The sequence below is a fragment of the Hemiscyllium ocellatum genome, chromosome 19 (assembly GCF_020745735.1).
Source record: "Hemiscyllium ocellatum isolate sHemOce1 chromosome 19, sHemOce1.pat.X.cur, whole genome shotgun sequence".
Lineage (NCBI taxonomy): Eukaryota > Metazoa > Chordata > Chondrichthyes > Orectolobiformes > Hemiscylliidae > Hemiscyllium > Hemiscyllium ocellatum.
In genome coordinates, this window is record NC_083419.1 from 68306745 (window position 1) to 68378833 (window position 72089).

General features: G+C 47.0%; 1 protein-coding gene across 3 annotated transcripts; it reads right to left on the minus strand.

The window, feature by feature from the left end:
- Positions 1–9350: 9350 nt before the first annotated feature.
- Positions 9351–29420, minus strand: LOC132825021 (aldo-keto reductase family 1 member B1-like). Of its 3 annotated transcripts, none has more exons than XM_060840021.1 (10): positions 29288–29419; positions 25741–25908; positions 24573–24689; positions 17630–17707; positions 17269–17391; positions 17029–17135; positions 15879–15960; positions 13321–13404; positions 12884–12966; positions 9351–9652 (listed from the first exon to the last, which is right to left on the minus strand). In XM_060840021.1, the coding sequence occupies exons 1-10, from the start codon at positions 29345–29347 to the stop codon at positions 9616–9618; spliced, it is 939 nt and encodes a 312-aa protein (XP_060696004.1). In that variant the 5' UTR covers positions 29348–29419; the 3' UTR covers positions 9351–9615. The 3 variants fall into 3 exon arrangements, 2 of the variants coding, with proteins under 2 accessions (XP_060696004.1, XP_060696005.1); XR_009645738.1 differs by lacking the exon at positions 9351–9652 and adding an exon at positions 13110–13224 and having other exon boundaries at positions 12881–12966; positions 29288–29420; XM_060840022.1 differs by lacking the exon at positions 25741–25908 and having other exon boundaries at positions 29288–29418.
- Between the last annotated feature and the right edge of the window lie 42669 nt (positions 29421–72089).

Sequence of the window (72089 nt, forward strand, 5' to 3'; positions counted from 1 at the left end):
CACAGGGCTAATGAAGAATAGAGATATATTTCAAAGTCAGGATCTGCTGCCTTTGCCCTTCTAGATTGAAGCAGTCATGGGGTTGGAAGACATTACCTAAGGATTTTTGGTAAACTCCCCAGTGCATCTTGTAGGGGTATGGACCGAGCGTCAATGGCAGAGGGAGTGGATGCGTGTGGATGTAGGACTGATCAGGCAGGCAGGGTGAATAGGCTGGGCGGTTTTTCCTGGAGCGTCGAAGGCTGAGGGGTGACCTGAGAGTCATAGAGATGCACAGCACGGAAACAGACACTTCAGTCCAACTCATCCATACCAACCAGATATCCCAACCCAATCTATTCCCACCTGCCAGTACACGGCCCATATCCCTCCAAACCCTTCCTATTCATATACCTATCCAGATGCCTTTTAAATGTTGCAATGTAAAACAGCGAGGTAAGGATCCTACTCATTGACTACAGTTCAGCTTTCAACAGTATTATCTCCTCAAGACTGATTACTAAGCTTAGTGATCTCAGACTAAGCCCCACTCTCTGCAACTGGATCCTCAGTTTCCTGACCACAGACCACAATCAGTGAAGACTGGGGGCATTATTTAATCCTAACACTCAACCCTGGAGCCACCCTACTGTCCCTACTGTACTCACTGTATAGACAATAGACAATAGACAATAGGTGCAGGAGTAGGCCATTCTGCCCTTCGAGTCTGCACCACCATTCAATATGATCATGGCTGATCATCCTTAATCAGTATTCTGTTCCTGCCTTATCTCCATAACCCTTGATTCCACAATCCTTAAGAGCTCTATCCAACACTTTCTTAAATGAATCCAGAGACTGGGCCTCCACTACCCTCTGGGGCAGAGCATTCCACACAGTCACCACTCCTCATCTCTGTCCTAAATGGTCTACCCCGTATTTTTAAACTGTGTCCTCTGGTTCGGCACTCACCCATCAGCGGAAACATGTTTCCTGTCTCCAGAGTGTCCAATCCTTTAATAATCTTATATGTCTCAATCAGATCCCCTCTCAGTCTTCTAAACTCAAGGGTATACAAGCCCAGTCGCTCCAGTCTTTCAGTGTAAGGTAATCCCGCCATTCCAGGAATTGACCTCGTGAACCTACGCTGCACTCCCTCAATTGCCAGAATGTCTTTCCTCAAATTTGGAGACCAGAACTGCACACAGTACTCCAGGTGTGGTCTCACCAGGGCCCTGTATAGCTGCAGAAGAACCTCTTTGCTTCTATACTCAATCCCTCTTGTTATGAAGCCCAGCATGCTATTATCCTTCTTCACTACTTGCTGCACCTGCATGCTTACCTTCATTGACTGGTGTACAAGAACACCCAGATCTCTCTGTACTGCCCCTTTATCTAAATTGATTCCATTTAGGTAGTAATCTGCCTTCCTGTTCTTGCCACTAAAGTGGATAACCGTACATTTATCCATATTAAACTGCATCTGCCATGCATCTTACCACTCACCTAACTTGTCCAGGTCACCCTGTAATCTCCTAACATCCTCATCACATTTCACCCTGCCACCCAGTTTAGTATCAACAGCAAATTTGCAAATGTTATTGCTAATACCATCTTCTATATCATTAACATATATTATAAAAAGCTGCGGTCCCAGTACTAATCCCTGCGGTACACCACTGGTCACTGCCTGCCATTCCGAAATGGAGCCATTTATCACTACTCTTTGTTTCCTGTCAGCCAACCAACTTTCAAACCAAATTAGTATTGCCCCCAATACCATGCACCCTAATTTTGCTCACTAACCTCCTATGTGGGACTTTATCAAAAGCTTTCTGAAAGTCCAGGTACACTACATCTACTGGATCTTCCTTGTCCATCCTCAGAGTAACATCCTCAAAGAATTCGAGAAGATTAGTCAAGCATGATTTCCCCTTCATAAATCCGTGCTGACTCTGACCTGTTTTGTTACTACTATCCAGATGTGTCGTAATTTCATCCTTTATAATAGACTCCAGTATCTTTCCCACCACTGAGGTCAGACTAACTGGTCTATAATTTCCTGCTTTCTCTCTCCCACCTTTCTTGAAAAGTGGTATAACATTAGCCACCCTCCAATCCGCAGGAACTGATCCAGAATCAATCGAACTCTGGAAAATAATCACCAACGCATCCACGATTTCTCGAGCCACCTCCTTCAGTACCCTGGGATGTAGATCATCAGGCCCTGGGGACTTATCAACCTTCAGACCTAACAGTCTCTCCAACACCAATTCCCGGCTAATATAAATTCCCCTCAGTTCAGGTCCTTCAGCCACTGTTACCTCAGGGAGATTGCTTGTGTCTTCCCCAGTGAACACAGTTCTGAAGCACCAATTCAATTCTTCTGCCATTTCTTTGTTCCCCGTAATATATTCCCCTGTTTCTGTCTTCAAGGGCCCAATTTTAGTCTTAACCATTTTTTTTTGCCTTTCACATACCTAAAAAACTTTCACTATCCTCCTTTATATTATTGGCCAGTTTACCTTCATACCTCATTTTTTTCTCTGCGTATGTCCTTCTTAATAATCCTCTATTGTTCTTTAAAAGCTTCCCAGTCCTTCGTTTTCCCACTTATCTTTGCTATGTTATACTTTTTCTCTTTTAACTTTATATGTTTCTTAACTTCCCTCATCAACCACGGCTACCCATGCCTCCTCCAAGGATCTTTCTTCCTTTTTGGAATGAACTGATCCTGCAACTTCTACATTATACACAGAAATATCCGCCATTGTTCCTCCACTATCATCCTTGCTAAGGTATTGCACCATTGAACTTTGGCCAGCTCCTCCCTCATAGCTCCATAGTTCCCTTTATTCAACTGAAAAATTGTCCCTTCCGGCTGTACAATCTCCCTCTCAAATTGCAGATTGAAGCATATTGTATTATGGTCACTACTTCCCAATGGCTCCTTCACTTCGAGGTCCCTTACCAATTCTGGTTCGTTGCACAATACCAGATCCAGAATTGCCTTCTCCCTGGTCGGCTCCAGCATCTACCCATGACTGCTTCACCAAATACCAAACTAATCCCATTTACAAGTTCGCTGATGACACCACCATAGTCGGTCGAATCTCAAATGGCGATGAAACAGACTAGACGAGAGGTGGAAGACCTTGAAAAATGGCTCATTGAGAACAACATAGCTCTTAATGCCGGCAAAATCAAGGAACGCATTATTGACTTTTGGTGGGATGTTACTCATGCCCCCACTCTCTTGCACCCCTCCTCCCCCACACCTTTACAGCACGGAGATGGAGTGAGTGGAGAGTGTTAAGCCCCTGGGAGTGGTCATCAACAAGCTTTCTTGCAGTCATCATGTGGATGCACTAGTTACAAAGGCCCAACAAAGTCTCTTCTTCCTTAGGCAGCTGAGGAAATTTGGCATGGTGGTGAATCACCCTTGCCAACTTTGAAAGGTACGCCAAAAAGAGCATTTTGTCTGGATGTATCATTATCTGGCATGGCAACTGTACCATTCAAGATCAGAGACGGTTACAGAGAATGATGAACTCGTCCCAGCACGGTGGCACAGTGGTTAGCACTGCTGCCTCACAGCGCCAGAGACCTGGGTTCAATTCCTGATTCAGGCGACTGACTGTGTGGAGTTTGCACATTCTCCCCGTGTCTGTGTGGGTTTCCTCCGGGTGCTCCGGTTTCCTCCCACAGTTCAAAGATGTGCAGGTCAGGTGAATTGGCCATGCTAAATTGCCCATAGTGTTAGATAAGGGGTAAAGGTAGGGGTATGGGTGGGTTGCGCTTCGGCGGGTCAGTGTGGACTGGTTGGGCCGAAGGGCCTGTTTCCACACTGTAAGTAATCTAATCTAAAAACAATCACAAAGGCCAACCTCCCATCTATAGAATCCATCTACCAGGCCCGCTGTCAAGGAAAGGCCGCCAGCATTCTCAAAGATCCATCCTACCATAGCAATGTTTTTATACCATCGGGGAGAAGGTACAGAAGCCTGAACACACGCACCAGTCAGTTTCAAAACAGATTCTACCCTACTGTTGTTAGAATACTGAATGGACTCACAAACTCTCAACATTCTCCTATACCTGTGTTTTTGTTTTTGCCACTGTTTACCTATTATTTACTTATCTATGCTACTTAACTCTAATTTGCTCACAATACAAAGCTTTTCACTGTGCCTCAGTACACGTGACAATAAATTCAATTCAATTGTACTACCCTCCACCACTCCCACTGGCAGCTCTTTCCACACATGTAATACCCTCTGCATGAAAAGGTTGCCCTGAGGACTTTTTTATATCTTTCTCCTCACACGCCTAACCTAGTTCTGCACTCCCCACCGCTGGGAAAAGACTTTGTCTATTTATCCTATCCATGCCCCTCATGATTTTATAAACCTCTATGAGGTCAGCCCTCAACATCTGATGCTCCAGGGAAAACAGCCACAGCCTATTCAACCTCTCCCTATAGCTCAAATCCTCCAACTCAGGCAACATCCTTGTAAGTCTTTTTTGAACCGTTTCAAGTTTTACGACATCATTCCGATTGGAAGGAGAATTGCACTCACTATTCCAAAAGTAGCATTACCAATGTCCTGTACAGCCGCAACATGACCTCCCAACTCCTTACTCAATGCTCTTGGCCAATAAAGGAAAGTATACCAAGCGCCTTCTTCACTATCCTATCTACCTGCGACTCCACTTTCAAGGAACTATGAACCTACACTCCAAGGTCTCTTTTTTCAGCAACACTCCCTAGGACCTTACCATTAAGTGTATAAGTCCTGCTAAAATTTGCTTTTCCAAAATGCAGCACCTCACATTTATCTGAATTAAACTCCATCTGCCACTCCTCAGCCCACTGGCCCGTCTGATCAAGATCTCTTTGTAATCTGAGGTAATCTGCTTCACTGTCCACTACACCTCCAACTTTGGTGTCATTTGCAAACTTACTAACTATACCTCTTTTGCTCATATCCAAATGACTTATATAAATGATTAAAAGTAGTGGATCCAGCATCGATTCTTGTGGCACTCCACTGATCACAGGCCTCCAGCCTGAAAAACAACCTTCCACCACCACCCTCTGTCTTCTACTTTCGAGCCAGTTTAGATCTAACCTTGCTCACCAGTCTCCCATGGGGAACCTTGTTGAATGCCTTTCTGAAGTCCATATAGATCATGTCCACCACTCTGCCCTCATCAACCCTCTTTGTTATTTTTTCAAAAACCTACATCAAGTTTGTGAGTCATGTTTCCCACAAACAAAACCATGTTGACTATCCCCAATCAGTCCTTGCCTTTCCAAATACATGTACTTTCTGTCCCTCAGGATTCCCTCCAACAACTTGCCCACCACTGACGTCAGGCTCACCAGTCTAAAGTTCCCTGGCTTGTCCATACCACCTTTCTTAAATTGCGGCACTGTTAGCCAACCTCCAGTCTTATGGCACCTCACCTGTGACTATCGATGATACAAATATCTCAGCAAGAAGCCCAGCAATCACTTCCCTAGTTTCCCACAGAGTTCTAGGGTACACCTGATCAGGTCCTGGGGATTTTTCTACCTTTATGTATTTCAAGACATCGAGCACTTCCTCCTCTGTAATATGGACATTTTTCAAGATGTCACCATCTATTTCCCTGCATTCTATATCTTCCATGTCCTTTCCACACTAAACATTGATGCAAAATACTCATTTAGTATCTGCCCCGTCTCCTGCGGCTCCACACAAAGGCTGCCTTGCTGATCTTTGAGGGGCCCTATTCTCTCCCTAGTTACCCTTATGTCCTTAATGTATTTGTAAAAGCCCTTTGGATTCACCTTAAGTCTATTTGCCAAAGCTATCCCATGTTCCTTTTTTGCCCTCCTGATTTCCCTTAAAGTATATTCCTATGGCCTTTATACTCGGTAAGGATGAACTTGATCAATCCTGTCTATATCTGATATTAAGTTTTGAACATAAATCTAAGCAATTCATCAATCTTGTTTTCTAGCAACTAAAATAACTTTTTTTCTTTACTCTTTTTAAGGCTCCATTTATTTATTTTTGTCTTTTGTCATAATATTTTTTAGGTTATCTTGCAAGTTAACTGATCTGTGCATCAATAACTTAGTAAGTCCTGATGTGAAGATGCCGGTGTTGGACTGGAGGTCGGGGGTCACAGGTCACCAGGTTGCAGTCGCAGGGCTTGTTTGGAGTTGTAGGCTTTTGGAGTACTGCTCCTTCATCAGGTGAAGTGGTTGGGGACTGGCTGCCTAAAGGCTTGTGATTTCGAGTGGACCTGTTGGACTGTGGACTGGTGTCATGTAACTTCTGACTCAGAGTCATAGAGATGTACAGCACGGAAACAGACCCTTCGGTCCAACTCGTCCATGCCAACCAGGTATCCCAACCAAACTAGTCCCACCTGCCAGCACCTGGCCCATATCCCTCCAAACCTTCCTATTCATATATCTATCCAGATGCCTTTTAAATGTTGCAGCATAAAACAGCTAGGTAAGAATTGACTACAGTTCAGCCTTCAACAGTATCATCTCCTCCCTCCAAACCCTTTCTATTCATATGACTATTCCAGATGCCTTTTAAATATTGCAATTGTACTAGTCTCCATCACTTCCTCTAGCAGCTCACTCCATACACGTACCACCCTCCGAGTGAAAAAGTGGCCCCTTAGTTCTCTTTTATATCTTTCTCCTCTCAACCTAAACCCTCTCATTCTGGTCTCTTTCCTATCAGAATGATGTGAAACTTGAAAGGGTTCAGAAAGGATTTACAAGGACGTACGTTGCCTGGGTTGGAGGATTTGAGCTATAGGGAGAGATTGAATAGGCCAAGGCTGTGTTCCCTGGAGCGTCGGAGGTTGACGGGTGACCTTATAGACGTTTATAAAATCATGACGGGGATTGGATAAATAGACAAAGTCTTTTCCCTGCTGTGGGGGAGTTCAGAACCAGAAGGCATAGATTTAGGGTGGGAGGAGAGAGATATAAAAGAGACCTAACTTTTTCATGGAGTGTGGTACGTGTCTGGAATGAACTGCCAAACAAAGTGGTGGAGGCTAGTACAATTGCAACATTTAAAAGACAACTGGATGGGTATATGAATAAGAAGTTTGGAGGGATATGGGCTGGGTGCTGGCAGGTGGGACTAGATTGCATTGAAATATCTGGTCGGTTTGGACAAGCTGGACCAAAGGGTCTATTTCCGTGCTGTACGTCTCAATAAGTCTATGTGCTTCCTTCTTTTTCTTAACCAAACCCTCAATTTTTTTAGTCATCCAGCATTCCCTACACCTACCAGCCTTTCCTTTCACCCTAACAGGAATATACTGTCTCTGGACTCTCGTTATCTCATTTCTGAAGGCTTCTCATTTTCCAGCCGTCCCTTTACCTGCAAACATCTGTCCCCAATCAGCTTTTGAAAGTTCCTGCCTAATACCATCAAAATTAGCCTTCCTCCAATTTAGAAATTCAACTTTTACATCAGAATTATGGTTGCTGCACTGAAAGTTCTCCCCTTACTGACACCTGTCACCTGCCCTGTCTATTTCCCAAGAGTAGGTCAAGTTTTGCACCTTCTCTAATAGGTATATTCACATACTGAATCAGAAGTGTTCTTGTACACACTTAAATTCCTGTCCATCTAAAACCCAAAAACAACGGCAGCCCCGGTTTACATTTGGAAAGTTAAAATCCCCTACCATAACCATCCTACTATTCTTACAAATAACAGATCTCCTTACAAATATGTTTTTCAATTTCTCACTATTAGGGAGTCTGTCATACAATCCCATTCAGGTAATCATCCCTTTCTTATTTCTCAGTTCCACCCAAATAACCTCCCTGCATGAATTTCTGGGAACATCCTCCCTCAGTACAGCTGTAATGCTATCCCAGATCAAAAACACCACTTCCCCTCCTCTCTTGCCTCCCTTTCTGTCCTTCCTATTGATTTGTATCCTGGAACATTAAGTTGTCAGTCCTGCCCACCCCTAAGCCACGTTTCTGTAATTGCTATATCCCAGTCTAATGTTCCTAACCATGCCATGAGTTCATCTGCCTTCCGTTAGACCTCTTGCATTGAAATACATGCAGTTTAATTTATCAGTCCTACCTTATTCTCTGCTTTGTCCCTGCCTGCCTTGATTTTTTTTTTAGACACTTTTCACAACTGTACCAGTCTCAGATTGATCTCTTTCCTCACTCTCTCCCTGGGTCCCACCCCCCCATCTTACTAGTTTAAATCCTCCTAAGCAGTTCTAGCAAATCTCCCTGCTAGTATATTCGTTGCCTTTCAATTCAGGTACAAGCAGTCTTAGTACAGGTCACATCTCATATCTACCCCGGCAGAGATTCCAATGATCCAAAAAAAATGTAAATCCTTCTCCCATACATCAGCTCCTCAGCCATGCTTTCATCTACTCTACCCTCCTACTCTTACCCTCACTATTGGGGGCATTGGGAGTAATCCAGATATTGCTACTCTCGAGGGGACCTCCTTTTTAAATTCCTAACTCTCTGTACTTGCCGTTCAGAAACTCATCCTTTTCCCTTCCTCTGCAGTTCGTTTAGAGGCTTATAAAGTCACAAGGGGCAACAATTGTCTATTGCATTCTAAGTCTTTCCCATAGGATGCAGAGTCCAGTATTAGAGTACTTAGGTTTAGGTTGAGAGGGGAAAGATATCAAAATAACCCCATAGGGACAACTTTTTCCACACAGGGCGTTGAATGTATGGAATGAGCTGCCAAAGGAAGTGTTAGAGACTGGTACAATTGCAACATTTAAAAAGGCATCTGGATGAGTATATGACCTACTGAGGCTTTTTTCTCATTTGTTTTAGTAGTGTTAAGAATTAAAAATTCTAGCCAATACTTCAAATTTCAGATAGTCAGAAAAGAAACTAAGGTGCGATACAAAGTTTGATATATAGCATATTAAGTTAGGCTGACAAGAGGCCAACAATACAATTCCACCTGAATTTTGCAAGAAACTATGCAGGCCGAGCAGCAGAAATAATACATTGAGACTGATGTTATTATTCACTCTCTAAATTGGATTCAATATCTCTCTACAGATGTTGCCAAACCTGCAGATTTGTCATTCCAGATATCCAGCATCTGAATTTTTTTAAAAACCCGAATCTTTGTCCTTTTGGTTTTTAGTTTATTAGCTCCTAAAAGTCTTAAGTTAACACCACAAACATGATTTGTGCTCCAAATGAAAAATTCACTTCACTTTTAATACTTATTTAACCAGCTTCACCTTCACATCTTTCATTCAGAAAGTTGTAGGCAGTGTAACTTCATTTCCCAGATTTGCACAGCAAGATGAAGCATCTTACTACAATTGGAAAATTACCATCCAAAAATGTTTATTTGCATCAGGGACATAATACAATCAAATACATTACAGAAGTAGTGACAGTTTACAGATGTTCACTGTGTACATAATTGGAAAACAAGATCACTAAAAACCTACAGTACACCATTACATCGTTTTTAAAACAACAAACTGTCTGCTTTTAAGATGCATTTGATGAATTCTGCTGTTCAAGCCGAACCAGACAGGAGAAGCAACAAATCTTCAAAAACATGATTGAAATGTCCCACGTGGGTGTGTTTAATGTTTGAATGGGTAGTCCTTGTGCCCAACACACCTAAATAAACAAAAAACAGATGATAGCTTCAATAATTCAAGAGGAATATTTTAATTCCCTCATACCAAGAGAATTTACATATTACATGAATATTACATTTGAACTTCAACCCAAAAGATGAGCTTTTACATCAGAAGCTCCTGTCTGCCAACCAAAGTACACAACATCATTTCTGACATTTAGGACTAATGTGAATACAGCAAGTAACATATTTCCTTACCCAATCATAATGAAGAATCTTTAAGGACCAGCACTGATGGCAGTTAGAACACTGCATTCTAGGTTTCTGTAACTAATGTGTCATTGAAGATAGGAAGCTATTTGAAACTATTCTGCCATTCAATATGATCATAGCTGATCATACCTGTCAGACAGGGAGGAAAGGGTCATGTGAGGGAGCTGTGGCTTAATAAGGAATTGGAATCCCTTGTTAGAGGGGTTCAATTGGGGCGATTGAGAAATATAAGGTAGCCAGGAGGTGGGGGCGGGGAGGAGGAGGAGCGAGAGCGAGAGCGAGAGTAAACGTGAAAAGTCCTTGGTTGGTAGGATTAGGGAAAACCCAAAGGCTTTCTATAGGTATGTCAGGAATAAAAGAATGACTAGGGTAGGAATAAGTCCAGTCGAGGATAGTAGTGGGAAGTTGTGCGTGGAGGCTGAAGAGATTGGAGAGACACTGAATGAATACTTTGTCAGTATTCACTCAGGAACAGGACATTGTTGCTGATGTGAATATGGAGTCACAATTAGAATGGATGGCTTGGAGGTATGTAGGGAAGTGTTGGAAATTCTGGAAAGAGCAAAAATAGATGAGTCCACTGGGCCTGATGGCATTTATCCTAGGATTCTCTGGGAAGCAAGGGAGGAGATTGCAGAGCCATTGGTCTTGATTTTTGCGTCCTCATTTTCTACGAGAATAGTGCTAGAAGACCGGAGGATAGCAAATGTGGTTCCCTTGAACAAGGGGAGTAGGGATAACCCTAGTAACTATAGGCCAGTGAGTCTCACTTCTGTTGTGGGCAAAGTCTTAGAGAGAATTGTAAGGGATAGAATTTATGAACATCTGGATAGGAATAATGTGATCAAGGATAGTCAGCATGGTTTTGTGAAGGGCAGGTCATGCCTCACAAACCTTATTGAATTCTTTGAGGTGACTAAGGAGGTGGACGAGGGTAAAGCTGTAGATGTGGTGTATATGGATTTTAGTAAGGCGTTTGATAAAGTTCCCCATGGTAGGCTACTGCAAAAAAATACAGAGGTATGGCATTGAGGGTGCGTTAGAGGTTTGGATTAGGAATTGGCTGGCTGGAAGAAGACAGAGGGTATTAGTTGATGGTAAAAGTTCATCTTGGAGTGCAGTTACTAGCAGTGTTCCACAAGGATCTGTTTTGGGACCATTGTTGTCATTTTTATAAATAACAAAGAGGAGGAGCTAGAAGGTTGGGTGAGCAAGTTTGCGGATGATACGAAAGTCAGTGGAGTTGTTGACGTGAGGAAAGATGAGGCAGGTTACAGCAGGATATAGATAAGCTGCAGAGCTGGGCAGATAAGTGGCAAATGGAGTTCAATGTCCCTAAGTGTGAAGTGATTCACTTTGGTAAGAGTAACAAGATGATGGAGTACTGGGCTAATGGTCAGATGCTTGGTAGTGTGGATGAGCAGAGGGATCTTGGTGTCCATGTACACAGATCTCTGAAAGTTGCCACCCAGGTAAATAGTGCTGTGAAGGCAGCATACGGCTTATTGGCTTTTATTGGCAGACGAATTGAGTTCCGCAGTCCTGAGGTCATGTTGCAGTTGTGTAAGACTCTGGTGCGGCCGCATCTGGAGTACTGTGTGCAGTTTTGGTTGCCATACTATAGGAAGGATGTGGAGGCACTGGAACGGGTGCAGAGGAGGTTTACCAGGATGTTGCCTGGTATAGTAGGAAGATCGTATGAGGAAAGGCTGAGGCACTTGGGGCTGTTTTTAATTGGAGAAAAGAAGGTTTAGGTGTGACTTGATAGAGGTGTACAAGATGATTAGGGGTTTAGATAGGGTTAACCATGAGAACCTTTTTCCACGTATTGAGTCAGCTATTACAAGGAGCATAGCTTCAAATTAAGGGGAGGTAGGTATAGGACAGATATTAGGAGTAGATTCTTTACTCAGCGAGTCGTGAATTCATGGAATGTCATGCCAGTAGCAGTGGTGGACTCTCCCTCTTTATGGGCATTTAAACAGTCATTGGATGTAGGGTAGCTGGGCTTGGGTCAGCGTAACATCGAGGGCCAAAGGGCCTGTACTGCGATGTATTTTTCTATATTCTATTCCATTCAGTACTCCGTTCCCACTTTCATCCCATTAGCCTCAACAACTATATCAAACTTTCTTGAAAGCATTCAATGTTTTGACCTCAACCACTTCCTGCAAAGAATTCCAGGTGCTCACCATTCTCTGAGTGAAGAAATTTCTGACCTGGCCCTAGATGACTTACCTTGTGTTCTTAGAAAAAGTAGTGAAATAAAAGTGAAAGGGAAGTAGTAAAGGAAAAAAATTTTTAAAAATTAATTCCTTTAAATTTCCAAAGAATTAACAGTCTGAAGGGATTATATTCCACATTTGTACCTGATGTTATTTTGAACAAGAGAGATTGCTTGGTAATGACCAAGTCTCATACTATAGAAAGAATACTTTTATCAGAATCGACAGGTTTAATATTTAGTAAATTACATTTTCTCCAACTATGAGAATATCCTGATTCACACTGTAGAGCGGACAATATTAGGAAGAGCAGAATCCATTCTCCCGACTGTGCCAACCTTACTTCAAAAAATTCTTTTTCATTCCCGAGTGGCTTCTTGCACAATGGTGCTATGGTCAACTTGCCCATTCGCTATTCTTCCTAAAGAATTTGGTTAACTCTCTTCCATGATGCCCCAAGGGTCTATTGCACAGTTGGAGTCTAAGCAGCTCTCATTCTTAAGTCAAGCCATGGTCAAATACAATCTTAAAAGGCACCACAGAAACATCTACATGTTGCAGCTACGGCACATCATCTTCCTGCTATGCCTATCTAGGTCACTTGATGAACTAATTAGTTGTAAGTCAGCTTCTCAGTTCAAATATTGGTGATCTAAAAATAAAGCAGCATTATCCCTTCTGCAAACTTGTGCATTTATTACTATTTACAGAACAGTCTACAAAATGTTGCTCAAAGACTTGTATCAAAAGTAAATGTTGCTATCAACTCACCAATGCATTGGGCAGTATCTCCAATTCTTGTTAAAGGAGAGGATAGTCTCCATTTCCTCATCAGTCAACTCAAAATCAAAAACCTATATAAAGCACAAACCTGTTTTTATAAATGGGACAAAAACTACAAAAAATGTGGTGTAATACCACATATTACCACTACCTAAGAACAAGCATAAAGAATCTTTTAATTGGGAGCCCATTTAAAATAAATATTCAGACATACCAGTAAGCTAGTGAGTAATCATGGCACCTTGGTCTTCACAGGGATCCCAAGATGGCCAGTTTTCTAAGTTTTTTTAAAACATCCCACATTTCTCTCATCTTCAACTGAATGAAGTCTGGTACAGAATGAAGAAATTCCAAGTAGGTGCTGGTCCAACACATTTCAGTCCCCTGTACCCACTATGCCTTAGAATTTATTTCCCCTCACTTACCTGAAAATTTTCCTGAATGCGACTTTTGGTAACAGATTTGGGAATTACAACCAGACCTCTCTGAATCTGGAAACGGATCAAGACCTAAAAGAAAAATGAAAACGAAGATTAAATCAAACTACAAAGAGTGAAGGACAATTACATTCACTCATAGAGGTTTACATTATAGTCAGTCAGTCTGCCAAAAAGCATCTCAATTGGGATGAAGCATCTATCTACCTGAGGAAGTGGAAAAATAAGATGGTTTGGTGTAGTGAATAGCAGCTTGCAATTCTTTCAGAGGGGCCTTAAATGCTTTTTGCAGAGAGCCCTAGAACTTAAGAGTCACAGATGTACAGCATGGAAACAGACCTTTTGGACTAACCTTGTCCATACAGACCAGATATCCCAACCCAATCTAGTCCCAACTGCCAGCTCATATCCCTCAAAACCCTTCTATCCGTATACCCATCCAGATACCCTTTAAAATGTTGTAATTGTACTAGTCTCCACTTCCTCTGGCAGCTTGTTCCATACATGTACCACCCTCAGTGAAAAACTTTGCCTCAAATCTTTTATTGTTTTCCCTCTCACCCCAAAACTTCTGCGGTCTAATTCTGGACTCCCCCCACCCAAGGAAAGAGACTTTGTCTATTTATCCTATCCATGCCAGACATGATTTTTCAAACCTCTATAAGATCACCCCTCCGCCTCGGACGTTCCAGGGAAAAAAAAAACAGCCGTAGCCTATTCAACTTCTCCCTATAGCTCAAGTTCTCCAACCCTGGCAACACCCTTCTTTTAACCCATCTTCTACTTCCCAGGACAGAAATTCCCTCAAACAATAGATAAAACAAAGTAACACCATACTAATGGAATTTAGTATATATAAGAACTATGTATAGAAGGGCTAATGTAAGAACTGTACTTTGGGATACTATTGCCGCCTCAACTTGTGCTGTGCTCCTGAATAAGAGGCTATTTTGGCCACTCCCTGCTTCTGGTTGTTATTTAGACCATGCCATAGACCCATCCAGATGCCTTTTAAATGTTGCAACTGTACTAGCCTCCACTACTTCCTCTACCATGTCATTCCATACATGCACTACACTCTGCCATGAAAGAGTTGTCACAGCAACATCCAGCACCACACATTTATCTAAATTAAACTCCATCTGCGACTCCTCAGCCCACTGGTCCATCTGATCTAGATCCCATTGCATTCAGAGGTAACCTTCTTTGCTGTAATTATGTCACCAAAATTGGAGGCATCTGCAAACTTACTAACCATACCTCCTATATTCCCATGCAAATCATTATATAAAACGTCTTCCATTTAAGTTTGAATGCTTCAATCCAACTGGGAACCATTGGTCAAAACCAGCAAAATGAAAAGAAACAATGGACGTAATGTTCCCTCTATTACATAAGAGATGGGTATGCTAATTGGACAGCTAGCTTGGCAATGTAGAGTGACACCAACATAGGCCGATTGGCTGGTTCCCTGTTGGATTCCAGATATAGACCAGGCACACATCCACTTAGCATTTGAAGCATCCATTCACACTGATGTCTTCAAAACTCTAGAAGTAAAATAGAATTTTAATATGCTGTCCTCAGAATTAAATTATTACTACATCAAGAGGGCTGAATTTAGTGTCAGGAGCTTCTAATTTAGCATAGCAAGTAGATTCAATTTTTATAAAAATACAGGAGATAGAAATTACATATTAAATAATGCGTGCCCTTAAAAGATGAAGAACCCTAATTCTAGTTGATCTAAATCCCCAAACCGATTCCAACATTCCCCCATATATAGGAGGATTGGAGTTTAAAACGTTGACATTTTAGGCTTCATGGTAGCTGGATTGTGTAAATGAAGGCAAATATATTTGTAGTATTAAAACTTGCACAGCTGAAAGATTATGATTAACAGCAAAAATTAAATATCTGGAGTTTGGAGTTATTGCAGTCATAACGTAAGAATTAAAAAAAAAGGAGGAACACTAACTAGTCATTCAAGTCTGTTCGGCCAGACAATAAGATCACAGCTCATCAATTTGTCCTTTCCTTTATCGTTATAAATCATATTCCTTAAGGAGCTAGAAATCCGCAAGCTTGTCTTGAATATATTCATTAACTGACAATTTAGAGTTCTTTGGGGTAGAGAATTTTGAAGATTCACAATACTTAGAATGAAGAAATTTCTCATCTTTGTTCTAAATAGACAAACCTTACTGAGAACATGAATCCTAGACATGGCTGCCAGAGGAAATATCCCCACCCAATATCTACCTTGTGGAGTTTCACAAGGTTTGAAAGTTTCATTCTTCTGAGGTCAATGATTTTAAGTTATTCAAATTTCAGGGGTCATTCCCTCACCCCAATCCCTCCTTTGGTTATTGTCAGGAATTAACCCATTGTAAATTGAATGTTGATTACAAATATTACAAACATTATTCATTAAAAAACTGAGACAAATAAACAACAACATTTTAGCATGATGCAAATTATTAAGAGCAATTACAATCAATCATTGCTACTGGACCCATACCAGAGTACAATGAATGCTCACGTACTTGCGCTGCTGTTTTACCATGACTTCGAGCTATATTTTGGAGTGTAGGTTCCTCGAGAAGCGTAGGGTCGTTATTTTTTGCCCTATTGAGAAATGAAAAGGAAATTAAATGTATTCAAGTTTGCACATTTCCAGGCATTGAAGTCTTAGTAATTGATTCACAATTGAATATTCATGTTAGGTAAGTTCTTTGGCTGACAATCAGCAAATGTAACCTTCATTAATGCTGTCCAAAAAAATATCATTTGAGACTAGGTGAATCATTCTTACAAAAAAAGAGCACTCAAAACAGACTGAATAGCCTTTTCCTCTTCTGTTGCAATTCTATGATTTGCATTTGCAGTGATCATTGATTAGAATACACTAAGTAGAAAGTGGGCACAACTTTGGCTCAAAAGTTCTGCTTTTGATTAAAGTTGGACAGTCCTATAGCTCTAACATCACAGAAGGGCACGGAGGTGTCTTTTGAAATATTTTTTGGGAAAAAAAAAAGGTTCAGGTATTGATAAGACAAATTTCTAGGAGTTAAAGAGAAACTGCATCCAAAGTTATAGAAGAGGTGATTATCAGCTATCTTTAACAATTCACTTTCACAAACAAATCATGAGAATTCAAAAAGGTCAAGCAGATTTGGGACCAAAACAAGACATACCCAAAGCAACAGTCATAACCTGTGCAATAAAAGGAGTAAATAATAACTGATTGATTTGTCAGGCCAGATTTCATTGTGGGATTTGACTTGTCCAGTAGTGCCACAACTCTAATCATAACTAATAGTTGAAGCCAAAGGAAGGCGGAGGGAGTGAATTTTATGGCTAGCAGTGGTGAGCCACAGAACACACTGCAAAAAAGAAAAAAAATGACCTAAACAGCTATCAAATTGTATTTGTGTAACAAAAGATCATGATGCTTAAGGGCATAGGTGACTTTGTTGACTGAAGGAATTTGGAAATTTCACTCTGAAGGAAGCTATTAATAAAGTACACAACCAAAGCTCTCCTTTCACAACCACCTTTCTTTACACACAGGATCGTAGAACTAAAAAAAGTACATAGAAGTCCCTGTATAAATTATTAAATATCTACAATACAGACAAGCAGCTTTTCCTTAACTACATTGTATGGTGGTTAATAAGCTTATATCTTAGATACCATGGTCTATCTGGAGATCCCAATGGGCTATAGGCAGTCACAACAATGCCATTTGAATGGCAATAGGAGATCAGATCTTCTTGACTCAGGTAAGGGTGGCATTCAATCTTTAAAGCAACAAAACAAGAAAAAAGCGTCAGATGTAGTTTTGCAGAGAGATGCATCGCCAACTACTGAGTGTTCTTGAAAGCTATAGTGAAAATAAAAAGCTGGAAGCCAATGATTTAATCTTCCCATTACCTGGTTGACTGCAGGCTTATGTTTCAGATTTGGTTTATTCAGGATCCGGCCAATCTGCTCCTCATTAAAGTTGGACAGTCCTATAGCTTTAACCATTCCGTTATCAACTAAAGCTTCCATACCCTGTGAAAACAAAACTATTGTTCTTAAGTGATAATAATGCCTGATTAACAAAGGAATCTCCAGGGTAGTTACAGTTGACAAAGCTAATGGATCAGCTTTCTTTTTGGGATAGGTTGTTTGGGGGTGATCTTTTAAAAGGAATTAAAAGTATCGCTGGACATTATTTTAAACTCCAAATACCTTTCAATCTTGAATAGCTAAATTTTGATCCAATGTGAAAATGGAGCTGAACACTTACCTCCCAGGTGTCAAGAAAATCAGTGTCACTTGGTATTATCAAGTTATTCTCATCCAAAGGAAGATTCTCACCACCAGCCTTAAAAGAGATGTTTAAATATCATTTAATACTACATTACAAGAGAATAACAACCTTTTTCTTGTACTAGAGTTTCTAAGTAAGATCTGACAAAAGTTGGTGAATGGAAGAGAAGATTTTTCATCAATTTTTGCATATATCACAAATCAGTCTACACATCTCATTTCATGCATTTTCAAATCAAAGATTCATGGCTTCAGTAACTGTAACCAGATAATTAGCACACTCTAGCTTTCTGGGACACAGGCTTCCTCACACTCCTCTTGAACTCCCTCACAGTAACATACTGTTCTGTGGCTCACCACTGCTAGCCATAAAATTCACTCCCTCAGCCTTCCTTTGGCTTCAACTATTAGTTATGATTGGAGTTGTAGTACTACTGGACAAGTCAAATCCCACAATGAAATCTGGCCTGACAAATCAATCAGTTATCGTCATTTCAGTTAACATGGTGGTCATTCACTGAAACAAACAAACAAGTCACAAGCTGACAGATTTTCTTGAGAACAGAAGTTCATTATACAAAAAAAAGGAAAAAATTAAGAAACGATGATATCCAGACATGCATTACTAACAGGGAAAAAAAAATCTCTTGATACACCTAGCAAATAAACTTTAATTTATTCCCCAAGACCATTTTAAGAAATTCAAGGCCAGAGAAATTACCCCTCCACATCAAATCTTGAAGTTTGACATAACTGATTCTCTGGCCAGCACAATGTCAGAGACCAAGGGAAAGGAGAAAAACAATTCTGTCAGCTGATTCATTAATGCTCTGAGCAGAACACCTCAATTGCCAGATCGTACCAAAAACAGACTCTGGTCAACATATTTTTAGGTGTACAGATATGGTTATTGCATCACAGACATTCATGGGGTTCAGTGTATTTCTGAATGAAAAGTTCAGGAGGCTCAGGGTCAAGGAGTTGGGCTACACACAGCAAACTTATACTCAAGGGTCACACGGTATGCTATGCTCAGAGATATCGTTCGGATTCAATACATCTGTCTCTCTAATGCTGCAACATTCATAGCCTGGTTTTTGAGCCCTCCCAATCAAACCCACAGACTTTATACCACCAAGGTCCCCACTCAACCAGACTATACAAGTGCACACCACCAGCACTAACTTTCATGGTTGACTATGTTCAACATTGTTTCTTCATTGTCACAGGTACAATCGGAAAATGTGAATATTAATGAGGTGAAATTGACAGCTAATGAAGTGGTTAGAAAGAGTAACCCCTATGATCAGGCATCTCATGGCTCCTATAAAAGAAAATCTTGTTTCAACATATAAAACTTTGATCAAAAATGAATCAATGAATTGCTCACCACAGCCCATGTTGGTCAGGACCCTATAGGCTTCCATACCATCTTACTATATTCTTCCGCTTTGATTTCCAAAAGGCTTTCCAAGAGGTGCTGCACTGAAGGCTGCTAAATAAAGGCTTGTGGTGTTACAGGCAAGATCCTGGCAAGGATAGAGGATTGGCTGATGGAAGACAGTGACTGGGGAAAAAGGATGACAACCAGTGACTAGAACTCCATAGGGGTCAGTGTTGAGACTACAACTATTCACATTCTTCAATAATGCTCTGGATGAAAGAACTGAGGGCACTGCTGATTGATGTTTGCGTATAACGCAAACATCAGTGTGGATGCTACAGAAAGGCTGCCACTGTAGAAGTGGCAGATGGAAATCAAAGTGGGAACACTTTGATAGTCTACACCTCCATAGTGCCTATCTTCTAAACAGGGAAAAGCTTCAGAAATCTGAAGTACAAAGGCACTTAAGGAATCCTCTTCAGGATTCTAAGGTAAACATGCATGTTCAACTGGCAGTTAAGAAGGCAAATGCAATTTCAGGACACATTTCAAGAGAGCTAGAATACCATAGCAGGGGTGTACTATTGTGGCTGTATAAAACTTTGGTTAGACCATATTTGGAATATTGTAAGCAGTTTATAGGTCCTGTATCAAAAAAAAGGACAGGCTGGCAATTCAGTGTGACCAAAGGAGGTTCACAAGAATGATTCCAGGGATGAAGGGCTTGTCATGAGCAGTTGAAGACTCTGGGTCTGTACTCAATGAATTTTAGAAGGATGAGTGGTGATGGTATTGGTGGGTGGAGAGTCTCATTGAAACACAAACTGAGAGGCCTGGATATAGTGGACATAGGGAAGATGTTCCCACTAATAGGAGAGACCAGGACCTGAGGGCACAGCCTCAGGTGAAGAGACAACTCTTTAGAACTGAAAGAATTTCTTCACTAGAAATAGTGCGACATTTATGGATCTCATTGATGTAGGTGTTGGTGAAGGCCAAGTTATTGAGTGTATTTAAGACATAGATTGATAGATTGTAGATCAGTAAGGGAATGAAAGGTTATGGAGAAGGCAGGAAAATGGGGTTGAGGAACATATCAACCATGATCGAATTGTGACACAGACTGGTAGGCTAAATAGCCTAAATCTGCTCCTTTATCTCGTGATCTTGAGAGATCAACGTTATATATTTCTCCCTTACCCCTATGATTTGATTTAGTTTAAAATTCTCCCATATCCCAGTTATACATTGTAGACAAGTTGTTGGAGGGAATCCTGAGGGACATGATTTACCTGTATTGGAAAGGCAAGAACTGATTAGGGAGAGTCAACATGACTTTGTGCATGGGAAATCAGGTCTAACTAACTTGATTGAGTTTTTTGAAGTGGACCAATGAAGGCAGAGTGGTGGACATGGTCAACATGGATTTCAGTAAGACATTTGACGAGGCTCTTCATGGTAGACTGGTGAGCAAGGTTAGATCACATGGAATATAGGGAGACCTAACATTTGGATAGAGAATTGGCTCAAAAGGCTTGCTTTTCAGATGGCAGGCCTGTGACCAGCAGTGTGCCACAAGGATCAGGGCTGGGCCCGCTGTTGTTCTTCATTTATATATTAAAAAAAAAAGAGTGATTTAGATGTGAACATAGCAGGAATGGTTAGGTGGTTTGTAGACAACACCAAAACTGGAGATGCAGTGGTCAACAAAGGAGTACAATGGAACACCTTGATCAGATGGGCCAACGGGCCGAACAGTGGCAGATAGAGTTTAATTTAGGTAAACGTGACAGGTTGCATTTTGGAAAGGCCAGTCACAGCAAGACATAAATACTTAAATGTTAAGGTTCTGGGCAGTGCTGCTGAACAAAGAGACCTTGGAGTGCAAGTTCATACTTCCTTGAAAGTGGAGTTGCAGGTAGATTGGATGGTGAAGGCAGCATTTAAAATTCTTGCATTTATTGGTCAGTTCATCAAGTATAGGGGTTAGGAGGTCATGTTGTGGCTGTAGAGGACATTGGTTAGGTCACTTTTGGATTACTGTATGCAATTCTTAACTCCCTGCTATAAGGAGGATGTGGTGAAACTTGCAAGGGTTCAGAAATGAGGATTTTCCAGTGCTAGGGTTTTAGAGAGAAGGTGAATAGACTGGCGCTGTTTTCACTAGAGCTTCGGAGGCTGAGGGGTAACCTTATAGAGGTTTACAAAAGCATGATATGGCGAATAGCCAAGGGCTTTTCCCTGCGATGGATGGGGCCCAAAACAAAAGGACATAGGTTGAAGGTGAGATGGAAGAGATTTCAAAAGGTACCTTGGGGCCACCTTTTCACAAAAAGGTGATGTATGAATAGAATGAGCTGCCAGAGAAAGAAGAGGAGCTTGGTACAATTACAACATTTAAAAGACATCTGGATGGATACATGAATAGGAAGGGTTTAGAGGTATAAGGACCAAATGCTGGCAAATGGGACTAGATTAATGTAGGATATCTGGTCAGCATGGATGAATTGAACCAAAAGGGTCTGTTTCTATGCTGTACAGCTGTATGACTATTAGAAGAACACTGATTTGAGCATGGTTTAGGTGCAGACCCTCCCAACACTCAGCCACTTCTTACCCCAGTAAGAGTTCCTGTGCCATACAAACTGGAATGCATGCATCAGTAAAGTCAACTGACTTCAAATTTATTGGGAAATTGCAGAGGCTCACACTTGTCCCTGGTTCCCCTTACCCACCTCATTCACAATAACACTAGCCTGAACTTTACTAATATTCAATTCTAAAGTGACAATAAGAGCCTCCTGATATTAAGTGTCCAAGTAACTTTGCTGTCCCTGATTCAGCGTGGGTAGTGCACCCTCCTGCTCAAATTGCTTGCCTTCAGATGGCTTTGCCCTGGATGAAAGCCTTCCCATTCATAGTTGTCCCTTAGGTCTCTGTTACATCTTTCCTCTCTCAAGCTAAACCTATGCCCTCTAGTTCTGGACTCCCAACCCAGGGGAGAGATTTTATATTGCATGCAATTCTGGTCTCCTTCCTATCAGAAGGATGTTGTGAAACTTGAAAGGGTTCAGGAAAGATTTACAAGGACATTGCTGAGGCTGGGGAATTTGAGTTATATGGAGAGGTTGAATAGCTTAGGGCTGTTTTTTCCATGGAGCGTCAGAAGCTGGGGAGTGACCAGATAGAGGTTTATGAGGGGCATGGATAGGATAAATAGACAAAGTCTTTTCTCTGGGGTGGGAGAGTCCAGAACTAGAGGGCATAGGTTAGGGTGAGGGGGGAAAGATATAAAAGAGACCTAAGCGGCAACTTTATCACACAGAGGATAGTATGGGTATGGAATGAACTGCCAGAGGAAGTGGTGAAGGCTAGTACAATTGCAACATTTAAAAGGCATCTGGATGGTATATGAATAGGAAGGGTTTGGAGGGATATGGGCCAGGTGCTGGCAGGTGGGACTAGATTGGGTTGGGATATCTGGTCGGCATGGACGAGTGGACTGAAGGGGCTGCTTCCGTGCTGTACAGCTCTTTGACTCTAAAGACTAAAATTATATCAAAATACATACAAAAAATTAACAATTTCCCTCAGTTTCCTCAGTTCTGCCTGGAGAATGCATTATGTCTTTGGTGCTCTGGGACAGAAATCAATTGGTACAGGAGGTTACTCAGTCCATCATGTCTGCACAAACTGAGCATTTCACTCAAGGCCATTCTCTTGCCTTCTCCATAACCCTACACATTATTCTTTGTAAAGATACAGTCTAATCTCCTGAATGCTTTGATTGAACCTACTTCCATTCATTGCATGAGAACTTCCTTATACCATATTTGCTTCTTCTGCCAACCATTTTAAATCTTGGCACTTTTGTTTCATAAATGTGACATATCTCTGTTCAATCTATACTCCTGACTTTGAACACCACAAGTGCAGAACCTTTAAAACTTCACCACCTTGCTTATTAGTTCCACTACACCTTGACTCTGTGGTAGTCAGTGAACTTCCCCACAGAGTACATTCTACACCCTTACCATCCTAAAGGCTTCCTCCAATGTAGAGGACAACACGTTATAACCTGAAGAATTTTCCCTGTCCATTTTCAACCTGATGCTGGGACTTCCTTTGATAAAGAAGGAATGTTGAGGAGCTCCTGGACAATTTTTTCCTGACTGCCATAGTGCCACAAATCTCTACAGACAGGACACAGTCGCAGAAATCAATGGTAGCATCTGCAATAGTGTCTGAAAGATACGATACCCAAAATCAACTGTCAAGCTACTGCTGGACTAATCTGAGACAATTCCCTCAAATTTGGCTCAAGCTCTCAGTTGTTAACTGGAGGGATTTTGCACAAATCACTAAGGCTGTGCACATTGCTTTCATTTTCTAGGTGGTCTATCTAGTTTCATTCCTTGAAACTTTGTGATGGCTACATACAATGGAGTAGTTTGCTTAGACCATTTCAAAGGGCCATTAAAAATCAATCACATTGCTGTCAATCTGGAGTCACATGTAAGTCAGATGTCCTGAGTGAACCAGATGAGCCTTTATAACTATCAACAGTAAACATGCTCAACATTAAACTAACTCTTAATTCTGTTTTATAAAATGTAACACAAATTTTACCAACTGTCACTACCCCTACAGCTTTAGTCTAGATAACCAGTTCCATTATGTCATTGTTCCCCTCTTGTTTCAATTTACCTGGGCACTTGTTCACATTTTCAGTTAACTTGGATCTGGCGTGCATTTTGAAACTCAGACGTAAGATAGGCAAAGCAAGTAACAGTTAAGACAGTCCAACTAAAATTTGCTAATTTCACCATTCATATAGAATGAGTTTTAACTTCAGTACGAATTTTACAAGGGAACAGAAAAAACCTAGAAAATCTGGCTAATTTCTAGCTAGTGGGAAAATCTATAGTTCTTTTAAAAAAGGTCTTGCAGCCAAAAGAAAAAACATTCTGCAGATGATCCTGGAACCAAATAAGAAAGAAGCATCTACACAAGAGATAGTGAAAAAAGTTAGACCACTGAAAATATCTAGAACTGGAGAAGAATTAAAAAGTTATCATAATCAGACGGTTGCATAATTATATATGCAAGATATAAAAGCAGAAGAAATTTGAGAGAAAGTAGTAAACAGTGTATAAACATAATTGTTAGCAATCATATTATGAAGTTAATAGTGGTTTTCCTGTTTAAAATCTTTTAAATGTGGTAACATTGCCACAAGATTTTGTTTTCACCTAAGAACCATAGTTCTGCCAGTTAAAATAAGACGTTTGGCTTTCATTGTGTTAACACTACCCAACAGGATTAATACATGACAAGAGTATCCCTTAGTTAAAATGGGGTTGGAATTACTCCACCCACCAGCAGCCCAATGTTATTTTAAATTAAATCAATGTTATAAACAACCCAATGACCATATTTGAGCATTTAAGAATGTTATTTCTTTTGAAGTAACAAGTCTGATTAAGGTACAATGTACAGACAAAGACAACAAATGCATTTTGGTGGGACACTTTACCTTGAATCCCATGGGCCAGTGAATAAGATAGAGATCCAAATAGTCTAGATTCAGGTCAGTCAAGGTTTTAGAACAGGCCTCCTTCACTTTATCTTTTGCATGAAAGGTGCACCAGAGCTAATGGGACAACAAAAATTATTAGCAAAATGACAAGATCGAAGCATAAAAAAAAATGCTCTTTTAACCTTCTCCCACATTTATTTCTGAAGTGGGGAATTTCTGTCAATACTTTGGAGAAAGTTAAAAAATGAATAGAATTTCAGGAGTGGTAAATAAAATGCATTTATTTTGAGAAGTGAAAAGAAAATGCATTTTTTTAAAAAAAAACAGTTTAATATAATTTTAGTGCAACTAAAAAGTTTTATATTTGTTCCCCATCTTCAACTGTTCTTCAAGTTACTTTTTGAACAACTGCAGCTCATGAGGTTCACCCAGGGACGTTAAGGTCACCAATGCAGAATTTTGTAAAATGCAGTCAGTGAAAGGTATCAGGTAGGTAAAAACAAGGACTGCAGATGCTGGAAACCATAATCTGGATTAGTGGTGCTGGAAAAGCACAGCAGTTCAGGCAGCATCCGAGGAGCAATAAAATTGACGTTTCGGGCAAAAGCCCTTCTCCTGATGAAGGATTTTGCCCGAAACATCGATTTTTCTGCTCCTCGGATCCTGACTGAACTGCTGTGCTTTTCCAGCACCACTAATCCTGAAGGTAGCTGAATCAGGATGGTGTGGGGTTTAGAGGGGAACTTGTAAGTTGTCATTACCAGATCTCTGATGCCCCAGCAAAAAAAGATTAAATCCAGAGTTCAAAGTCAATTTCAAAATGTTGCAAAAACAGCTAGTTCACCAAAGTCACTTTAGAGATGGAAAACTGTCATACTTAGTGGCCTTGCCTACGTATGACTCCAAAACTACTAGAATGTGGTCGACTGTTAACTTCAGGGATGGGCAACAAATGTTAGCCCAGCCAGCAATACCAACTACCCATAAATGAATCAAACAAAATTAACTTTACACCTGATACCCTTATCCTTTAAGTTGGTACTGGTCACAAGTTTGAAAGATGCTGTCAGAAGTGTATCAGTGGCAGTTACTGCATTGCTACCATTGTGCATTGCGGAGGAGAGAATTAGTGTTTATGAATAAATTTCAAAACCCCTCACTTTACCTTACTGACAATGAAGAGATCTTCACGCTTTACTACCCCTTCCTTAATCTTCTGGTGTATGCCTTCACCCACTTCCTTCTCATTCTCATAAATATATGCACCATCAATGTGACGGTATCCTGTGTCAATGGCTGCCTTCACTGCTTCAGCCACTTGACCTTTTGGAGACTGAAGAAAGCATTTGTTAGAAACCAAAATCAAATTTAAAATAAAGCCTCTATGGAACAGAGGTGAATGATTGAAACTAGTACATCCCATTATTTTACAAATGTCTTTCTCAAAAGAATGCCTATTCACACTCAGCATACTTCACTGTCTGAAGTAATGGAATTTTCTCTGTACAGAGGTCTGATATAGATTCCATCCATGACTCAAATTTTGAGAGCAGAAGAATCGACTTTTTGGGCATAAACTCTTCAACCTTTATTTACTTGGGCCAACCAGGAAGCCAAGCTGACCAACATAAACAGTGAATTTAGAATCTCATCAGTTCTGGGTACTGATGCCAGGCTAGGGCTGACCACAGCCCTACAATAGATAGGATAGTGAAGGTGGCATTTGGTATGCTTTTCTTTATTGTTCAGTTTTGTGCATGTAAATAAAGCATGACTTGGTGATGGAATACCAGCCTCTGTAGTTATTTCACCCTGCATGTTTGTTTCTTACAACCAGATCCATCTGTTAACTTGCCCACCTCTCTTCTAACATATTGCCACTATTTAAGAAAGGTGGTAAGGACAAGCCAGGGAACGATAGACCAGTGAGCCCGATGTCAGTGGTGGGCAAGCTGTTGGACAGGATGTACATGTACATAAAGGCAAGGACTGATTGGGGATAGTCAACATGACTGTGTGGGAAATCATGTCTCAAACTTAAGTCAAGTTTTTTTGAAAAAGTAACAATGAGGATTGGAGAGAGCAGAGCGGTAAACATTATCTACATGAGACACTGGTTAGCAAGGTTAGATCTCGTGGAATACAGTGAGAACTAGCCATTTAGACATAAAACTTGCTCAAAGGTAGAAAACTGTGGGGGAGGGTTGTTTTTCAGATTGGAAGCCTGTGACCAGTGGAGTATTACAAGGATCGATGCTGGATCCACTACGTTTTGTCATTTATATAAAATGATTTGGATGTGAGCATAAAAGGTAGGAGTTAGTAGGTTTACAGATTTACAAAATTGGAGGTGTAGTGGACAGCGAAGAAGATTACAATAGGATCTTGATCAGATGGGCCAATGGGCTGAGGAGTGGCAAATGAGTTTAATTTAGATAAACGCAAGGTGCTGCATTTTGGAAAAGCAAATATTAGCAGAACATATATACTTAATGGTCAGGTCCCAGAAAGTGTTACTGAACAAAGACCTTGGAGTGTAGATTCATAGCTCCTTAAAAGTAGAGATGTAGCTAGATAGGATAGTGAAGGTGGTGTTTGGTATGCTTTTCTTTATTGCTCAGAGTATTGATTACAGGAGTTGAGAGGTCATGCTGCAATTGTAGAGGACATTGGTTAGCCCACGTTTGGAACTTCGCATGCAATTCTGGTCTCCTTCCTATCAGAAGGATGTTGTGCAACTTCAAAGTGTTCAGAAAAGATTTACAAGGATATTACCAGGGTCGGAGGATTTGAGCTTTAGGGAGAGGTTCAACTGGCTCAGGCTATTTTCCCTGGAGCATCGGAGGCTGAGGGGTGACCTTACAGGTTTAGAAAATCATGAGGGGCATGGATATGGTAAATAGACAAGGTCTTTTGCCTGGGCTGGGGAAGTTCAGAACCAGAGGGCATAGGTTTAGGGTGATAAGGAAAGATATAAAAAGGGACCTAAAGGGCAACTTCTTCATGCAAAGTTGCCCATGTATGTGGAATGGGATGCCAGAGGAAGCAGAGGAGGCTAGTACGATTGCAATATTCAAAAGGCATCTGGATGGGTATATGAATAGGAAGGGTTTGGAGGTATATAGACCAAGTGCTGGCAGGTGGGTTGGGATATCTGGTGGACATGGACAAGTTGGACTGAAGAGTCTGTGTCCATGCTGAACATCTATGACTCTACGACCATTTGTAACTCCATCTTTCTGCACACAACCTCTTCCTCCTACTCTTCCACCTACCCACACATTGCTTTTCTCTACACATATTTTAACAATTGTTAAAAATATTCAAATGGTGTTTGCATTCCTAGTGCCACATTTTTGCAAGTGGATCACTCCAACTCAGTCATCCACCCTCTAGCTTTCATTAGTCTTACTGTATTCCCATCATCCCACTCAATGCCTTTTCAGCCTGACTGCAAGCACCCCATTTTGAAAATACAATTCCAAATCTCTACAAATTCATCCCTCAAATGAATCATTCTAAACATACATTTTTCTTCCTCGCTCAGTGACAAAGGTTAGAAACATACCAAGATTCAGATTATACCTTAGGATTCATTTACCAAAGAAATGCAGATATTAATTTGTGAAGTTTTCAAACTGATCTATCTCTTGCTTACTTTAAGCCCAAGACATACTGTTTGTAGTAATTTTGAAAGAGGTTTTGTATTTCCAAAATTAGACAGCTGATAGCATGCAAGTCAATAGCTATATAAACCCACTTTCACAACATTCCATATGGAATTGCCTGAAAGTCTATCATTAAACAGATCCTTTAGAAATAATTTGTCACTTCCAGTTCTCTGCCACTTCACATACCTACAGTACATGTGAAATTAAAAAAAACAAAAGAAAAGTTAGATTTTCCCCTAAACAGATCCAAAATAGTGAAATTAAAGCAGAAAAATGTTGGAACTATCTCCACCTGGAGAGGAACTGAATGAATATCACAAGATGAGCCCATCTTTTCACCCATTAAGATTTAGCCTAATTTGCTGAAAATACCCAGCATGGTTTTGTTTTTATTTCAGGTTTTCTAGTAACTGCAGTATTTTTTTTAAACTTGTATCAGAATGACAGATACCAATGTTTAGCTACCAACAACAAACTCTGCTCACGTTATGCAATCCCAGCCTGCCTCAGAAATAAAATCAAATTATTAGATGAATTCCTGGGATGGCAGGAGTGATGTATGACAAACAGGAACTGTTCGAATGAAGGGAACATTAAAGAAATCCAGAAGAATCTCACAGGACTAGACAGGGCAAACACAAAGGATACACCCAATGATTGAGGGGGGGTCACAGCTTAAGAATGTAGGGTTACTACTGCGATGTAATAACCCTACATTTCCCCCTAACTCCCCCCAATCCAGCACCCGCCCTCACACACCCGCATTCAGCACCCGCCCTCACTCCCCTTTCCCCCCCACCATCCAGCACCCAACGCCGCTGCCTTTCAACCCCCTGCCAACCATCACCCGTCCTTTCCCCTCGAGCTCACTTTCAAACCCCCCACCCCACTTTCTAACCCCCTTTCTCCAAACCCTCTACCTATTTCCCAGTCTCTTGCCACACTCCAAGTGTTATTGTGCCACATTGCACTGGCGAAGAAGCTCCTCTGCTCGGATTGAGCTGACTTCCTGTGAATGGGAACCGGTTTCTTATCCCTCACCTTCCAGGTGCCCAGACCGATGTTGGGCATGACCGCCCCTGTATGAAGGACAATCACCATCGTGTCGCAGAAACTGCTTCACGCACTCCGCCACTTGTTCTTTTCAGTGTTCTCCGAGGCTCGTGCCGCCTCCTGGGCGGGGATTGCATCCCGACCTGACGCCTGATTGGTCATCAGACGGTGTCAATCAACAATCCCAGGCGTTCCTTTCCCTCCCCTCCCCTCCCCTCATTCTCGGAAGTTGGGGGAGGGGGAGTCTTCACAAAGAACTGAATGAGCTATGGGTGCTCAAAATCCGACACAAAAGCAATAGAATGGTTGGAAAGTACATTAGATTACTTACAGTGTGGAAACAGGCCCTTCGGCCCAACAAGTCCACACCGACCCGTTCTGCACCTAACACTACGGGCAATATAGCATGACCAATTCACCTAACCAGCACATTTTTTGGAGCACCCGGAGGAAACCCACACAGACACGGGGAGAATGTGCAAACTCCACACAGGCAATCAACTGAGATGGGAATTGAACCCGGATATCTGGTGCTATGAGGCAGTAGTGCTAACCACTGTGCCACCGCAGTCTGGCAGCATCTCTCACAACAAATCAAGGTACTAACTAGTGACTCTCCTTCAGCACGGGGGTCTTCACTAATTCAGGAGGGGGCAGACTAACTCTGTGTGAGATGTGGAGAAGGGCGGTGCCCTGTGTTGTGGGACCGTCACCGTCTTTGATCTGCGAGGCTGGCTTTTTATTAGATTAGATTTACAGTGTGGAAACAGGCCCTTCGGCCCAACAAGTCCACACCGACCCGCCGAAGCGAAACCCACCCATACCCCTACGTTTACCCCTTACCTAACACTACGGGCAATTTAGCATGGCCAATTCACCTGACCCGCACATCTTTGGACTGTGGGAGGAAACCGGAGGAAACCCACGCAGACACGGGGAGAACGTGCAAACTCCACACAGTCAGTCTTCTTTCTCAACTTCTAGAGACTTCGCAGAATAGAATCCCTGCAGTGTGGAAACATGGCATTCAGCCCACAAAATATATGTGTTCATGTGGGTCTTTGTCTGTCTGTGTGTATGTGTTTATCTGGGATGGGGGTTGTGAGTGTGAGAAAGTGTGTGTGTGTGTATGTGTGGTGGTGTGTGTAGTGAGTGCAGAGTGTCTTAAGTCTGTGAGGCGGTGCGTGTGTGTGTCTGTAAGGGTGTGTGTGGGTGTCTGTGTGCGCATCTGTGTGTACTTGTGTCCTTGTATATGTGAGAATGTATGTGTGTGTAGGAATATCTGTACGTGTGTAGTGCAATGGTGATCACCTGTAATGTGACATGAACCCATGGTCCCGGTTGAGGCCCTCCCTATTGGTACCGAACTTAACTATCAGTCTCTGTTTGGCCACTTTCCTCTGCTGCCTGTCCCGAAGTCCACCTTGTAGGATGGTCACCCGAAGGTCTGAGGCTGAATGTCCTGGACCACTGAAGTGTTCCCCAACTGGGAGGGAACACTCCTGTCTGTTGATTGTTGTGCAGTGCCCATTCATCCGTTGTCATAGCCTTTGCTCGGTTTCCCAGACAGACACATACACACAGACAGACAAAGACCCACATGCACACATATATTTTGTGGGGTGAATTTGTACTTGCAGAGTTACATTGCACTTTGCTCAAAGACTGCATACATTCATGTAGAACTCTGAGCTCAAAAACTTCATGAATTTATGTAAAACTCTGTTATCTCACTTTTTAGATTAGAATCAATCTAAACATCAGATCATAGACAGAGAACACAGGGGGCTAACACCTTCAACATATTGTCTAGCTATCACCATTGTTAACAGCTAACCTGAGAGTGCAACTTAAAAAAAGGGTTTGTGATTTACACATGAAAGAAGTGAAACTATCACTGTATTCTAATTTATGAAAGGCTTAACAGACAATCAATTTTTCAATGTATAATTTCATTACATCACACTGAAAATTTTAGCTATAAATTCTGTGTTACGATCGTGCCCTCCACCATCGAGCCCCTCCACCTGATGAAGGAGCACCACTCCGAAAGCTAGTGTGCTTCCAATTAAACCAGTTGGACTATAACCTGGTGCTGTGTGATTTTTAATTTCGTACACCCCAGTCCAACACCGGCATCTCCAAATCAATATAACCATGCTGCGATCAGAGCAAATGTTAAACGGACATGTCTGGCTGCCTTCTCTGCTGTATTAGTTAAGACGTGACAGGGGTCTCTGTGCCCCGGCCAATATTCCATTCTCCATCAAGAAATAACAAAGCATTTGGTTATTCATGAAAACAAATACTTAAAAACATTTAGCAAGCAATCTGTGAGTAGATATAAACAGAGCTAATGTTTTGATTGGTAAACTTTATCGGAGATTACCTAGTGATTACCTCTGCATTTAATGGGAGCTTCCTCCTGAACGAATTGCCATGTTTGCTACTGGACAATAGTGACTACTCTTTTACTCATTTTGTTATGCCAAGTTTGTAAAATGAACCATATTAATGTAAATAGTAATCCCTAACATAAATATTCTGGAGTATCCTGGAGTATTCTATGGCACTTGCTAACAACTATCATTTTGCAAACATCTGGACAATCCCAATCTGCACTGACCATCATATTTCGAAACGCAAACCAATGGATTGCTTGATCTAACATAGCATTAACATTTTGACACATAAGCATCTGGGCTTTCTCAGCGTACTGGTGTAAATATTTCATGGGGTTAAAAAAAATGAATGCTCAACATGTCTAAAGCAGTGTGAAACAGTGTTAAAGAAAATGGCGTTTTTGCTGATTAATTTGATTACTGACCTCCAGAAGTCATGTTGGAGCTGTGTATTGCCCTATTCAGACTACTGCTGCATATAACCTTATTGAACAAACAACATCATTCAAAACAGATCTGTAGCTGGGAAGATCAGTAATTCAGATTTCTGGTCCAGGACCAGTGAGGAGATATTTGATCATTGAATGGTAGAGTCATACAGCACAGAAACACCCTTCGATCCAACCAGTATATGCCCAAGTGAGTCCTACCTGCTTGTTCCTGGTCCACATCCCTCTAAACCTTTCCCATTCATGTACTTCTCCAAATATCTTTTAAGTATTGTAATTGTACCAACATCGTCAGGAAGTTCATTCTACATGTGAACGAACCATCCTTTGTGTAAAAAGATTGCCCATCATGTCTTTTTCAAATCTTTCTCACCGCTCCTTAAAAATGTGCCCCCTAGTCTTGAAATCCCACTTCCTAGAAAAAAAGACAATTACCATTTACCCTGTCTATAACCTTCATTATTTTATAAACATTTATAAGGTAACCGTTCTACCTCCTATGCTCCAGTGAAAAAACTCCCAGGCACCCTCTTATAGGAAGGATGTTGTGAAACTTGAAAGGGTTCAGAAAAGATTTACGAGGATGCTGCCAGGTTTGGAGGGTTTGAGCTGTAGGGAGAGGCTGAATAAGCTGGGGTGGTTTTCTCTGGAGCTGAGGGGTGACCTTATAGAGGTTTATACAATCATGAAGAGCATGCATAGGTTAAATAAACAAGGTCTTTTCTTAGTGAAGTAAAATGTCTGCTCATTTTTTCTTTCCAAAATTATTTTACGTTTAATTTCTCAATATTTCTCACACACCCTGTATTTTGCTGCAACTTTGTTTGCTTCTCTGCATCACATGATTAGAATTCAATAACTTGACACGGCTGAGGGGAGATTAATCCCTCTGGGCAAAGTTGTTGCTAGCTGGAGAATTTGAAAGCTGATCACTAAGGGAATTGTATAGTGGCAATAACCATAGAATTATAGAGTCAAAATCTTGCCGAAATTATTGCACTGGTGTGAAGCCATTTAGTATACCAAGGTATAGAAATTCAATTTGGAGTAATACCACCATTTCCAAGTTTTACTGTGCTAAATGTTTTTCCTTAAAGTAATGGGTTAAGACAAACACACTGGTGCACATTTATCAACATACACACACACCCCCACATTCCAGTGCACACATTACACTTTCATTCACACACACCTAACAGACACATATACATTGAATCACAGGATTGTTATGATGTAGAAATAAGCCATTTGGCCCTACGATGCCTGCATTAGCTCTTCCAATTTGCATCATTACCTAGTGCTTTTCCCCTACCGTGGCACATTATTCATATCCCTCAAATGAACTTGCCTCTACCACACTTCCAGGCAGTCTGCACGCTGTGTGAAAAAGCTTTTCTTCACATCATCCTTGCTATTTTACTTTAAATTTATGCCCTTTTGTTCTTGTTCATTTTACAAGCAGGAATAACTTCTTTCTCTCTCTCTCTCTCTCCCCCTCTCCTTCCTTATACAAGCTGCAACAATCTTTCAAAAATGTGTCGATCAAATCTCTTCTTTGTGTTCTTTTTTCAAAGGAGAACAATCCCAATCCTGCAATCTATCCTCATAGTCATAGAGTCCTACAACATGGAGATAGGCCCTTTGGTCTAAACTGGTCCGCTGATCAAAATGTCCATCAACATTCACCCCATTTCCCTGCATTTGGTCCATATCCTTCTAATTCATGCATTTGTCCAAATGCCTTTTAAATCCTGTTAACATACCCTTCTCAAATATTTTTGCGGGCAGTTCATTCCACATGCATAACACCTTCTGTAAAAACTATTGCCCCTCAGGTTCCCTTTTATTCTTTCCCCTCTAACCTTAAACTGATGCCCTTTAGTCCTCGATTCCCCAACTCTGGGAAAAAGGCTGAGTGCTTTTACACTATCCATGGCTCTCATGACCTGATACACTTCTGTATGTTGTCAACTTCAAATCCCAACAATCTATCTGAGACTTCTTCCTTATTCATTTGAACCCCCTCCCAACGGTGTTTCCTCCTTTGTCACAATAGGCTGGGCGGTATCCTTCTCTTTTGTGAAGTAGGTGCTAAGTATTCATTTAGCACCTCAGCAATGCCCCCTACCTCTCTGAATAAATCCCCGTTTTGGTCACTCAAGGCTCTACTTCACCTTTAATCACTTTTTTAAAAAACTGTTTAAATGCCTGTAGAAGAGTTTGGGATTCCCCATTGTGTTGGCTGCCAATCGTTGCTCATAATCCCTCTTTGCTTCTTTTATTTGCTTTATCACCTTACCTCTAAATCTTCAATATTAACTCTTGGTTCTCAGTTGTAGTTTCTGCACCTGTTGTTAAGCCAGGCAACATCAGGAGGTGGAGAAGTCGAGCTTTCAAGTATAACCCTTCTTCAGGACTGGGGTTAGGGGTGAGGAGAGCTGCAGATAAATGGGGTGTACGGGAGGGATTTGGGTGGGGAGGTGGGCAAAGTGGTGAGGTAGTGATAGATGAACACAGGTAGAGGGTGTGGCCTGGTTGGTCGATGGGAGGAATGAATCCGGTTGGTGGCTGGAAGGATGGGTCAGTAAATGGAATGCAAGGGAGGAGGAAGAGCTGGAAAGGGAGTCAGGGGTTAGAAAGTGACGTTATTTGAAATTGGAGAACTTAGTGTTGGATCTTCCATGGCTGAGGCTGTCCAGGCAGGAGATGAGGTGTTGTTCCTCCAAATTGTGGCAGTGGAGGAAACCAGGGATGGTCATGTCTCATTCCCTCTCTAACATGACTGTCCTTTGGGTCTTAAACATTTCCATAAAAATTAGTGTCATTGTAGACATGGCTTTTCTGCATCCATATCAAACATATCTGTCAGAAAGTTTGAGAGCATATAAGCGTATCCTTATACACTAGCCAATGAAAGTCGACAGATGCTGCACACAATTAGGAAGGCGAATGGAATATTGGCCTTCATTAAAAAAGGATTTGAGTTCCAGAGTAGGAATGTCTACTGCAGTCTTACAGGACCTTTATGGGCGGCACGGTGGCACATGGGCGGCACGGTGGCACAGTGGTTAGCACTGCTGCCTCACAGCGCCTGAGACCCGGGTTCAATTCCCGACTCAGGCGATTGACTGTGTGGAGTTTACACATTCTCCCCGTGTCAGCGTGGGTTTCCTCCGGGTGCTTCGGTTTCCTCCCACAGTCCAAAGATGTGCGGGTCAGGTGAATTGGCCATGCTAAATTGCCCATAGTGTTAGGTAAGGGGTAAATGTAGGGGTATGGGTGGGTTTCGCTTCGGCGGGTCGGTGTGGACTTGTTGGGCCGAAGGGCCTGTTTCCACACTGTAAATCTAATCTAAATCTAATCTTTGTGAGACTTTTGAGAAAGGATATACTTGCCTTTGAGGGAGTGTAGTAGAGATCCACTTGCCTGATATTAGGGATGGCAGGACTGTTGTATGGGGAGAAAATGGTTTGACTGGGCCTTTGTTTACCAAAGCTTTGAAAAATGAGAGGTGATCTGATTTAAAAAATCAGCCATGATTATACTGGTTAATATCAGGAGCTACAGAGTTCAGAGACAGTATATTCCTGTTAGGCGGTTGGCTGGTATGTGTAGGGAATGCTGGATTAGAGTGGTGCTGGAAAAGCACAGCAGGCCAGGCAGCTTCCGAGGAGCAGGAAAATCGACATTTTGGGCAAAAGCTCTTAATCAGGAATAGAGGCAGGTTGCCTGCAGGGTGGAGAGATAAATGAGAGGGGGGTGGGGGTGGGGGTGGGGAGAAAGTAGCATAGAGTATAATAGGTGAATGGGGGTGGGGATGAAGGTGATAGGTCAGAGAGGAGGGTGGAGTGGATAGGTGGAAGGGAAGATAGGCAGTTAAGACAGGTCATGGGGACAGTGCTGAGCTGGAAGGTTGGAACTGGGGTGAGGTGGGGGAAGGGGAAATGAGGAAACTGGTGAAGTCCACATTGATGTCCTGCAGTTGAAGTGTTCCAAGGTGGAAGATGAGGCGTTCTTCCCCAGGGCATCAATGTGGACTTCCACATGTTGGTAGTTGAGCAGTTAATTTTGAGATGTTTGGCTTTGCAAGCCAGCTGAAAAGCTTTTGTCCTGTTTCCTTTTGACTGTTTTCAATTGCTTTTTGACATCAGCAAAGTGAGAGAATATTCCTTCAATTTTCCTTACAGCACAAGGATCGTGCTGTGATCCTCACAGCACACACCTTCATCCACTAGCACACAGACCAGAGTTGAAACTAGATTTAACTTGTTTGTTTGTATTTTTGAAAGGAGTAAGCGCAAACATGTTTCTTACCCAGATTTCATCCTATCTTGTTCACTGTTTGAAATAACTCAAAGGCGATTACAATTCAATTTACAGTACATTTCTCTCATTGGAGTCCTTTTTGAAGCTTTCCGGAAATCGATCTGGTGTGACATTCCAAGATCATTTTCAAGTCTGAGGGTGATCCACGCAGGCCCTCCAAACAGTCACTCCACATTTGCTTAGAATTTATATTCCCAGTGTAATCCTTTTGTTTTAAAAAAAAACATATTGCAATTAATCATTCAGTATATCTATAAATGTTCTAGGATTATTATCCATGATCATGACAATCAGTATGTGAATTTGTGCTCAAATATCACCAAGACAGTTTTCTTTGTAAAATATTCATACAAATTCATGCAATTCCATCAACAGCTTCAACTGTTCTCAGCAGTCTTACAACCCATCCAATGCATTGTCCCATGAATTGAATTGGACGGTTAATGGCTTGGAATGGGCATTGAAGTGCACAGTGTGGCTCCTTCACTAGCTTCCATAACTGCATAGATTGCATGTGTTTTCGTTGCCAGAATTTGCATCTTGTCCACCCCACTCAGGTTTCCTGAGAGTATGATGATTGGATAGACAATAGACAATAGGTGCAAGGAGTAGGCCATTCTGCCCTTTGAGCCTGTGCCAACATTCAATATGATCATGGCTGATCATCCTTAATCAGTATCAGTATCCTGTTCCTGCCTTATCTCCACTATCCTTGAGAGCTCTATCCAACTCTTTCTTAAATGAATCCAGAGACTGGGCATCCACTGCCCTCTGGGGCAGAGCATTCCACACAGCCACCACTCTCTGGAGCTGGACAACCTATATGCCTTCTAAGACTGGGATAATTTGAGTAAAAATGGGTTTTTTCTCAGCATTATAGGAACAGAGGAGCAGGAGCATGCTATTTAGACCTTTCAGATGTTTCACCTTTCAATAAGAGCATGGTTGATTTAGTTGTGTATCAGCTTCACTTTCCTGTCTGCACTCCATCATACTTTGATGCATGGACATTAGAACAACTGGTTCTAATGGAAATCTTGAGCCCTGGTACTGTATCTTATTCCAGGCTCCTTATGTCGACCTGTCTGTATGTATTACTACCCTTCAGTAGCTTCTTTTGTGTGCCTTTTAATGCATTTTGAGACTGAAAGAATGGAATAGTACAATCACTCTTGCTATCATGTTGCAACAATCCCTCTGCATTTGAGTTGACTAGTGTTGTTGACCAGTATTTGGACTGAATCAGAATTAGAAGATTATGTCAATATCTTCAGTCATCAAGTGACTATTATATTTAAAACCACAAGGTAACGATGATTTTCCTAGATAGTTGTTGTGTTACCAGACCATAGAGGCTGCTCTCTCATTAAAGTTAAGTAACTGGTGGTGATTTAACCTGAGGACCTCCAGACTTCAGGTGAGAGAAGAGGTTGAGAAGGAGAGTCCTCATGGTAACCTCAAACTGGTGATGGAAATTGAACCCACGCTGTTGGCATCACACTGTTCTACAAACTGACAATCCAGCCAATTGAGCTAAATTGGCACAATGTAGCAGGCATACGTTAAAAACAAAAACTTTTTTTGAAAGTGACTGACTGATACACTTACATAAAAAAACTCATCACCTATACCTTCTGGTGAGGTCATAGCTAATGTTTTTCCATCACATGCACAAAAAGTTAGAGCTTTTTAAGCAGACACTTTTTATCCTGTATCTGAGATCTGAATTTCTTTACTCAGCGGGTTGTGAGTTCATGGAATGCCCTGCCAGTAGCAGTGGTGAACTCTCCCTCTTTATGGTCATTTAAGCGGGCATTGGATAAGCATATGGAGGTTATTGGGCTAGTGTAGGTTAGGTAGACTTTGGTCGGCGCAACATCGAGGGCCGAAGGGCCTGTACTGCGCTGTATTTTTCTATGTTCTATGTTCTATGTTCTATAATTTCAGTGTTTTAGTAGAGGCTGAGTAGGCTGGGGCTATTTTCCCTGGAGCGTTGGAGGCTGAGAGGTAACCTTACAGAAAACTATAAAATCATGAGGGAAATAAATAGGGTGAATAGCCAAGGTCTTTTTCCCAGGTTGCGGAGTTCAAAGCTGGAGGGCATAGCTTTAAGGTGAGAGGGGAAAGATTTAGAAGGGACTTAAGGGCAACTTTTCACCCAGAGGGTGATGCATGTATGGAATGAGCTGAGGTAGTGGTGGAGGCTCATACAATTACAAAATTTAAAAGGTATCTGAATGGGTATATGAATAGGAAGTGTTTTGAGGGAAATGGGCCAAATGCTGGCAAATAGGGGTAGACTAATTTAGGGTATCTTGTTTGCATGGACGAGTTGGACCAAAGGATCTGTTTCCATGCTGTACAACTCTATGACTGTATGACTCAGTGATCCGAAGTTTTCCTACCTCTCAGTTGAGTATTCCTTTGTTGACACATTTAAAACTGTACTTTTTAACCTCCTCTTCCACTCTTTCTTGCAGTCTCCTTCTTGCCCCTTACCTTGCAGCCTCCTCTTCTCCCACATACAGCTCTTCCTTTTTTCTCCCCTTACAGCGTCTTCCATTCATTCCCCCCTTATAGCATCCTTCATTCCTTTTTCACCCTGCAAATAGCTTTTTCCTTTTCACTCGCAGCCTATCTCTGTCGTCACCATATTTGCTGCCTCCGCCTTCCGCCCTGCCACTTTGTAGCTGCCTTCTACCACCCTTTTAAAGTGTCAGAAGCTGCAAGACCTTTTCATAGCCTTTTCATTGTCTGTGCAGCTTTGTTCAACGCGAAGAGTCCCTTTTAGTTAACAAAATTACAAGTTACAGGTTCACCTGGAAAGACCTAAAGAAAGAGCTAAGAAGAGCAAGGAAGGGACATGAGACGTCATTGGCAGATAAGATCAAGGAAAATCCTAAAGCTTTATAGATATGTCAAGAATAAAAGAATGACTAGAGAAAGATTAGGGCCAATCAAGGATAGAAGTGGGAAGTTGTGCGTGGAGTCAGAGAAGTGCTAAATATTTTTTTTTTCAGTATTCACACTGGATAAAGACAATGTTGTTGAGGAGAGTACTGAGATACAGGTCACTAAACTAGTTGGAATGACGTTCGCAACGAAGAGCTGTTATCAATTCTGGAAAGTGTGAAAATAGATTAGTCCCCTGGGCCAGATGGGATTTATCCAAGGATTAAACCAAAGAGGAGATTGCAGAGCCCTTGGCTTTGATCTTTATGTTGTCATTATCTACAGGAATAGTGCCAGAAGACTGGAGGTTCGCAAATGTTGTCCCCTTGTTCAAGGAGGGTGTAGAGACAACCCTGGTAATTATAGACCAGTGAGTCAGTTGTGGATAAAGTGTTGGAAAAGGTTATAAGAGATAGGATTTATAATCATCTAGAAAGGAATAAGTTGATTAGGGATAGTCAACATGGTTTTGTGAAGGGTAGATTGTACCTCACTAATCTTATTGAGTTCTTTGAGATGGTGACCAAACAGGTGGTTGAGGGTAAAACAGCTGATATAGTGTATATGGATTTCAGTAAGGCGTTTGATAAAGTTCCTCATGGTAGGCTGTTGCACAAAATATGGAGGCATGGGATTGAGATTGATTCAGCAGTTTGGATCAGAAATTGGCCAGCTGAAATAAGGCAGAGGGTGGTCGTTGGTTCTCCTGAAGTTCAGTTACTAGTGGTGTACGTCAGTGATCTGTTTTGGAGCCACTGCTGTTTGTCATTTTTATAAATGACGTACATGACGGCGTAGAAGGATGGTTTAGTAAATCTGCAGATGACATTAAGGTCAGTGGAGTTGTGGATAGTGCTGAAGGAAGTTTGCAGGTTACAGAGGGACACCCAGGTTGATAGGGTTGTTAAGAAGGCATATGGTGTGTTAGCTTTTATTGGTAGATGGATTGAATTTCGGAGCCATGAGGTCATGCTGCAGCTGTACAAAACTAGTGCAGCCACACATGGAGTATTGCATACAGTTCTGGTCGTCACATTATCGGAAGGGTGTGGAACTTTGGAAAGGCTTCAGAGGAAATTTACTAGGATGTTGCCGGTACAGAGGGAAGGTCTTAGGAGGAAAGGCTGAGGGATTTGAGGCTGTTTTCGTTAAGGGAAGAAGGTTGAGTGGTGACTTAATTGAGACATAAGATAATCAGAGGGTTAGATAGGGTGGACAGTGAGACCCTTTTTCCTCATATGGTGATGACTAGCACGACGGGCTAACTTTAAATTGAGGGATGGTAGTTATAGGTCAGATGTCAGAAGTAGTTTCTTTCCTCAGAGTAGTAGGTGCATGGAATGCACTGCCTGCAACAGTGTTGACTTGGCAACTTTAGGAGCATTTAGGAGTCATGGATAAACATATGGATGAAAATAGAATTGTGTAGAATAGATGGGCTTCAGGTTGGTTCCACAGGTTAGATTAGATTACTTAAAGTGTGGAAACAGGCCTTCGGCCCAACAAGTCCACACTGACCCGCCGAAGCGCAACCCACCCATTCCCTTACATTTACCCCTTTACCTAACACTACGGGCAATTTAGCATGGACAATTCACCTGACCTGCACATCTTTGGACTGTGGGAGGAAACCGGAGCACCCGGAGGAAACCCACGCAGACACGGGGAGAACGTGCAAACTCCACACAGTCAGTCGCCTGAGTCAGAGATTGAACCCGGGTCTCTGGCACTGTGAGGCAGCAGTGCTAACCACTGTGTCACTGTACTGCAACATCGAGGGCCAAAGGGCCTGTACTGCGCTATCATGTTTCATGTTCTCTCTGTTCTAATATTTCATTTACTGTATAACAGCAAGTAGTTAGTTACATTTGTATAACAGACATTCTTACAGAGACTTTGAGGAGAGTCAGTGTTTGGACTTCTCCTTCGAGGTTGTAAATTGTTCTACCCCAGGTCCATACGACATCAGCATTGGGATGTGGATGTCGCTGGCTGGAACAATATTTATTGCATATCCCTAGATGCCCTTGAGAAGGTGCTAGTGAGCTGCAATCTTCATGTTATATGTTGACCCTAAGGGAGGGAATTCCTAGATTTTGACCCAGCAACTGTCAAGGAATGATGCTATATTTCCAAGTCAGAATGATGAGTGACTTGGAGGGGCACTTACAGAACATGTTTCCACATTCTAGATGCAAGTGGTTGTATACCTCAGAATAAATACTTTCATACCCATATCCAACATCTATGACTTGTCTATAAAACATTTATCCAACTCATCCTTGAATAGGTTTCAAGTACTTTCCTCCCCTTCCTTCTGAGAATTCCAGACTCTGAAGACTCTCTCATGGAAAAATTGGTTTCTCACTTTTGTCTTAAAAGGAAGACTTCTAGTAATCCTTTCAAGATCATGCCTGCTTCATTAAGATTCATTAGTGGAGAAGTGCAAGAGGGTGGCAAATGCTTGGAACACATTGCCAGTAGAGGTGGCGGAAACAAGCACATTAGGAATGTTTAAGGTGTATCTTCTTAGAAAAATGAATGGGAGGCAAACAGTGGGAAAGAAACTGTGCATGAGCAGTAAATAACGGATCAAAATAAAGATCAGAAGCAGTGCAGGGTTGATGGGCTCAGGGCCTGTTTCTGTGCTGTATGAATTGTAAGATCATCTCATTCTAAATTATCATAATAAGGAGGCATGGTGGCTCAGTGGTTAGCACTGTTGTCTCAGAGCACCAGGAATTCCAACCTTGGGTGACTGTCTGTGTGCAGTTTGCATATTCTCTCTGTGTTTGCATGGGTTTCCTCCCACAGTTCAAAGATATGCACGTTAGGTGATTTGGCCATGCTAAATTGCCCATAGTGTTCAGGCGTGTATAGGTTAGGTGCATTAGTCAGTGGAAAATGTGGGTTAATAGGGTAGAGGAATGGGTCTGGGTGGGTTACTCTTTGGATGGTTCATGTGGACTTGTTGGGCCAAAGAACCTGTTTCCACACTGTAGGGATTCTAATCTAATCTGAGGAGTGAGTTGACTGAACCTTTTTTTTAATTGCTTTTAAAGCAGTCAATTGCCTACTGCTGCAGGTTGTTGTGACTGCGACTTGCAGCTCACATTTCCCCAGAGAACAACAGTCCTGACATTTCTGAGAGCACAACATCACAACCATCACAACAAAGCACGATAGACACTTTTTGTTAGGGAAGTGCAAAGTTAAAAATCACACAACAGGTTTAATTGGAAGCACACTAGCTTTCGGAGCGACGCTCCTTCATCAGGTGATAGTGGAGGGCTCGATCGTAACGCGAAATTTATAGCTAAAATTTGCAGTGTGGTGTAACTGAAATTATACGTTGAAAAATAGATTGTCTGTTAAGCCTTTCATCTGTTAAAATACAGCGATAGTTTCAGTTCTTTCATGTGTAAATCACAAAACCCTTTTTTTAAAAGTTGCATTCTCGGGTTAGCTGTTAACAATGGTGATAGCTAGGCAATATGTTGAAGGTGTTAGCCCCCTGTGTTCTCTGTCTATGACCTGATGTTTAGATTGATTCTAATCTAATAAGTGAGATAACAGAGTTTTACATAAATTCATGCAGTTTTTGAGCTCAGAGTTCTACATGAATGTATGCAGTTTTTGAGCAAAGTGCAATGTAACTCTGCAAGTACAAATTCACCCCACAAAATATATGTGTGCATGTGGGTCTTTGTCTGTCTGTGTCTGTCTGGGGTGGGGGTTGTGAGTGTGAGAAAGTGTGTGTGTGTGTGTGTGTGTGTAGTGAGTGCAGAGTGTCTTAAGTCTGTGAGGGGATGCATGTGTGAGTGTGGGAGTGTGTGTGTCTATAAGGGTATATGTGGGTGTCTGTGTGTGCGTCTGTGTGTACCTGTGTCCGTGTGTATGTGAGAGTGTGTGTGTGTAGTTCAATGGTGATCACCTGTAATATGACATGAACCCAAAGTCCCAGTTGAGGCCCTCCCTATGGGTACCGAACTTCGCTATCAGCCTCTGCTTCAGCCACTTTCCTCTGCTGCTTGTCCGAAGTCCACCTTGGAGGATGGTCACCCGAAGATCCGAGACTGAATGTCCTGGACCACTGAAGTGTTCCACAACTGAGAGGGAACCCTCCTGTCTGTTAATTGTTGTGCGGTGCCTATTCATCCGTTGTTGTAGCCTTTGCTCGGTTTCCCCAATGTACCATGCCTCTGGGCATCCTTGCCTGCAACGTATAAGATAGACAATGTTGGCTGAGTCACATGAGTACCTGTCATGTACAAGGTGGGAGGTGTTCTCACGCGTAATAGTGGTATCTATGTTCACAATCTGACTCGTCTTGCAGCATCCACTCTGACAGGATTGTATGGAGTTGTCCTGAGAGCTGGGCAGTTTGCTTCGAACAATGATCTGTTTGAGGTTTGGCAATTGTTTAAAGGCAAGTAGTGGAGGTGTGGGGAAGGTCTTGGTGAGGTGTTGATCCTCATTGATAATGTGTTGCAGGTCATGAAGAATTTTTCAGCCCCTGGGAAGTACTGAACAACGAAGGGTACCCTGTCAGTTGCAGCACGTGTCTGTCTCCTGAGGAGGTCATTACAGTTCCTTGCTGTGGCACGTCAGAACTGGCGGTCGATGAGTTGAGCATCGTACCCCATTCTTGTGAGGGCCTCCTTGAGTACTTATGGACCAGCCTGGGGCCACAACCGGCTGAGAACTGCAGTAGAGAGTGGCAGCGATACGCAAGGCCACTGGAAGTGGGACCACTGTCAGAGGCTAGCACTTAAGGGAAAAACTAATCCTACTTCCAAACTGAATAAGTATGAGACAGCAGAGATGCATTAGGTTGGTAGAACAGTGTAAAGAATACTATGTTACAGCTGCAGAGAAGGTGCACAAAGTGCAAGATTATTATTAAATTTAAAATTTGAAAGGTCCATTCAGAAGTAGTAAAAGCCTGGAACGTACTGAATGGAAATGTATTGGATGCAGATTCAGTTGATACATTCAAGCGGATATTTGATGATTATTGGATAAAAATAATGTGCAAGGATGGGAGGAAAGGGAAGATTAGCATTAGCTAATCACTTGAAGAGTCAGGGCAGACATGATGAGCTGAATGGACTCCTTCTGTGCAGTAACGCTTCTGTAATTCTGACTTGCCTCAGGCTCTGAGCAAATATGCAAGGAATCCAAAACCACATGAGCTTTGCTATATCTTAAATTGGAAAACACATTACTTCTTCCATAGAGAAGCCATGGGCCACTTTGGAGAGGCAGAAACCCACACTGTGAGTACCTAGTATCAGTGAGACTTTGAACATTGTGGCTGCTGTCATGAGCTCACTTCAACAATGGACCAGAGAGCAGTGTCCTTGCCCTTGACTGCCCTCAATGGCAGAACCTCATTTGTCAGAGCACCAGCACCATGAAATCAGCAAACAAATTAGACAATTTGGAGAAGATTCGTGAAATGCAGCACTTAGTGCCAACTTCCTGAGCTTTAAATATAACAGACCACATGTATCTAATTTCAATGCTATTGCAGGGATTTAATAAAGCGTCTCCAATTCAGTGAAATGAATGACTTCGGTAACAACAATTTTGGAGATTTAATTGTGATTAAGCTGACTCACTGTGAGAAATTTTGTTTTGCATGGTGTGTCGTAGCAGCATGGATTGGAGATCTTTTCTCTGTGTTGAAATCTGATAACTATATACTTTAGGGGTCAGAGAGAGTGACATCTGCTTAGTCTGATATTTCCAACTCCAAGCATTAAGTTCAGTGCCAACAGACATTTCACTAGTTGATGGAAATGAAATAACAGAACTGAAAATGTGTTGCTGGTTAAAGCGCAGCAGGTCAGGCAGCATCCAAGGAACAGGAAATTTGACGTTTCGGGCATAAGCCCTTCATCAGGAATGAGGAAAGTGTGTCCAGCAGGCTAAGATAAAAGGTAGGGAGGAGGGACTTGGGGGTGGGGCGATGGAAATGTGATAGGTGGAAGGAGGTCAAGGTGAGGGTGATAGGCCGGAGTGGGGTGGGGGCGGAGAGGTCAGGAAGAAGATTGCAGGTTAGGAGGGCGGTGCTGAGTTCGAGGGAATCGACTGAGACAAGGTGGGGGGAGGGGAAATGAGGAAACTGGAGAAATCTGAGTTCATCCCTTGTAGTTGGAGGGTTCCCAGGCGGAAGATGAGGCGCTCTTCCTCCAACCGTCGTGTTGTTATGTTCTGGCGATGGAGGAGTCCAAGGACCTGCATGTCCTTGGTGGAGTGGGAGGGGGAGTTAAAGCGTTGAGCCACGGGGTGGTTGGGTTGGTTGGTCCGGGCGTCCCAGAGGTGTTCCCTGAAGCGTTCCGCAAGTAGGCGGCCTGTCTCCCCAATATAGAGGAGGCCACATCGGGTACAGCGGATGCAATAGATGATGTGTGTGGAGGTACAGGTGAATTTGTGGCAGATATGGAAGGATCCCTTGGGGCCTTGGAGAGAGGTAATGGAGGAGGTGTGGGCGCAAGTTTTGCTTTTCCTGCGGTTGCAGGGGAAGGTGCCAGGAGTGGAGGTTGGGTTGGTGGGGAATGTGGACCTGACGAGGGAGTCACGGAGGGAGTGGTCTTTTCGGAACGCTGATAGGGGAGGGGAGGGAAATATATCCCTGGTGGTGGGGTCCGTTTGGAGGTGGCAGAAATGACGGCGGATGAAACGCTGTATACGGAGGTTGGTGGGGTGGTAGGTGAGTACCAATGGGGTTCTGCCCTGGTGGCGGTTGGAGGGGCGGGGCTCAAGGGCGGAGGAGCGGGAAGTGGAGGAGATGCGGTGCAGGGCATCGTCGATCACGTCTGGGGGGAATCTGCAGTCTTTGAAGAAGTAGGCCATCTGGGCTGTACGGTATTGGAACTGGTCCTCCTGGGGGCAGATGCGGCGGAAACAAAGGAATTGGGAATATGGGATGGCATTTTTACAGGGGGCAGGGTGGGAGGAGGTGTAGTCCAGGTAGCTGTGGGAGTCGGTCGGTTTATAGTAGATGTCTGTGTTGATTCGGTCGCCCGAAATAGAAATGGAAAGGTCTAGGAAGGGGAGGGGGGATTCTGAGACGGTCCAGGTGATTTTGAGGTCAGGGTGGAAGGTGTTGGTCAATTTGATGAACTGTTCAACCTCCTCATGGGAGCACTTGGCAGCGCCAATACCGTCATCGATGTAGCGGAGGAAACGGTGGGGGGTGGTGTCAGTGTAGTTGCGGAAGATGGACTGTTCCACATATCCTACGAAGAGACAGGCATAGCTGGGGCCCATGCGGGTGCCCATGGCAACTCCTTTAGTTTGGAGGAAGTGGGAGGATTGGAAAGAGAAGTTGTTCAGCGTGAGGACCAGTTCAATCAGTCAAAGGAGCGTGTCGGTGGAAGGGTACTGGTTGGTACGGCGGGAAAGGAAGAAGTGGAGGGCTTTGAGTCCTTCGTGATGGGCGATGGAGGTGTACAGGGACTGGATGTCCATCGTGAAGATAAGGCGTTGGGGACCGGGGAAGCGAAAATCATGGAAGAGGTGGAGGGCGTGGGTGGTGTTCCGAATGTAGGTGGGGAGTTCTTGGACTAAGGGGGACAGAACCGTGTCGAGGTACGCGGAGATGAGTTCGGTGGGGCAGGAGCAGGCTGAGACAATGGGTCGGCCGGGGCAGTCAGGTTTGTGGATTTTGGGCAGGAGGTAGAAATAACAGAATACCTACTAAGCATCCCAGAATGTTTTGATTTGCTTTGAGTGTCAATGTGAATGGGCAATCAAGATATACCTCAGATCCTTGTTTCATTTTAGCTTGTTGTCCGTTTTTGATTTCTGAATTAGTTGACCAACCATTCTGTCTCTCAACCTCAGGGGTCTGAAATCACTTCTATCAATTGTTCTAAGCCATTCCCAGGTAATAAAACGTTGGTCACAAGGAATGCTCCCACAACCTTCAGGTCAGACTTAGCTTGGGAAAGAGATGTTTAAAATGCGAATGAAATGCATGGCCTTAGCAATAACTATCTTGAACTAGCTGGTAATTATTTAAGATTCTCTGCTGGCCATTCTTCTAGGAAACTGCTTTATTCTTCACAAATACACTGTTTAGAAAATTTGTAAATTGCATTACATAAGAGTTCAAAATTAACATTACACAATGGGTAATACAGCTCAGTATCTCTCAAGACACCTGTTCATGAGGCAGGCAATAGTGTATTGACCTGGAAAGCCCTCAAAACACACAGGAAATCTCAATCATGAGGTGCCCCTCTGCTATGTGAGATGGACAGGCTTTATGGAGACCTGTTCTCCCATTCATGTTCCTCCAATCTAAGCAGCAAACACACGACAGAGAATAGCTGCAGGGGGTGTGGAGGTGCTCAACTTATGGCTTGACAGGGTGGTCAATAATTACAAAGAACAAAGAAAATTACAGCACAGAACCAGGCCTTTCGGCCCTCCAAGCCTGCGCGAGTCCAGATCCTCTATCTAAACCTGTTACCTATTTTCTAAGGATCTGTATCCCTCTGCTTCCTGCCCATTCATGTATCTGTCTAGATACGTCTTAAACAATGCTATTGTGTTCACCTCTGCTGGCAATGCGTTCCAGGCACTCACCTCTACCCATGCATACCTCCCTTAAACTTTTCCGCTTTCACCTTGAATTTGTGACCTCTAGTATTGAGTCCCCCACTCTGGGAAAAGCTTCTTGCTAACCACCCTGTCTATACCCTTCAGGATTTTGTAGACCTCAATCAGGTCCCCCTCAACTTCCATCTTTCTAACAAAAAAATCCTAATCTACTCAACCTTCTTCATAGCTAGCACCCTCCGTACCAAGCAACATCCTGGTGAACCTCCTCTGCACCCTTTCCAAAGCATCCACATCCTTTTGATAATGTAGCGACTAGAACTGTACACAATATTACAAATGTGGCTGAACGAAAGTATATACAACTGTGCCATGATCTGCCAACTCTTGTACTCAGTACCTTATATGATGAAGAAAAGCACGCCATATGCCTTCTTTACCACTCCATCAACCTGCGTTGCCACCTTCAGGGAACAATAGACCTGAATACCCAGATCTCTTTGTACATCAATTTTCCCCAAGGCCTTTCACACTGTGCCCAGTGAGTGACCCCGGGAGGAACACGTCAGGAGTGGCATGATGCTCAGGGAGTTGTCCAGGAGATGGCTACAGAATCAATGAGTGACCTAGGGAGGTACACGGTGCTCAGTGAGTGACCCTGGGAGGGACTCAGGGAGTTGTCCAGGAGATGGCTACAGGATCAATGAGTGACACTGGGATGGACATGGTGTTCAGTGAGTGACCCCGGAATGGACATGGTGCTCAGTGAGTGACTGCGCGAGGGACACAGTGCTCCGTGAGTAACCCCAGGATGGTCACGGTGCTCAGTGCGTGACCCAGGGAGGGACATGGTGCTAAGTGAGTGACAGCAGGAGGAATGCAGTGATGTGTTTGTGACCCAGGGATGGACACGGTGCTCTGTGAGTGACCCTGGGAGAGACATGGTGCTCAGACAGTGACTGTGAGAGGAACATGGTGCTCAGTGAGTGACCCCAGGTGTGACACGGTGCTCAGTGAGTGCACCCGGACGGGACATAGTGATCAGTGAGTGACCCAGGAGGGACATGGTGCTCAGTGAGTGAACTCAGGAGGGACACAATGCTCATAAGTGACTGCGGGAGAGACACGGTGCTCAGGGCGTTGTTCAGCAGATGGCTACGGGGTCGATGAATGACACGGGGAGGAACACGGTGCTCGGTGAGTGAGTGCAGGAGAGTGCTCATTGAGTGACGGCGGGAGAGATGCAGTACTCAATGAGTGACTCAGGGAGGGACACGGTGCTCAGTGAGTGAACCCGGGTGGGGCATGGTGCTCAGTGAGTCACCCAGGGAGGGACTCAGTGCTCAGTGAGTGACTGTGGGAGGGTCACAGTTCTCAGTGAGTGACCCCAGGAGGAACATGGTGCTCAGTGAGTGACCCAGGGAGGGACTCAGTGCTCAGTGACTGACTGTAGGAGGGTCACGGTTCTCAGTGTGTTACCTTAGGAGGAGCATGGTGCTCAATGAATGATTGCAGGAGGGACATGGTGTTCAGTGAGTGACACAGAGAGGGATACGATGCTCAGTGAGGGACCCCAGTTGGGACACAGTGCTTGGTGAGTGCTTACAATGGGACACAGTGCAGCGTGAATGATGCAGGGATTGACATGGAGCTCAGTGAGTGACCCTGGGAGGGACACGGTGCTCAGTGAGTGACCCCAGGTGGGACACGGTGCTCAGTGAGCGATCCCGGGCGGGACATGGTGCTCACTGAGTGACTGAGGGAGGGGCACAGTGCTCAGAGATTAACTGCGCAAGGGACACGGTGCTGAGTGAGTGACCCTGGGAGGGACATGTTGCTCAGTGAGTGACCCATAGATAGATGCGGTAGTCAGTGAGTGACCCCTGGACTGACATGGTGCTGGGTGAGTGACCCTGGAGGGACACGATGCTCAGTGAGTGACCCTGGGTGGGACACGATGCTCAGTGTTTGACCCCGGCAGTGATACTGTGCTGACTGACTGGGATGGACACGCTCTTCAGTGAGTAACCCTGGGAGGGAGACAGTGTTACTGAGTGACCCAGGGAGGGACACAGTGCTCAGTGAGTGACCTGGGGAGGGACACGATGCTGTGTGAGTGACCCTGAGAGAGAAATGATGCTCACTAGGTGACCCAGGAGGGACACGGTGCTCAGGGAGTTGTCCAGGAGGTGGCTATGGAGTCGATGAGTGACCCTGAGAGGGAAAGGGGGCGCAGTGAGTGACCGCGGGAAGGTAATGGTGCTCAGTGAGCAGCCTAGGTAGGGACAATGTGCTCAATGAGTGACTGCGGGAGGGATATGGTGGTCAGTGAGTGACTGCAGGAGGGACCCGGTGCTCAGTGAGTGACTGCGGGAGGGACATTATGCTCAGTGAGTGACCTGGGGAAGGACACGGTGCTTATGAGTGACTGCGTAAGGGACATAATTGTCAGTGCGCGATACAGAGAGGTACATGGTGCTCAGTGAGTGACTAAGGGAGGGGTGCAGTGTTCAGAGAGTGACACAGGGAGGGACACGGTGCTCAATAAGTCACCATGGCACAGACATGGTGCTGAGTGAGTGACCCAGAGAGGGATACGGTGCTCAGTGAGTGACCAAAAGATGGACACGGTGCTCAGTGAGTGATCCCGGGTGGGACATTGTACTCAGTGAGTTGACTGCAGGGAGGGACACGGTGCTCAGTGAATGACCCCGGGAGGGACACAGTCATCAGTGAGTGACTCAGGGACGGACACTGTGCTCAGTGAGTGACTGCAGGAGGGACGCGGTGCTCAGTGTGTGACCCAGGGAAGAATATTGTGCTCAGTGAGTGACCAAGAGATGGACATGCTCAGTCAATGACCCCGGGAGGGATACGATTCTCAGTGAGTGGCTGCGGGAGGGACACTGTGCTCAGTGAGTGACCTCGGGGAGGGAAATGGAGGTCAGTGAGTGACCCAGGGACGAACATTGTGCTCAATGAGTGACTGCGGGGAGGGACACGGTGCTCAGTGAGTGATTCAGGGACAGACACTGTGCTCAGTCAGTGACTGCAAGAGGGACACGGTGCTCAGTGAGTGACCCGGGGAGGATCACAGTGCTCAGTAAGTGTCTGCAGGTGGAACAATGTGCTCAGTGAGTGACTGTGTGATGGACACACTCCTCAGTGAGTGACCTTGGGAGGGATACGATGCTCAGTGAGTGACCAAATAATGGACAAGGTGCTCAGTGTTTGACCCCGGCAGTGACAAGGTGCTCAGTGACTGAGCTTTGGAGGGTTACGGTGCTCATTGAGTAACTCAGGGAGGGACACAGTGCTCAGTGAGTGACTGAGGGAGGGACATGGTCCTCAGTGAGTGACACCAGGTGGGGCACAGTGCTCAGTGAGTGACTGTGGTGATACACGGTGCTAAGGAAGTTGTCCAGGAGGTGGCAATGGGGTCAATGAGTTGCCTTGGGAGGGAAATGGTGCTCAGTGAGGGATTCCAGAGGGACACTGTGCACAGTGAGTGACCCCGGGAGGGACACGGTGTTCAGTGAGTTCCCCGGGGAGGGACATGGTGCTTACTGAGTGATTCATGAGGGTGTCACGGTGCTCAATAAGTGACTGCAGGTGGGTCAAAGTGGTCAGTGAGTGACCTCGTGAGGAACACGATGCTCACTAAGTGATCCTGGAGGGTGTCAAAGTGCTCAATGAGTGATCCACCCGGATGGGACATTGCGCTCAGTGAGTGACTGCGGGGAGGGACACGGTGCTCAATGAGTGACTCAGAGAGGATCATGGTGCTCAGTGAGTGACCTGAGGTAGATCACGGTGCTCAGTGAGTGTCTGCGAGAGGGACAATATGCTCAGTGAGTGACTGCGGGATGGACAATATGCTCAGTGAGTGACCCAGGGAGGGATACGGTACTCAGTGAGTGACCAAGAGATGGACACGGCGCTCAGTGACTGAGCCTGGGAGGGATACGGTGAGTGAGTGACCCAGAAAGGGATACGGTGCTCAAGGAGTGACCCAGGGAGGTACACGGTGCTCAGTGAGTGACCAAGAGATGGACACAGTGCTGAGTCAATGACCCCGGGAGGGATACGATGCTCAGTGAGTGGCTGCAGGAGGGACACGGTGCTCAGTGAGTGTGTTGGGGAGGGAAATGGAGATCAGTTTGTGACCCTGGACGGGACATGGTGCTCAGTGAGTGACCCAGGGAGGGATACAGTGCTCAGTGAGTGACCAAGAGATGGACACGGCGCTCAGTGACTGAGCCTGGGAGGGATACGGTGCTCATTGAGTGAATCTAGGAGGGACACAGTGCTCAATGAGTGAGTCGGGGAGGGAAATGGAGATCAGTTTGTGACCCTGCACGGGACATGATGCTCAGTGAGTGACCCCAGGAGGGACACAGTGCTCAATGATTGACCCTGGGAGGGAGACAGTGCTAGTGAGTGACCCAGGGAGGTACACGATGTTCAGTGAGTGCCTGCGGGAGGGACACGGTGCTCAGTGATTGAGTCGGGGAGGGAAATGGAGATCAGTTTGTGACCCTGGATGGGACACGGTGCTCAGTGTGACCCTGGGAGGGAGACAGTGCTAGTGAGTGACCCAGGGAGGGATACTGTGCTCAGTAAGTGACCCAGAGATGGACATGGTTATCAGTGACTGAGCCTGGTAGGGATACGGTGCTCATTGAGTGACTCAGGGAGGGACACAGTGCTCAGTGAGTGACCCCGGTTGGGACACGGAGGTCAGTGAGTGATCCCGGGTGGGGCATTGTGCTTAGTGAGTGACTGCGGGGAGGGATACGGTGCTCAGTGAGTGACCTGGGGAGGATCACGGTGCTCAGTGAGTATCTATGGGAGGGATAATGTGGTCAGTGAGTGACTGCAGAATGGACACACTCCTCAGTGAGTGACTTTAGGAGGGAAACAGTGCAAGTGAGTGACCCAGGGAGGGATACGCTGCTCATTGAGTGACTCAGGGATGGACACAGTGCTCAGTGAGTGACCTCGGGAGGGACATAGTGTACAATGAGTCACCCAGGGAAGGACACAGTACTTAGTGAGTGACACCGGGTGAGATAAGGTGCTCAGTGAGTGACCCCAGGAGGGACTTGGTGCTCAGTGAGTGACTGAGGGAGAGACATGATCCTCAGTGAGTGACTCAGGGATGTACACAGTGCTCAGTGAGTGACTCAGGGATGTACACAGTGCTCAGTGCTCTCAGTGCTGCAGGAGAGACACGGTGCTCAGTGAGTGACCCAGGGAGAGACATTGTGCTCAGTGAGTGACACAGGGAGGGACACGGTGCTCAGTGAGTGACCCTGGTAGGACATGGTGCTCAGGACGTTGTCCAGGAGATGTTGACGGGGTCAATGAGTGATCCTGGGAGGGAAATGGTGCTCATTGAGTAACCCAGGGAGGGATACGGTCCTCATTGAGTGACTCAAGGAGGGACACGTTGCTCCATGAGTGACTGATGGGGGGACACAGTGAGTGAGCGATGGGGGGACACAACGCACAGTGAGTGACACTGAGCCGGACACAGTGCTCAGTGAGTCACCCAGTGAGAGCTACTGTGCTGAGTGTGTGACCTTGCGAGGGCCAGGGTGCTCAGTGAATGACTCCGGGAGGGTACTGTGCTTGGTGAGTGACTGTGGGAAAGGCAACGGTGGTCATTGAGTGCCTGCGGGAGGGACGCAGTGGTCAGTGAGTGACCCCAGGCGGGATACGGTGCTCAGTGAGTGACCCCGGGCAGGACACTGTGCTCAGTGAGTGACCTCAGGAGGGGACATGGTGCTCAGTGAGTGACCCGGGAGGGACACAGTGCTTACTGAGTGATCCATGGGGGTGTCACGGTGCTCAATAAGAAACTGCAGGTGGGTCACAGTGCTCAGTGAGTGACCCTGTGAGGGACATAGTGCTCACTGAGTGATCCAGGAGAGTGTCATAGTGCTCAATGAGTGACTGCGGGAGGGACATGGTGCTCACAGACTGAACCAGGGAGATGCACTGTGCTGAATAAGTGACCCTGGGAGGGACACAATGCTCAGTGAGTGATCCAGGGATGGACGCAGTGCTGAGTGAGTGATCCCAGGAGTGACATCATGCTGAGTAGGTGACGCCGGGAGCGACACGGTGCTCATTGAGTGACGCCGGAAGGACAGGTTGCTCAGTGAGTGAGAGGGGATGGGACACGGTGCTCAGTGAGTGACCACGTGACGGACATGATGCTGAGTGAATGACCCTAGGAGAGACACTGTGCTCAGAGAGTGACCCCAGGAGGAACACGATGCTCAGTGAGTGACCCCGGGAAGGGCACGGTGCTTAGTGAGTGACTCAGGGAGGGACACAGTGCTCAGTCAATGACAATGGGAAGGATGCAGTGCTCACTGAGAGACACAGCGAGGGATACTCTGCTCAGTGAACGACCCTGGTTGGGACATGGTGCTTAATGAGTGACTGCGATGGGACACACTGCTCAGTGAGTGACCGAGGGAGGGAACTGTGCTCAATGAGTGACCCAGGGATGGACACAGCACTCAGTGAGTGACCGAGGGAGGAACACTGTGCTCAGTGAGTGACTACATTAGGGACAGGGTGCTCAGTGAGTGACCCCGTGAGGGGCACGGTGCTCAGTGAGTGGCTCAGGGAGGGACATGGTGCTCAGTCAGTGACCATGGGAAGGATGCAGTGCTCACTGAGAGACACAGAGAGGGATACTCTGCTCAGTGAATGACCCTGGTTGGGACATGGTGCTTAATGAGTGACTGCGATGGGACACACTGATCAGTGAGTGACCGAGGGAGGGACACTGTGCTCAATGAGTGACACAGGGAGGGATACAGCGCTCAGTGAGTGACCCAGGGATGGACACAGTGCTCAGTGAGTGACCAAGGGAGGGACACTGTGCTCAGTGAGTGACCCAGGGATGGACACAGTGCTCAGTGAGTGACCGAGGGAGGGACACTGTGCTCAGTGAGTGACCCAGGTATGGACACAGTGCTCAGTGAGTGACCACATGATGGACATGATGCTGAGTGAATGACCCTGGGAGAGACACAATACTCAGAGAGTGACCCTAGGAGGGACACGATGCTCACTGAATGACCGAGGGAGGGACACCGTGCTCAGAGAGTGAGCTCAGGAGAGGACACAGCGTTCGCCTCCATGGAGGTGTCACGATGCTCAATGAGTGATTGCTGGAGGGACACCGTGCTCAGTGAATGACTGCAGGAGGGACATGGTGGTCAGTGAGTGTCTGCGGGAGGGACACAGTCCTTAGTCAGTGACCCAGGAAGGGACACAGTGCTCTGTGAGTGACCAGAGGAGGGACGTGGTGCTCAGTGAGTGGCCCATAGATGGGCGGTGCTCCGTGAGTGGCTGCAGGAGGTACATGGTGCTCACGCTGACTCCGTACGGAACACAGTACTCGGTGTTTGACCCCAGCAGTGATTACAGTGCTCTGTGACGGACTCTCGGAAGGACACGGTGCTCAGTGAAACCCAGAGAGAGAAACGGTGCTCAGTGAGTGACTGAGGGTGGGACACAGCGTACAGTGAGTGACCCAGGGAGGGACATGATGCTCAGTGAGTGACTGCAGGAGGGACATGATGCTCAGTGAGTGACCAAGAGAGGGACACGGTGCTCAGTCAGTGACGGTGGGAGGGACACGCTGCTCACTGAGTGACCCCGGGAAGGACGCAGTGATCAATTTGTGACCCCATCTGGGACATGGTGCTCAGTGAGTGACCCTGGGCGGGACACGATGCTGAGTGAGTGACCATGGGAGGGACACGGTGCTCAGTGAGTGACTGCAGGGGGACAAGGTGTTCAGTGAGTAACCCCAGGAGGGACACGCTGCTCAGTGAGTGACCCAGGGACTGACAGGGTGTTCAGTGAGTTACCCTGGAAGGGACAGGATGCTAAACGAGTGACCCAGGAAGGGACACAGTGCTCTGTGAGTGGCAGAGGGAGGGACCCGGTGATCAATTTCTGACGTAGAAACTGACCCTGTGCTCAGTGGTTGACCCGTGAAGGACAAAGTGCTCAGTGAGTGAACCCCGGGTGAGACACGGAGCACAGTGTTTGACACAGAGTGGGGCATTGTGATCATTGTGCTGAGTGGTTGACCCCGGGAGGGACGCAGTGATCGATTTGTGACCCCATGTGGGACATGGTGCTCAGTGAGTGACTCTCGGCGGGACACGGTGCTGAGTGAGTGACCATGGGATGGGCACGGTGCTCAGTGAGTGACTGCGGTAGCGACAGGGTGCTCAGTGAGTGACCCCAGAGGGACTAGGTGATCAGTTTGTGACAACAAGCAGGACATGGTGCTCACTGAGTCATCCATTGGGGTGTCACTGTGCTTAATGAGTGACTGCGGGAGGGACACAGTGCTCAATGAATGACTGTGGGACTCAGTCAGTGTACCAGGAAGTGACACGTGCTCTGTGAGTGACCCGGGAAGTTGGACATCGTGCTCAGTGAGTCACCAAGGGAGGGTCACTGTGCTCAGTGAGTGACCCACGGATGGACACAGTGCTCAGTGAGTGACCTCGGGAGGGACATAGTGTACAATGAGTCACCCAGGGAAGGACACAGTACTTAGTGAGTAACACCGGGTGGGATAAGGTGCTCAGTGAGTGACCCCGGGAGGGACTTGGTGCTCAGTGAGTGACTGAGGGAGAGACATGATCCTCAGTGAGTGACTCAGGGATGTACACAGTGCTCAGTGAGTGACTCAGGGATGTACACAGTGCTCAGTACTCTCAGTGCTGCAGGAGAGACACGGTGCTCAGTGAGTGACCCAGGGAGAGACATTGTGCTCAGTGAGTGACACAGGGAGGGACACGGTGCTCAGTGAGTGACCCTGGTAGGACATGGTGCTCAGGACGTTGTCCAGGAGATGTTGACGGGGTCAATGAGTGATCCTGGGAGGGAAATGGTGCTCATTGAGTAACCCAGGGAGGGATACGGTCCTCATTGAGTGACTCAAGGAGGGACACGTTGCTCCATGAGTGACTGATGGGGGGACACAGTGCTTAGTGAGTGAGCGATGGGGGGACACAACGCACAGTGAGTGACACTGAGCCGGACACAGTGCTCAGTGAGTCACCCAGCGAGAGCTACTGTGCTGAGTGTGTGACCTTGCGAGGGCCAGGTTGCTCAGTGAATGACTCCGGGAGGGTACTGTGCTTGGTGAGTGACTGTGGGAAAGGCAACGATGGTCATTGAGTGCCTGCGGGAGGGACGCAGTGGTCAGTGAGTGACCCCAGGCGGGATACGGTGCTCAGTGAGTGACCCCGGGCAGGACACTGTGCTCAGTGAGTGACCCCGGGAGGGGACATGGTGCTCAGTGAGTGACCCGGGAGGGACACAGTGCTTACTGAGTGATCCATGGGGGTGTCACGGTGCTCAATAAGAAACTGCAGGTGGGTCACAGTGCTCAGTGAGTGACCCTGTGAGGGACATAGTGCTCACTGAGTAATCCAGGAGAGTGTCATAGTGCTCAATGAGTGACTGCGGGAGGGACATGGTGCTCACAGACTGAACCAGGGAGATGCACTGTGCTGAATAAGTGACCCTGGGAGGGACACAATGCTCAGTGAGTGATCCAGGGATGGACGCAGTGCTGAGTGAGTGATCCCAGGAGTGACATCATGCTGAGTAGGTGACGCCGGGAGCGACACGGTGCTCATTGAGTGACGCCGGAAGGGACAGGTTGCTCAGTGAGTGAGAGGGGATGGGACACGGTGCTCAGTGAGTGACCACGTGACGGACATGATGCTGAGTGAATGACCCTAGGAGAGACACTGTGCTCAGAGAGTGACCCCAGGAGGAACACGATGCTCAGTGAGTGACCCCGGGAAGGGCACGGTGCTTAGTGAGTGACTCAGGGAGGGACACAGTGCTCAGTCAATGACAATGGGAAGGATGCAGTGCTCACTGAGAGACACAGCGAGGGATACTCTGCTCAGTGAACGACCCTGGTTGGGACATGGTGCTTAATGAGTGACTGCGATGGGACACACTGCTCAGTGAGTGACCGAGGGAGGGAACTGTGCTCAATGAGTGACCCAGGGATGGACACAGCACTCAGTGAGTGACCGAGGGAGGAACACTGTGCTCAGTGAGTGACTACATTAGGGACAGGGTGCTCAGTGAGTGACCCTGGGAGGGGCACGGTGCTCAGTGAGTGACTCAGGGAGGGACATGGTGCTCAGTCAGTGACCATGAGAAGGATGCAGTGCTCACTGAGAGACACAGAGAGGGATACTCTGCTCAGTGAATGACCCTGGTTGGGACATGGTGCTTAATGAGTGACTGCGATGGGACACACTGCTCAGTGAGTGACCGAGGGAGGGACACTGTGCTCAGTGAGTGACCCAGGGATGGACACAGCGCTCAGTGAGTGACCCAGGGATGGACACAGTGCTCAGTGAGTGACCGAGGGAGGTACACTGTGCTCAGTGAGTGACCCAAGGATGGACACAGTGCTCAGTGAGTGACCACGTGACGGACATGATGCTGAGTGAATGACCCTGGGAGAGACACAATACTCAGAGAGTGACCCTAGGAGGGACACGGTGCTCATTGAGTGACCGAGGGAGGGACACCGTGCTCAGAGAGTGAGCTCAGGAGAGGACACAGCGTTCGCCTCCATGGAGGTGTCACAATGCTCAATGAGTGATTGCTGGAGGGACACCATGCTCAATGAATGACTGCAGGAGGGACATGGTGGTCAGTGAGTGTCTGCGGGAGGGACACAGTCCTTAGTCAGTGACCCAGGAAGGGACGCAGTGCTCTGTGAGTGACCAGAGGAGGGACGTGGTGCTCAGTGAGTGACCCACAGATGGGCGGTGCTCCGTGAGTGGCTGCAGGAGGTACATGGTGCTCACGCTGACTCCGTACGGAACACAGTACTCGGTGTTTGACCCCAGCAGTGATTACAGTGCTCTGTGACGGACTCTCGGAAGGACACGGTGCTCAGTGAAACCCAGAGAGAGAAACGGTGCTCAGTGAGTGACTGAGAGTGGGACACGGTGCTCAGTGAGTGGCCATGTGACAGACACGATACAGAGTGAATGACCCTGGGAGGGACACGGCGTACAGTGAGTGACCCAGGGAGGGACATGATGCTCAGTGAGTGACTGCAGGAGGGACAGGATGCTCAGTGAGTGACCAAGAGAGGGACACGGTGCTCAGTCAGTGACTCTGGGAGGTACACAGTGCTCAGTCAGTGACTGTGGGAGGGACACGCTGCTCAGTGAGTGACCCCGGGAGGAATGCCGTGCTCAGTGGTTGACCCCGGGAAGGACGCAGTGATCAATTTGTGACCCCATCTGGGACATGGTGCTCAGTGAGTGACCCTGGGCGGGACACGATGCTGAGTGAGTGACCATGGGAGGGACACGGTGCTCAGTGAGTGACTGTGGGGGGACAAGATGTTCAGTGAATACCCCCAGGAGGGACACGCTGCTCAGTGAGTGACCCAAGGACTGACAGGGTGTTCAGTGAGTGACTGCGGTAATGACAGGGTGCTCAGTGAGTGACCCCAGAGGGACTAGGTGATCAGTTTGTGACCACAGGCAGGACATGGTGCTCACTGAGTGATCCTTTGGGGTGTCACTGTGCTCAATGAGTGACTGCAGGAGGGACACAGTGCTCAATGAATGACTGTGGGACTCAGTCAGTGTACCAGGAAGTGACACGTGCTCTGTGAGTAACCCGAGAAATTGGACATCGTGCTCAGTGAGTCACCAAGGGAGGGTCACTGTGCTCAGTGAGTGACCCACGGATGGACACAGTGCTCAGTGAGTGATCCTGTGATGAACACGATGCTGAGTGAATGACACTGGGAGAGACACAGTGCTCAGAACCAGGAGGGACATGGTGCTCAGGGAGTTCTCCAGAGAGAGATGTGGTGCTCAGTAATTGACCCAGGAATGTACATGGTGCTCCGTGAGTGCCTGCGGGAGGGACATGCTGCTCAGTGAGTAACCCAGGGACTGACAGGGTGTTCAGTGAATTACCCTGGGAGAGACAGAATGCTATATAGTGACACCGGGAGGGGCTTGGTGATCAGTGAGTGACACTGGGAGGGACACGGTGCTCAGTGAGTGACCCCAGGAGGGACTTGGTGATCAGTGAGTGACACCGGAGGGACACGGTGCTCAGTGAGTGACCCAGGAAGAGGACACGGTGCTCACTGAGTGATCCATGGAGGTGTCACGCTGCTCAATGAGTGACTGTGGAAGGGACACCGTCCTCAGTCAGTGACCCAGGGAGGGACACAGTGCTCTATGAGTGACCCGAGGAGGGACATGGTGCTCAGTGACTAGCTGCAGGAGGTACATGGTGTTCCTTGAGTGACCCCGGACGGGACACAGTACTTGGTGTTTGACCCCAGCGGTGATGCAGTGCTCTGTGACTGACCCTGGGATGGACACGGTGCTCAGTGAAACCCAGAGAGAGAAATGGTGCTCAGTGAGTGACAGTGGGAGGGACATGGTGCTCAGTGAGTGATCCGTAAAGGGAAACAGTGCTCAGTTAGTGCCTGTGGGAGGGACACACTGCCCAGTGGGTGACTGCAGGAGGGTCATGGTGCTCAGTCAGTGACAGCAGGAGGGACATGGTGCTTAGTGAGTGACTGAGGGAGGGATATGGTGCTCAGTGAATGACAGCGGGAGGGACATGGTGCTCAGCGAGTGATGCGGGAAGGGACACGGTGCTTCTTTAGTGACTGTGGGAGGGACACGGTGCTCAGCGGGTGACTGCAGGAAGGACGTGGTGCTCAGTGAATGACTGAGGGAGGGACGCGGCACACAGCAAGTGACCCAGGGAGGGACACGGTGATCAGTTTGTGACCCCGGGAGGGATGCTAAATGAGTGACCCAGGGATGGACAAGGTTTTAGATTAGATTACCTACAGTTGGAAACAGGCCCTTCAGCCCAACAAGTCCACACCGACCCGCCGAAGCATAACCCACCCAGACCCATTCTCCTACATTTACCCCTTCATCTAACACTACGGGCAATTTAGCATGGCCAATTCACTTAACCTGCACATTTTTGGATTGTGGCAGGAAACCGGAGCACCCAGAGGAAACCCACGCAGACACGGGGAGAATGTGCAAACTCCACACAGAGAATCGCCTGAGGTGAGAATTGAACCCAGGTCTCTGGCGCTATGAAGCAGCCGTGCAAACCACTGTGCCACGGTGCCACCCACAAACAAGGTGTTCAGTGAGTGACGGATGGAGGGACGCAGTGATCAGTTTGTGACCCAGGAACGGACACGTTGCTCAATGAGTGACCCTGGGAGGAGCACGGTGCTCAGTGATTGACTACGGTAGGGACAGGGTGCTCAGTGAGTGACCCTGGTGCTCAGTGGGTCACCCACAGAGGGACAAGGTGCTCAGTGAGTGACCCTGGGAGGAATATGGTGCTCAGTGAGTGACCCTGAGTGGGACACGGTGCTCAATGATGACCCTGGGCGGGACACAATGCTCAGTGAGTGACCCCGGGAGGGACTTCGTGATCAGTGAGTGACCCCAGGCGGAATACGGTGCTCAGTGAGTGGCCCTGGGAGGGACATAGTGATCAGTGAGTGACACCTGGAGGGACAGGGTGCTCAGTAAGTGACCCAGGAAGAGGACACTGTGCTCACTGACTGATCCATGGAGGTGTCATGGTACTCAATGAGTGTCCCAGGGAGGAGCATGGTGCTCAATGAGTGACTGCCTCAGTCCTCAGTCAGTGATCCAGGGAGGGACATAGTGCTCAGTCAGTACCCCAGAGAGGAACACGGTGCTCAGTGACTGGCTGCAGGAGGTACACGGTGCTCACTGAGTGACACAGGGAGGGACACTGTGTTCTGTGAGTGACCCAGGGAGGGACATGCTGCTCACTGAGTGATCCATGGAGGTGTCACGGTGCTCAATGAGTGTCCCAAGTTGGGATACGGTGCTCAATGAGTGACTGCGTGAGGGTCACAGTCCTCAGTCAGTGACCCAGGGAGGGACATAGTGCTCAGTCAGTGGCCCACAGAGGGACACGGTGCTGAGTGAGTGACTACGGTAGGGACAGGGTGCTCAGTGAGTGACCTCTGTGCTCAGTGGGTCACCCACAGAGGGACAAGGTGCTCAGTGAGTGACCCTGGGAGGAATACGGTGCTCAGTGAGTGACCCTGAGTGGGACACGGTGCTCAATGATGACCCTGGGCGGGACAGGATGCTCAGTGAGTGACCCCAGGAGGGACTTCGTGATCAGTGAGTGACCCAAGGCGGAATACGGTGCTCAGTGAGTGGCCCTGGGAGGGACATTGTGATCAGTGAGTGACACCGGGAGGGACAGGGTGCTCAGTGAGTGACCCAGGAAGAGGACACTGTGCTCACTGAGTGATCCATGGAGGTGTCATGGTACTCAATGAGTGTCCCAGGGAGGAGCATGGTGCTCAAAATGAGTGACTGCCTCAGTCCTCAGTCAGTGATCCAGGGAGGGACATAGTGCTCAGTCAGTGGCCCACAGAGAGACACGGTGCTCAGTGACTGGCTGCAGGAGGTACACGGTGCTCACTGAGTGACACAGGGAGGGGCACTGTGTTCTGTGAGTGACCCAGGGAGGGACATACTGCTCACTGAGTGATCCATGGAGGTGTCACGGTGCTCAATGAGTGACTGTGGAAGGGACACAGTCCTCAGTCAGTGGACCACAGAGGGTCATAGTGCTCAGTGACTGGCTGCAGTGACTGAGTGACCCCCGAACGGGACACGGTACTCGGTGTTTGACCCCGGCAGTGATACAGTGCTGTGTGAATGACCCTGGGAAGGACACGGTGCTCAGTGAAACCCAGAGAGAGACATGGTGCTCAGTGAGTGACCGAAGGAGGGACATAGTGCTCAGTGATTGTGGGAGGGACGCGCTACTCAGTGAGAGACCCAGGGACTGACAGGGTATTCAGTGAGTTACCCTGGGAGGGACAGAATGCTCAATGAGTGACTGCGGGAGGGACACGGTGCTCACAGACTGAACCAGGGAGAGACACTTTGCTGAGTGAGTGACCCTGGGAGGGACACAATATCCATTGAGTTACACCGTGCTGAATGAGTGACCCTGTGTGGGACACAGTGCTCAGTGAGTGACGCTAGGAGGGACACCGTGCCCCTTCATCTAACACTACGGGCAATTTAGCATAGCCAATTCACTTAATCTGCACATTTTTGGATTGTGGTAGGAAACCGGAGCAACCAGAGGAAACCCACGCAGCCACGGGGAGAATATGCAAACTCCACACAGAGAATCGCCTGAGGTGAGAATTGAACCCGGGTCTCTGGTGCTATGAAGCAGCCGTGCTAACTACTGTGCCACCATGCCGCCCACAAACAAGGTGTCCAGTAAGTGACGGATGGAGGGACGCAGTGATCAGTTTGTGACCCAGAGACGGACACGTTGCTCAATGAGTGACCCTGGGAGGAGCACGGTGCTCAGTGAGTGACTGTGGTAGGGACAGGTTGCTCAGTGAGTGACCCTGGTGCTCAGTGGGTTACCCACAGAGGGACAAGGTGCTCAGTGAGTGACCCTGGGTGGGACACGATGCTCAATGATGACCCTGGGAGGGACTTGGTGATCAGTTTGTGACCCCGGGAGGGACTTGGTGATCAGTGAGTGACCCCGGGCGGGACACGGTGCTCAGTGAGTGACCCCGGGAGGGACTTAGTGGTCAGTGAGTGACACCGGGAGGGACACGGTGCTCAGTGAGTGACCCCGGGTGGGACTCAGTGATCAGTGAGTGATACCGGGAGGGACAGGGTGCTCAGTGAGTGACCCAAGAAGAGGACACTGTGCTCACTGAGTGATCCATGGAGGTGTCACGGTGCTCAATGAGTGACTGTGGAAGGGACACAGTCCTCAGTCAGTGACCCAGGGAGGGACATAGTGCTCAGTCAGTGGCCCACAGAGGGACACGGTGCTGAGTGAGTGACTACGGTAGGGACAGGGTGCTCAGTGAGTGACCTCTGTGCTCAGTGGGTCACCCACAGAGGGACAAGGTGCTCAGTGAGTGACCCTGGGAGGAATACGGTGCTCAGTGAGTGACCCTGAGTGGGACACGGTGCTCAGTGATGACCCTGGGAGGGACTTGGTGATCAGTGAGTGACCCCAGGCGGGACACGGTGGTCAGTGAGTGACCCCAGGAGGGACTTAGTGATCAGTGAGTGACACCGGGAGGGACTCAGTGATCAGTGAGTGACACCGAGAGGGACAGGGTTCTCAGTGAGTGACCCAAGAGGAGGGCACTGTGCTCACTGAGTGATCCATGGAGGTGTCACGGTGCTCAATGAGTGACTGTGGAAGGGACACGGTGCTCACAGACTGAAGCAGGGAGAGACACTTTGCTGAGTGAGTGACCCTGGGAGGGACACAATATCCATTGAGTTACACCGTGCTGATGAGTGACCCTGTGTGGGACTCAGTGATCAGTGAGTGATACCGGGAGGGACAGGGTGCTCAGTGAGTGACCCAAGAAGAGGACACTGCTCACTGAGTGATCCATGGAGGTGTCACGGTGCTCAATGAGTGACTGTGGAAGGGACACAGTCCTCAGTCAGTGACCCAGGGAGGGACATGGTGCTCAATGAGTGACTGCGTGAGGGACACAGTCCTCAGTCAGTGATCCAGGGAGGGACATAGTGCTCAGTCAGTGGCCCACAGAGGGACATGGTGCTCAATGACTGGCTGCAGGAGGTACAGGGTGCTCACTGAGTGATCCATGGAGGTGTCACGGTGCTCCATGAGTGTCCCAGGGAGGGACAAAATGCTCAATGAGTGACTGCGGGAGGGACACGGTGCTCACAGACTGAAGCAGGGAGAGACACTTTGCTGAGTGAGTGACCCTGGGAGGGACACAATGTCCATTGAGTTACACCGTGCTGAATGAGTGACCCTGTGTGGGACACAGTGCTCAGTGAGTGACGCCAGGAGGGACAGGATGCTAAATGAGTGACCTAGGGATGGACAAGGTTTTAGATCAGATTACCTACAGTGTGGAAACAGGCCCTTCGGCCCAACAAGTCCACACCGACCCGCCGAAGCATAACCCACCCAGACCCATTCTCCTATATTTACCCCTTCACCTAACACTACGGGCAATTTAGCATAGCCAATTCACTTAACCTGCACATTTTTGGATTGTGGCAGGAAACCGGAGCACCCAGAGGAAACCCACGCAGACACGGGGAGAATGTGCAAACTCCACACAGAGAATCGCCTGAGACGAGAATTGAACCCGGGTCTCTGGCGCTATGCAGCAGCTGTGCAAACCACTGTGCCACCATGCTGCCCACAAACAAGGTGTTCAGTGACTGACGGATGGAGGGACGCAGTGACACGTTGCTCAATGAGTGACCCTGGGAGGAGCATGGTGCTCAGTGAGTGACTATGGTGCTCAGTGGGTCACCTACAGAGGGACAAGTTGCTCAGTGAGTGACCCTGGGAGGAATACGGTGCTCAGTGAGTGACCCTGAGTTGGACACGGTGCTCAGTGATGACCCTGGGCGGGACAGGATGCTCAGTGAGTGACCCTGGGAGGGACTTGCTGATCAGTCTGTGACACCGGGAGGGACAGGGTGCTCAGTGAGTGACCCAGGAAGATGACACTGTGCTCACTGAGTGATCCATGGAGGTGTCATGGTACTCAATGAGTGACCCAGGGAGGTACACCGTGCTCTGTTAGTGACCCAGGGAGGTACATGGTGCTCAACGAATGACTGCGTGAGGGACACAGTCCTCAGTCAGTGGCCCAGGGAGGGATACGGTGCTCAGTGAAACCCAGAGAGAGACATGGTGCTCAGTGAGTGACCGAGGGAGGGACATAGTGCTCAGTGACTGCGGGAGGGATGTGCTACTCAGTGAATGACCCAGGGACTGACAGGGTATTCAGTGAGTTACCCTGGGAGGGACAGAATGCTATATGGTAATCCTGGGAGGGACATGATGCTCAGTGAGTGACTGCGGGAGGGACACGGTGCTCAGTGAATGACGGTGGGAGGGACATGTTGCTCAGTGAGTGACCCAGGGTGGGACATGGTGCTCTGTGAGTGACCCAGAGAGGGACATGATGCTCAGTGAGTGACCGAGGGATGGACTTGGTGCTCAGTGAGTGACTGTGGGAGGGGCACGGTGCTCAGTGAGTGATTCGGGAAGGGACACGGTGCTTATTTAGTGACTGTGGGAGGGACACGCTGCTCAGTGAGTGATTGCAGGATGGACATGGTGCTCAGTGAATGACTGAGGTGGAACACGGCACACAGCGAGTGACCCAGGGAGGGACACGGTGATCAGTGAGTGACTCAGAGAGGGTTGTGTTACTCAGTGAGGGACCCCAGTAGGGACCTGGTGCTCAGTGAGATGGGACACACTGCTCATTGAGTGACTGCGGGAGGGACGTGCTCCTCAGTGAGTGACCCAGGGACTGACAGGGTTTTTTTTAGATTAGATTACTTGCAGTGTGGAAACAGGCCCTTCGGTCCAACAAGTCCACACCGACCCGCCGAAGCGCAACCCACCCATACCCCTACATTTACTCCTTACCTAACACTACGGGCAATTTAGCATGGCCAATTCACCTGACCCAGACATCTTTGGACTGTGGGAGGAAACCGGAGCACCCGGAGGAAACCCACGCAGACACGGGGAGAACATGCAAACTCCACACAGTCAGTCGCCTGAGTCGGGAATTGAACCCAGGTCTCAGAAGCTGTGAGACAGCAGTGCTGACCACTGTGCCACCGTGCCGCCCACGATGTTTAGTGAGTTACCCTGGGATGGACAGGATGCTATATAGTGACCCTGGGAGGGACTTGGTGATCAGTGAGTGACACTGGGATGGACACGCTGATCAGTGAGTGACCCCAGGAGGGACTTAGTGCTCAATGAGTGACCCCTGGAGGGACACGATGCTCAGAGAGTGACCCCGGGAGAGACACGGTGCGCAGTGAGTGACTGCGGGCGGGACACGCCGATCAGTGAGTGACCAAGGGACTGACAGGTGATCAATGAGTTACACTGGGAGGGACAGAATGCTAAGCAAGTGGCACAGGGAGGGACACAGTGCTCAGTGAGTGACCCTGGGAGAGACATGGTGCACAATGTTTGACCCAGGGTGGGACACGATGATCAGTTTGTGACCCCAGGAGGTGCACAGTGTTCAGTGAGTGACTGCAATAGGGACAGGTTTGCTGAGTGAGTGACCACAAGAGGGATACGATGCTCAGTGTGTGACGCCAGGAAGGAGTTGATGATCAGTTTGTGACCCCAGGCGGGACACGATGCTCAGTGAGTGACCCCAGGAGGGACATGATGCTCAGTGAGTGGCTGCAGGAGGTACGCGGTGCTCTGTGAGTGACCCCAAGGAAGGACACTGTGCTGAGCGAATGACCATGGGAGGGACACAGTGCTCACTGAGTGACCCCGGACGGACACAGTGCTCAATGTTTGACCCCAGCAATGACACGGTGCTGAATGACTGACCCTGGGAAGGGCACGGTGCTCAGTGAAACCCAGAGAGGGTCATAGTGCTCAGTGAGTGACTGAGGGTGGGACACGGTGCTCAGTGAATGACCATGTGACAGACACGATGCTGAGTGAATGACCCAGGGGGAGACACGGCACACAGTGAATGACCCAGGCAGAGACACGGCGTGCAGTGAGTGACCCCGGGAGGGACACGGTGCTCAATGAGTGCTTCAACCTGGGACACGGTGCTCAGTCAGTGACTATCGAAGGGACTTGGCACACAGTGAGTGACCCAGGGAGGGACATGGTGCTCAGTGAGTGACCCTGGAAGAGGACACAGTGCTCATTGAGTCATCCATGGAGTTGTCATGGTTCTCAAATGAGTGACTGCGGGAGGGACACAGTACTCGATAAATGACTGAGGGAGTGACACAGTCCTCTGTGACTGACTGCGGGAGGGACACAGTGCTTTGTGAGTTACTCAGGGAAAGACATGATACACAGTGAGTGACCGAGGGAAGGTGCTCAGTAAGTTACCCCAGGGACTGACAGGGTTTTCAGTGAGTTACCCTGGGAGGGACTGGATGCTAAGCGAGTGACCCAGGGAGGGACACAATGCTCAGTGAGTGACCCCGGGAGTGACACGGTGCACAGTGTTTGACACAGGGCGGGACATGGTGGTCAGTTTGTGACCCCAGGAGGGGCACGGTGCTTAGTGAGTGACTGCGGTAGGGACTGGGTGCTCAGTGAGTGACCCAGGGAGGGACATGATGCTCAGTAAGTGACTCTGCAAGGGACTTGGTGATCAGTTTGTGACCCCAGGCGGGACACGGTGGTCAGTGAGTGGCTGCAGGAGGTACACATTGCTCTGTGAGTGACCCCGGAGGGGACACGGTACTCAGTGTTTGACCCTGGCAGTGATACGATGCTGTGTGACTGACCCTGGGAAGGACATGGTGCTCAATGAAACCCAGAGAGGGTCATGGTGCTCAATGAGTGACTGAGTGTGGGACACGGTGCTCAGTGAGTAACCCTGGAAGAGGACACAGTGTTCACTGAGTGATCCATGGAGGTGTCACAGTGCTTAATGAGTGACTTCGGGAGGGACCAGGTTCTCAGTGAATGACTGCAGGAGAGACATGGCGCTCAGTGAGTGACTGCGTGAGGGACACAGTCCTCAGTCAGTGACCCAGGAAAGGACACGGTGCTCTGTGAGTGACTGCGGGAGGGACATGCTGCTCAGTAAGTGACCCCAGAAGGGACACGGTGCTCAGTGAGTAACGGCAGGGAGGGCCATGGTACTCATCGAACAACCCAGAGACTGACAGGGTGTTGAGTAGTTACCCTGGAAGGGACAGGATGCTAAACGAGTTACCCAGGCAGGGACACAGTGCTCTGTGAGTAATGGCAGGAATGATGCAGTGATCAGTTTGAGACCCAGGAATGGACACGGTGCTCAGTGAGTGACCCAGGGAGAAACATGATGCTCAGTGAGTGGCCCAGGAATGGACACGGTGTTCAGTGAGTAGTTCCTGTGAGAAACACGATGCGCAGTGAGTGACCCAGGGAGGGACACGGTGCTTAGAGAGTGACCCTGGGAGGGACACGGTGCTCAGTGAGTGACTGCAGGAGCGACACGCTGCACAGTGAGTGACCCCAGAGGGACACGGTGCTCAGAGAGTGACCCTGGGAGGGACATGGTGCTCAGTGAGTGACCCAGGGACTGACAGTGTGTTCAGTGAGTTACCCTGGGAGGGACAGGATGCTAAGCAAGTCACACAGGGAATGACACAATGCTCAGTGAGTGGCGGCAGTAGGGACGCAGAGATTAATTTGTGACCCAGAAATGGCCACGGTACTGAGTGAGTAGACACAGGGAGGGGCATTGTGCTCTGGGAGTCACTGCAGAAGGGACACAATGCTCAGTAAGTGACCCCGGGAGGGGCACGGTGCTCAGTGAGTGACAGCAGGGCTGATGCGGTGCTCAGTGAGTGACTGCGGTAGGGACACGGTGATCAGTTTTTGACCCCGGGAGGGATACAGCGCACAGTGAGTGGCCCAGGTAGGACACGGTGCTCAGTGAGTCACCAAGTGAGGGCCACAGAGTTGAGTGTTTGACCCTGCGATGCACAGGTTGCTCCGTGAGTGACCCCAGGGGGGACATGTTGCTCAGTGAGTGACCAAGGGAGGGACATGGTGCCAGGGAGTGACTGCAGGAGGGACACAGTGCTCAGTAAGTGACCCAGGGAGGGACATGTTGCTCAGTGAGTGACCGAGGGAGGGACATGTTGCTCAGTGAGTGACAGAGGGAGGGACATGGTGCCAGGGAGTGACTGCAGGAGGGACACAGTGCTCAGTAAGTGACCCCGTGAGGGGCACGGTGCTTTGTGAGTTGCCCCGGCGGGGGGCACGGTGCTCAGTGAGTGACCCCAGGAAGGACATGGTGCTCAATGAGTAACCCAGGGAGACACTGGGAAGGAGAAGGTGCTCAATGAGTGATTGAGGGAGGGACATCGTGTTCAGTGAGTGACCCGGGGAGGGACATGCTGCTTTGGGAGTGACCCAGGGAGGGACATGGTGCTCAGTGAGTGACTGAAGGAGGGCCAAGGTGTTCATTGAGTGGTCCGGAGAGGGACATGGTGCTCAGGGAGTGACTGCAATAGGGACACAGTGCACAGTGAGTGACCCTGGGAGAGAAACAGTGCACAATGTTTGACGCACGGAGGGACACGGTGATCAGTTTGTGACCCAGGAGGAACACGGTGCTCAGTGAGTGACTGCGGTAGGGACAGGATGCTCATTGAGCGACCCCAGGAGGGATACGGTGCTCAATGAGTGACCTGGGCCAGACATGTTGCTCAGTGAGTGACCCCGGGAGGGACACGGCGCACATTTAGTGACCCAGGTAGGGACACGGTGCTCCATGAATGACCCTGGGAGGGACACAGTACTCAGTGAGTCACCCAGCAGCAATGTTTGACCCCAGCAGTGGCACAGTGCTGACTGATTGACCCTGGGAAGGAGACGGTGCTCAGTGAGTGACCCAGGGACAGACAGTGTGTTCAGTGAGTTACCCTGGGAGGGACAGGATGCTAAGCGAGTGACCCAGGGAGAGACACAGTGTTCAGTGAGTGGCAGCAGGAGGGACGCAGTGATTAGTTTGTGACCCAGGAATGGACGCGGTGTTGAGTGAGTAGACCTCGTGAGGGACACTGTGTTCAGGGAGTGACTGCAGGAGGGACACAGTGCTCTGTAGGTAACCCAGGGAGGGGCATGATGCTCAGCGAGTGACTGCGGGACAAACGCGGTGGTCAGTGAGTGACCCCGGGCAGGACACAGTGATCAGTGTTTGACCCCGGGAGGGATACAGTGCACAGTGAGTGACCCTGAGTCGGGCTCGGTGCTCAGTGAGTGACTGTAGGACAGACACGGTGCTCAGTGAGTGACTGCGGTAGGGACACAGTGATCAGTTTTTGACCCCGGGAGGGATACAGCGCACAGTGAGTGGCCCAGTTGGGGACACAGTGCTCAGTGACTCACCAAGTGAGGGCCACAGAGTTGTGTGACCCTGTGAGGCACAGGTTGCTCCGTGAGTGACCCCAGGAGGGACACGGTGCTCAGTGACTGACCCCAGGAGTGACACCGTGCTGAGTGAGTGATGCCGGGAGGGACAGGATGCTAAGTGAGTGACCCAGGGATGGGCATGGTGCTCAGTGAGTGATGGATGGAGGTACGCAGTGACCAGTTTGTGACCCAGGGACGGACACGGTACTCAGTGAGTGACTGCAGTAGGGACAGGATGATGAGCAAGTGACCACGGGAGGTACACTGTGCTGACTGAGTGACTCTGGACGGGACATGTCCTCGGTGTTTGACCCCAGCAGTGATACGGTGCTGTGTGACTGACCCTGTGCAGGACATGGTGCTCAGTGAAACCCAGAGAGGGACATGGTGCTCAGTCAGTGACTGAGGGTAGAACACCATGCTCAATGAGTGACCATGTGACAGACACGATGCTGAGTGAATGACCCAGGGAGAGACACGGCGCGCAGTGAGTGACCCAAGGAGGGACATGATATTCAGTGAGTGACTGCAGGAGTGACACGCTGCACTGTAAGTGACCGCAAGGGGGACAGGGTGCTCAGTGAGTTACCCAGGGACTGACAGGATGTTCAGTGAGTTACTCTGGGAGGGACAGGATGCTATGCAAGTGACCCAGGGAGGGACACAATGCTCAGTGAGTGGTGGTAGAAGGGGCACAGTGATCAGTTTGTGACCCAGGAATGGACACGGTGCTCAGTGATTAGACCCCCTAAGGAACATGGTGCTCAGAGAGTGACTGCAGGAGGGACACAGTAACCAGTGAGTGACCCCAAAAATCACAGTGCACAGTGTTTGACCCAGGGTGAGACACAGTGATCAGTGAGTGACTGCGGCAGGGACAGGGTGTTCAGTATGTGCCCCCAGGAGGGATATGGTGCTCAATGAGTGACCTGGGCCGGACAAGGTGCTCATTGAGTGATCCCCGGAGGTACATGGTGCTCAGTGAGTGAACCTGGGAGGGACACAGTGCTCAGTGAG

Bases quoted from the DNA above. Each gene is read 5' to 3' on its own strand.
- LOC132825021 (XM_060840021.1), bottom strand. From the start codon at position 29,347: ATGGTGATTGTCCTTCATACAGGGGCGGTCATGCCCAACATCGGTCTG. The intron at 24,690-25,740 runs GTAAAGTGAGGG...TTGTCCCATTAG, and splicing joins ATCTCTTCATTGTCAGTAAG to CTCTGGTGCACCTTTCATGC. The intron at 17,708-24,572 runs GTAAAGTGTCCC...ATCTCTTTTAAG, and splicing joins ACTGGCCCATGGGATTCAAG to GCTGGTGGTGAGAATCTTCC.